The sequence below is a fragment of the Perca flavescens genome, chromosome 9, assembly GCF_004354835.1.
Source record: "Perca flavescens isolate YP-PL-M2 chromosome 9, PFLA_1.0, whole genome shotgun sequence".
Taxonomy (NCBI): domain Eukaryota; kingdom Metazoa; phylum Chordata; class Actinopteri; order Perciformes; family Percidae; genus Perca; species Perca flavescens.
This window is the reverse complement of record NC_041339.1, coordinates 36364530-36422142: the sequence shown is the minus strand read 5'-3', so window position 1 is coordinate 36422142 and position 57613 is coordinate 36364530. Positions and strand designations below refer to the sequence as shown.

General features: G+C 39.5%; 1 protein-coding gene across 1 annotated transcript; it reads right to left on the bottom strand.

Moving 5' to 3' along the window:
- Window positions 1-20540: 20540 nt before the first annotated feature.
- LOC114560991 (myb-like protein X) lies at window positions 20541-56540 on the bottom strand (the record flags this gene model as incomplete). Its single annotated transcript, XM_028586623.1, has 5 exons — window positions 56378-56540; window positions 53050-53105; window positions 48225-48306; window positions 25179-26204; window positions 20541-21508 (listed from the first exon to the last, which is right to left on the bottom strand). Coding segments are annotated over exons 3-5 (2016 nt in total), but the record flags the coding sequence as incomplete, so codon positions are not given.
- Window positions 56541-57613: the final 1073 nt, after the last annotated feature.

Sequence of the window (57613 nt, the reverse complement as noted above, 5' to 3'; positions counted from 1 at the left end):
AATGCAACTTTAAGTCAAAGAACAATATTATAATAATAATAATAATAATACATGTATACAATCACAACAATTTTATCAATAGTAAAATAGAATATAAACATGAATATATTACTGTCATGACTTACCACAGTTGAAATTCTTTGCCATGTTCGGGTTTAAGAGTAGAGTTGATACTGCAGCTGAAGTAAATGTCTTTCTTGTGCTGCACCTCCTTTATATGGCTTCATGCATAAAACACACACATCCATTTATGATTCCACTATCAAGTTAGTGAAAGAAAGATAAACCTTGATGTGTAAGAAGTTGGTTCAGTTACTGTACAGTGTAGTTAACCCTTTAGATTTAACCTTAGACATAAAAAATACAGGCTTTTTTCGTTTCTGTTTTATAGTGGTTTTGTTTTTCGTTATATTAAATGAAAATCAAAGCATATTTTAAATGTCTCTTGTCCCTTTTTGACAATGAACAGGCAAAAACGCCATGTATTTAAATTTTAGTTTAGATTTTAGTTTTTTAATACCCGTTTATGAAAATTGAATGACCAACAGATACAATGACCTACTACATTTACCTGACAGAGAATCTGAAAAAGATTCAGATTTTACTCACAAAATAAAACTCACAGATAATATACCACCTCGTGCATTGGTATAAACTGGCAGGTTTCAGACTGTTGCAGACTGGTGTATTTCAACTCTACTCATCGCAAGTCTTTGGTCTGAACTGGGCTTTACAGTCTAGGCCAGAGAAAATGCTTTGACAAATGAGATTACTCAAGATCAAAACTGAAAAGCTGAAGAAATTCTTAAATTTAAAACATGTTCACCTGCAACATGCCACTGACCTGAATAAAGGAACAATGATTATGCCAAAGCAGGAGAGCACATCAACATCACAATCCTGGGTCTACTATCATACATCAAGATAATGCTAACAATAAAACAATACACCTTCCAAAGATGTTGCAAGTTCCAGTTAGGCCACTTAATCACAGACCGTTTCCGCACTACAGTGTCTTTACAGTCATAACGGGCAACGACATAAACATACATTACAATTGTCATTGAATAATTGGTTGAACAGTATTTCAACCTTATATTTCCCCCATAGTAGCTTCAAGGTGTGGTTTTAGCACTGTGAGATATACACACAGTATTCTTTATCCAATTGCTCCGACTCTTCTTTATAGCTACTATATATAACATTTGCATTTTGACAACATATTCACAGCCTAAATGCAAATCTTTAATTGTTTCACCATGCATTCAAATTAAATTGTTAATTTTTTATTGTCCACACTGAATTTACATTCAGGAGTGTTTTCTGTATCTAGCACTGAATACTTGGAACCTTACTTTGTAAATTAGCTATATTCAAAACAATCAAATTCAAACTAAACTTCAACTCTTAGAAATATTAATTAGTGTCCAGCAAGCATTTCATGTTATTAATTCAATTCACATTATACTAGCATGTCCAGGTCTTTTTTTAGAAACACTAAATAACAATGGTGATACTAGGGATGGCAGTAGCTCAGTCTATTGGGACTTGGCTTGTGTACTGAAGGGTTGCTGGTTCAACTCCCTGTGCTAGACCAAGTATGGAGTGTTGACTGGTAGCTGGAGACCCCTTTGTGGGATCAATAGAGTATCACCTAACAGGAGAAAGGCTGAATCTTATCTTCTTATTCCTTTTGTCACCAAACAACTGAATGGTACAAGACAGCCACCTAATGGACAGCAATGGGACATACTTAGCTTTTGGTTTTCTAACTACATTTTACTGATTATACTTAAAGATTTTTACTGAAGGGACACCTCCAATGCAGTAACTACTTTTTACTAATTATACTTACATATGTTTACTGAAGGAACACATTCAATGCATGACTTATACTATAACAGAGTTTGTATACACTGTTAGTACAAGATCTGAATACAACTACACAGTTTTTGTCTTGAAATGATGAATGTCACCATGAGCTGAATGTTCTCTCTTTATAAAATAAAATCTAAATTGTGTTGATCGATCAGCAGAGGGCAGTAAAGCACCACAACTCTGCCTCTGATTGGCTTACCATGGTATTCGTACCCCAACACTAACCAATCCAACCAATGAAGGGAACGAGAACTAGTCAATCAGAGACAGGGGTAGGGCGGCTCATGCCTTCACCATCCTAGGAATCACAAATTTGCCTCCTGCGAGACTGTTTAGACTCATTTATTGATTTGGTTAATCACTGATATTAAGTCAAACAAACTAAAATATAATGAGAACAAAAATTATATTATAGGAACATTAGAACACATCCTGAGCAGCTGCTCCAAGGCGCTGGGTGAGGGCCGGTATCGATGGAGCCTTGACCAGGTCCTCAAATCCATCGCTGAGGCAATCAGCAAGGTGATCCAGGACAGCCGATACACCCAAGCTACAGCCAATGCCATTCACTTTATCAGGGAAGGACAAAAGCCAGAGAACACACCGAAAAACTGCTCTGTAGGTTTGCTCTCCACGGCCCGAGACTGGGCGATGACAGTCGACCTGGAAAGGCAGCTGAAAATCCCAACACACATCACCCACTCCAAATTGAGACCTGACATCATCTTGGTCTCCGAGGCCACAAAACAACTAATCCTGTTAGAGCTGACAGTGCCCTGGGAGGAAAGTATGGAGGAGACTCGAGAGAAAGAGGGAGAAATATCAAGAACTGGTGGAGGATTGTCGGAGGAACGGATGGAGGACCAGGTGTATGCCAGTAGAGGTGGGCAGTAGGGGATTTGCCAGTCACTCCCTGAGCAAGGCCTAAGGCATGCTGGGCATGACAGGTGCTAGCCACAGAAGAGCCATAGGCAACAACGTGGAGGCAGCAGAAAAAGCATCAGTAGACAGGCCGGGGTCTGATCAGCCTCGGTCGAGTCGCCATGACGAGCGTGTCTGTTGCAAGACCAGAAACACCCAGTGACTCCTGGAAACAACACTGATGATGTGTCCAAGGTTGTGCATCAGAAGATGTTTCTGTAAACTATTGTTGGCTTCTTAAATGCACAATAGAATAGAATAGAATGGAATAAATATTTATTGTCCACCAAGGTGGACATTTTTCAGTCCATGTTTATGAGTTTGACTAACGTTAAAAGAAGAAACCTTTTTTTTTATTAATTTTTTATTAATATTTTACTTTGTAACAGAACACCACATAAGACAGCCGGACAACAATACGATACAAAACAAAATACAAACACAAAATAAAACCTGTGGCCTGTGTTGAAAACAACTCAACGCTACTTTATGTGACTACCAAAATCCAATGATTAACTTTCTACAATATAAACAATATTTGGTTTTATAAAATTTTTAAATATTGGTTGAAGCATTTTTGAAGTTTTGCAATTCATTCAGATATGTAGCTTTTATACACACTGTTGTCCTGTGGATGAACTGCATTGAGTTAATAATTAACTAATACAAGCATCTGAGTTAGCAAGCTAGGTGAAATAGCAAGGGTTAGCTGAGGCACAAAAATAAAAATAACAGTTTAACATTTCTGTTGGTTGTCTTTCTAGCTGACTTAAATCATAAATATCAGATAATATTGGCACCAGGTATATACCAAAATACAATGATTTACTCTTTTATTTGATATCCTGCTACCAAAAGTTATTTTCACTGTTAATGTTGTGATTTTACTCTTTGTGCAGTTCCCAAAATCTGCAAGAGTATTTTACATCCTGCATTTTGTTATAGAGCTCAACAGTGTGGTTCTGGAAGTAAAAATCCTTTTAATTAATTTTCTCTAGGCCTCCAGGAAGAGTGCTCAGGCCCTGCAGCCCAAAAAGGATTTCCCCAATGGCCACCAATGTAAAAGAGACACCTGTAAAATTGCTGCCAGGACACCTCAAACTGCAAGCAAGGTTGGTTATAACTCTTTTTATTCAGATTTTTTTAAACATCCATGGACTTTTTATATTTGAAAAACATCCTTCTAGCCGAGAAAAGTGATTCCAAACCTGTGACGTAACCACAATGTAAAGTCCACGGGCTGAGTGGGAACTCACGGGTGGAGCCAGTGGGAGAAACGATATGAAGTAGTCATGGAAGTAAACCCAGAAGTTTAAAAACTTTTTTTGGCATATGTGCCAGGCGAGCAACTCCATTAAACAGAATAGGCTCCAATTTTCTTCATAAGGATTATCAGCCATAATGTCTAAACCATCCAAGGTAGACTTACCATAAGCGGTGAGATTTTGAAACAAATGTTTCTGCTCCTGTAGAAGTCAGAGGTCTGTATGAAATCAACCTTGTTTTAAGAAAAACAGGTTTTATTCACGATATCATGGAGAAGTACTACAGTACCCATAATCCAAGCGCAAACAGCAATTTCTGTGATTGGCGAAACTCGCTGTCACCATGGAAATGTTTACCAAACCCACGAACGGCTATAGCGAGCTTCTACCACTGAAGTCTATGCTTGTTTCTGTACGCACTCTTGTACCGTTTGCCTTTTGCTGTTTTCCACTTTTGACCGAATCAAATGTCTTATGGTCACCATTCATCTCGTAACTCTTTATATAAGTATTTAATGAAATGTCAATGGAGACTTCCAAATTTTGATTTGCGGCAAGTCACAGACTCACTGTGGAGAGGTTTTGCAGCTGTAACAAACAAACAAACTTGTACGCAAAAGCAAAAGCACATTACAACAATTACTTGTTTGCTATCTCTGTTGCCTTGCTGTTAAAGAGGAATTGAAGATGCTGGATTGAATTGCTTGGTAAGTCATCAATAACATTAGAGAACTCATCATCTTGTCTAATAGCTAGGTAGCTAGCTAATTAGCTAGCTTTTTAAATCCTAAAAGGAATTTTTTCTGTTTCATTTCTATGGTTGTGGCGGTCGCATGTCATTAGTAGTATTATTTTAGTTATCACTTTACAGTTACTAGGATAGTTAGCCTATTCTTGACATATCCCACTTTTAACCATCAATATGACCAAATATTTCATTGTATTGAAGATGTGTTTAGTGTTTGATGTTTTACATTTTTTTTAGGTTTTTATACCAAGAATGAAATCACATTGGTAAGCTTGAATCTGTTCCAGATGTTACCCTGTCATTATTTAGATTTTTTGCAGATATTAATAGGCTAATTGAAGAATTTATTTATTTTTTAAATGCAGATAGATTATGCTGATGCTCTTATCCATAATTCGGCAAAGACAGAATGAAGTGGGTTCCTAAATCCAAAGGTAAGGAGGTCAAAGGTCAGTATATAATTTATATATATATATATATATATATATATATATATATATATATATATATATATATATATATATATTTAATTTGAAGATTCAAATCTTCAGTCAAGAAGCCCCAGAGTTGATGTCATTTTGTCAGATTTAATACAAGCCACCCTGTTATTGGTGGTACTTTATTATATACTCATTTGAACTTTCGTGTTCTTCATGTGATGGAAATGTGATGTTTTCACATTACAGAAGATGAACCAAGACAATAAACATAATAAGTAAGATAAAACTGTATTCATCCCGAAGAAAATTGTTGTGCAGCAGTTGAAGTACAAAGGTGAAGAGTTCCAGCATACGTGGAGTGCAAGAACATCAAGATATAGGAACAGTAATCAGTAAGGTATGAAATGGGTTACACACACACACTCAGTTTGTGTTATCCTTTAAGAAGTAATCACAATTCAAAATACAGACATTTATATTTTATATTTCATGTTTGTTTGTTTTTATGGCGCCCCCTAGGTCTGATCAATCTGCTGATATAGAGTTAGTTCAGATTAACTTAGTTTTGCATTGCCAAACCTTCTTTATGAATACATACATTTCAGTGGCATGTCCAGACTTTTTATTACTGGGGTGGCCCAGTAATATTATTTAAAGTTGACCATTATTTTTTTCATAATTTGTCATTGTTACTGTTATATTACTGTATGAAAACTGCTTGTTAGAAGTTTGGTGAATATATTACGGAGCTGAAGGACAGTATACAGTATAAAGTGCTATACATGTGTTAGTGGTTCCAAAAATGGCAGACTGGTCAGGGACAAATACACCTTTTAATTATTTTAGTTGATTTATTTATTTTAGTATTCTTTAACAAAAGACTATATATGTTCCTCTTCCATGTGAGCATTCTTAGCACACAATGTGTGTTCTCTCCAGTGAACTGGGACTATAATTTGGGAGGATTGAACAATTATTATAGGTTTTTATAATTGTACAATCCTCCCTTATTATAGTCTTAGTTCACTGGACCAGTAACTATATAGTTGAGGCTACTGTTCATTCATGAAACAACAGGGAGAGGACACATCAATGGGTTTTGACCTTATATTTTGCAGGGTGGAAATAACTGATGAATACTCTTTTTACAGTCATGTTTAATGTGTGCATTAAATGTATCACTTAATTATCTTCATAAATAGTCTAGAAATCTAGATTTCAGAGTCCAATTTCTTCAGTGTCTTTCTTTTTTATGTCCATTAATAGGCCTTCAAAGCAAAGGAAGCAAAGCATATAATATGTAAAGAAGTAAACTCTGCCTCTGTAAAAAAAAAAAAAAATTAATATATAATTATATTTTATGTTTTGTAATTCATGCGTATTCTCCATTTTAGCATCAGTAAATCAGAAATCTGTGATCAACATCGTGGTCTGTTAAAGAAAGCCGTGAATGCAAATCTATCTGAATTACTTCAGCCTGGCACAATCTAGTCGATCCTCCTCAGCCTGGCTTGGCCTTCGTGAAACGCACCTAACCAGGATGCACAGATTAGACTAGGTCAAGCCTCGCTTTATCAGTTATCCTGGATTTATAAATTCTGCTTTTGTGCAACACCCACCTGAGGCCTGTACTACCAAGAGAGATTTGGCGTTAATGACGGTTGATCAGTTGGTACCGGGTTAAATCGCCGTGGTAACTTCTGCTGTGCTCTGAAAAGTTAAAACATTTAGAGACCGACAACCCCGTTAACATTCCCTGATGGATATTTTTATGAAAGATATATATTTTCAGTGGAATGAATTACATATAGGCTATTCGACGGCTTCTTAAGCCGTTTGTTGCCAATGCGCACATAGGTTTGAATTATGTTTTTATATATTTTATTTGCTCTCATGGTGGCTCCCACTGCCAGGGTTGCAACTGAAATATAAGGCTAAAGCAACGGAAGTTTATGGAAAGCACAAGTGTAATTATGGTCAGATCTTGGTCCTGACTGACGGGGAAGTGATATTCATAAGCGTTGTGATTTACGCATTTCCAGCGTTGTTTTTTTTTCCAGCTTTCCTTCTGTTTTAGGAAGCAGCGACTGTATTGCATTTTGCCTCTAAAACCAGGTCTGTTTTCTTAATATTTATGTAATATAATTTGCTCTTCTTATATAAAACATGCGGCTCTGGTAGATGTTTGCGATTGGTCGTGCTGTTACACACCGCCTCTTTTATGTGAACGCACCCTGAGTTGATTGAACTAGTTGTTAACCACCATCGTGACACAGGTTATTCAGGACCGTGGTTATTAAGTAAGCTGAAGCCGGGTAACTGAAAAAATCCAGGGCATGTTGATCTGGATTGGTAGTACAGGCCTCTGGACTGCTCTTGTTCACAACAACAAGAAAATCTGTCATAGTTCCCACCACAAATTAACAAATTCTTTAGTTTGTCTCCCTGGTTTGCTTCTTTCTTCAAAACCTCAGACCTGCCAACATGTACGCATTTTGCGTACTCGGCACGCATTTTGACCCTTCAGTACGTTTGTACGATTCGCTGCTCTCTAGGTACGCATTTTGTTGCATCTCATTTCTCCGGTTTCAGTTTCTATGCAATCTACATCTATGACGTTGATTCTGCCGCTGCGGAGTGGAGTGAAAAGCTTTCAGCCAATCAGAGTGCTGCATTTTAACCCTCCGCCCACCTGCCCCTTCCTTCTTATATACTGTCTATGGCCCCTCCTAGCCAAATGCTTCGCGGGTTTAATTCAATTCAGTGCCTCAGCAAGCCAGGCTGTCCAGATAACTGTAGGCTTGCATGCCATGGCTGAACCGCCTCAAAAAAAGGTTCGGAACATAGACAGTATATATCGGAACGATTTGTTAACGGGAGAGATGGCCTTTCCTCCACATGTCCAGGCTTCCTCACAGAGACAGTATATAGAACCTCCTCACGCGTTCTGCACTGTGTGCAAGACCGACATCGACATCGGTCACCAAGGGGCAACAGGTAACGAACACAGTCCCATAAACAAATACTCCCCACCCCCCGAAACATAATGATATGTTAATATCATAATGATATTACAAATAAATGGATGATAAGAAAAAAGCGTTCGTAGTGTCCATCAGTGATGGGAGTAACTCGTTACAATTCAGTGGTTGAACTGACTGCAGAGATACATTTGCGACACGGACATTATTTTCTGGAGTTGTTTACGCTGCGTTGAAGCGAGCTGTCCCGTCACTGTTCCCCGTGGTCAGAGCCAAAACCACAGACGGTAACTGACAACATCTGTGTCCTGTCAGTGGCGACAGCAATGTGACCGAGCTACTGACAAATAACATGTCGAGAATTAATGTTTAGTCTTGCTACACGTAATATTACATTTTATCAGCGGTGGAAAGTAACTATAGCCGTCGGTATACTACCGTCGGCTACTTTGATTCAATTTTAATTGGGTATTTTTCATTTCTCCTACTTATTAGGCTACTTCTAGTCAACCACAATTCAGAGTCAAGTAGGCTATTGAACGTTTTACTTAACTATTTTATAGCTTTAGTTACTTTGCAGCGACAGATTAATAATACAAAATAATATGAATAAATTATGATGTATTTCATATTCACATGCTACTGCCAAGAATACTTCTGCTTCTATTTTGGTGAAAGTAGCCTAACTCAAAAGTAACGCAAAAGAAGTGTAGTCATTACAATTCAGAGACAATAATATTGTAATATTACTAATTACTCTCAAAGACAGTAACTAGTAATCTACATTTTGGAATTAACTTGCCCAACACTGGTGTCAATAGGCTAGCCTATCACACCGTCCATCCTTCCCATTAGCTGGGGGCAGTTAGCAAAGTGATGGAATGGCTAGAAAACTAAAAGGTTTTAGAAAGGCCAGGTGCTGATTAACGTCAGATAAAGGTAACAGTTAGGCTATTTATGTGATGTGATGGCAACTGACATAATGCAATGTCACCTATGTCAAATTTGTGAAAGCGTATCTAAAATATCTGACCCATGTTATTTATTAGCCTATAATTGTGTCTCTGTCAGGCTTCAATCTGTGCTTTTTAAGTAGTTGCTTTAGGCCTATTTAAAGTTGATTTATGAGTAAATCTAATGATTTACTTACTTAGACTACTTCATTTTCCTTCAGTAATAAGAAGAAGGCTACGTGTTAACCTGGTCTAACTCTCATCTTTAACACAGAAGTACTTAGGCATATTTATTAGCTCTCTTAGCCTCCTGTTGGTTAGACTAACAAATATATGGGCACAAAATATTGGACAGGATATAAGAAAACATTTGTATAGTAGTTTCACTACGTGTACAGCCATTCATCCACTCCTCCACACAGTAATAATAATTTCTTGTAATCTAGAAGGTAGTGATGAGCCAAACAATGTATTTCCAGGTGGAAGAAGTTTCCATGGGCTATGCCTCCTGTACATCAGTTTGTTTTCAATTCAATGTTAGGAGTGATATGAGTAATTGTATAACATTTATGGTCTACTTTTATATGGTTATGGAGTAACTAATAAATCTTGATTGGTGAAATTATATTATGTAGTATGGTGTTAGGTATCTCATAGTTTTCTCAATGGTGAGTGCAACGATGGAGCGTATATTGGCGGTGGGCTGTTGGTGATTGGTGCACGCGGGGGTGTACTCATAACATTTCTTCAAGGTTGGCAGGTCTGTAATAGACATGTGGGCTGAAAGCTACAACCCCTTGATTCAAACAGAATTAGTTGTGTCCACTTTTAATCTGAGCTTTTGTCAGCCTGTGTTTCTACATAGATATGTTGTGTTTACAGGAAAATATAGGATTTATGTTTGAAAGGGGGGCTAGGGGGGTATTTCAATAAGGGTTAATGGCGGAGTGTGATGACGGTTCACGCCTCGCCGTCGACCATTAATACCTGACAATGGACACCTGGAAGGGCATTAACCCGCTTATACCATGGTCACTTGACAAATGACATATTTTTAAAACATTAGTTTTGAACAATTTGATCCATGATGTGTAGCGTTACTGTCGGCCGCAGCTTGAAGTAGCGACCTGAATAGTGAATGGGATGTGAGATAACGTTATTCTCTGTGAAACAAAGTCAGTCCAGAGGGCCAGTAGAACTTACTTCTTGCAGCCTGTGTGTTTTAGAGCCATCCTGTGGTGTTCAGAGGACGAGTTGGAAATAACAGATCCACATTTCCTTTTTGTTTTAATGTAGCACATTCATTTAGAACAGTAAACAGACAGTTTCACCAGAACTCCTTTATTAGGTGTCCTATAGCACTTTTTTATGGACACCCTGCAGCCAATCAGAATTGAGTATTCACCATGGTATGAAGTGTTATATTGCACACTTTAAAACTGTAAATGAAATGGGGATCAGCTGTACAGCGTACTTTATATACTGCTGTACTACTTTTATGGCCAGAACTTTGACAGTGCTCCGTTACTGACCTCAGACCTGTTTGAAGCTTTAGCTCAGTATGTGGGTATTTCCTAAGTAAGAATGTTCTCTGACAGCAGTAGACACAATGTTTGCTCTCTTGATCATCTTTGGCTTTATTTATTCAAGTTTACAATACATATTCCGTAATGCTATACAAATTCTGCAGGCACACGTTGAAATGATTCCTGCTCATTTTATTGTTGGCACTTAAAATCAGTATCATTGTCTTGTCAGTTAGTGTGTGTGTGTTTGAATGTTTTGTTTTTAATGAACTATATATACATGGGAGGGGAGGGGGGGGGTGTTTCAAGTCTTATGAATCACTCTTTTAAACTCACTACTTACCTCATGTTAAAGAGTAATGAGCTGTTTGTTAAGAGGACTAACTCTTGTAAAATAAATAAACATGTTATTTTCTTTATATAATGATGGATTATTTGATGTTTAGTTAATTCATTTAGCACACTAATTGGTCTTGTGATGGTAGCAGCCATTGTATGAAAGCATTGTTTGAGTATAAAAATAATAAAAAATAAAATCAGAAAAATATCAGAAAACTGAGGCTTCATCTGACAGTACAGATTTAATTAGAAACATCCGTCAAAGGTACAGAGCATTTACTGTAAATATACAGAAACGTCTGTTAAGAGAGGTATTGCAATGCATCCACCTTGAAAAAATTAGTCACTCTCTTAAAGGTTCGCTGAGATCATTTCATAAAATTTGGAGCCCTATATTTGACTACTATTGAAGGCCTTACCGTGATGTCAAGACCTCCTGATTAAACTTCTGTGGAGAGGGGGGAGACTTTTTCTTCTTTTGTTTACTGTTTTATTATTATTATTATTGTAATAATTTTTTGTTTTGTTTTTTTACTTGTGAGCTCTACATGTGGCCTTGAGGGGGAGGGGGCTTGATGTGTGTGGGTCTATATTGCTGTGTGAAACTGTTGTATTGATTTTTCTTTTCTTTCAGACACCTTGTTGCATCTTACATCTGTTGTAACACCTTTTATATAGAGTTTAGATTTTCTGCCCGAGCCCGACCCGAGCCTGACCCGAGCCTGCCCGACTTTTTTTTTTTTTATCATTACTTTACTAGCCAAATTGGGTGGGGAGAATGCTATGCCGTAATCAGAAATATTATCTATCTATATATTTATATATTTAGGCCAAAGTAACAAATGTGTTGGACTACAGTTACAAAATGCAACACATGCGCGAGTGTCCTCCTCTCGCACGCATCACACCAGGGCTGCTGGGCTGTAGCCTATTGTGGAGCTTAAGTGCAACATGGAGCTTGAGGATGTAAAGAAAAACTGGAGAATTACCTTTGAGCAATAAGTTTGGAGGAAAGTCCTCCAAACTCCAAGCATGAGGGCGAGGCAAAACCCTCACAGAGAAATGTGCGTTGAGTTTCTTCATTCAGATCCATTTGCGATCCGTTCCATTCTGAATAAACTAACAGCACAGTTTACATGCTTCGCTCTTGTTGCATTATTCATTCAGATCATTTTAAACAGATTTCTGTAGTTCAAACAGTTCTGAATTGTAGTTGAGAACGTCAGTTATAACGGCCCACGGATTAAAAAAATGCCGGGTTGAAATTAGAGATGGTCCGATACCATTTTTTGCTTCCCGATACCGATTCCGATACCTGAACTTGCGTATCGGCCGATACCGAGTACCGATCCGATACCAGTGTGTCATATATTTCATTATGTTTTAACAGCTGTATACTACTATCCCTGTATGGATGTGATATGATTTCTATCTTTGTTGTCGGTCTGGCTCAGGTTAAACTCTTTGTGAAACATAACTCTGGGGGTTACGGTGAATAAGATAAATTCCCAATAAGTCGGCGTGTTCCTTTAATCGGAAAATGCTATATTTGGAAAAAGGCCTTATTCTGAATATCCAAACAGAATATGTTGTTTACATGACACATATCATATTCAGAATAATAGAGGAATATTGGTGTGCATGTGAACAAACTCAGTCTTTCACGGTGGTGTCATTAGTGAGTGATGTTGCTGTTCCGTGTGTGAGTATGGATTCATGAGTTTGTTCAGATAGATTATCAAAATAGCACCACATTTGGTGCCATGTTCTGAATTTAAAAATTCTTCTCAAATGCTTTGATAAAATGGAAGATTATTCTGAAACAACACTACATTTGTCAAATGTTTAGTTTGACACCTATGAAGGTAAATATGGTGCAAAACGTGAGAGCTTGTAGAATACGATGTGAGAACTTGCAGAACAAAAAATCTGAACTTGTATGTTAAAATTTGCACTTGTAAAAAATATTCACACACGTGATCTGAATTTGAAGTCACAAAAAGAAAGATAACACGAGAGCATGTAAAAAAAATCTGAACTTGTAAATTGAAATTTGCACTCGTAGAAAATATTCACACCTGTATTCTGAATGTGAAGTTGCAGAAAAAATATTCACAAATGTGTAGATTGATATTTGCATGAACACAATGACAACTGCAGACTTCTAATGCAACATTTACTTTTCTACTTTTTTTTTCACAACCACAACTCAGTGATTACAACTTCTCGAATCTCTCACTGCAACTTCACATATGTGCTCTCTCGCATCACAAAGTGGTGAATCTGCGCCTCGACTTTTGCAACACTTGTTACAATACATTTGGTGCAAAACTAATTAGTACCTGTGGACTAGGGCTGTGGAGCTCTGAGCCAACAGACCGGGGAAAGCCAACCAACCAGCCTGTTTCTAAATAAATACCTTTTAATTATCTAAACACTTTTTAACAGTCAAACTGAAACTCTGGCGGTGAGCTCCAGGTCCTGCAGCCGCAGACGGACCGTCACCAGTGGGGATTGGCCAGCGGAGCAACGTCGCTGTTATCGCCAGAAAGCTTCGCTGCCGACCTCGACCCGCAGTCGGAGCTCCAGCGGGACACGGAGAGCCCCGCACCCGGTAGCAGGGGCTGGTGTGTTCCAGCCTTAGCCTAATAGATGAAGAGACAATTTAACTGCCCACTATGATGGCACTACTCTGCCCTACAAAGGCAAAAGACCTTCACTCCTGAGTGAGGAACAGAAAAATTACTTGTGAATTATACTGCCCTACAAAGGCAAAACGCCGTAACATCATATTTGGGCAAAGTTGAGTTAATGTCACTTTTAGGTATTTGAGACCTCCTTTTTCATGTGAATAAATTTCATGAGTCAATTTGATTGTTTTAACGAGAAAATAAAGGGCTATGACAACCGTAACATCCAAAACCACACGAGAAACCTCAGCAGAACACCATAACAGCTGTTAGGACTCTTTGCCTTTGTTCTGGCACGCTGAGGTTGAGTTCAGGTGTTCTGACTTAGTTTAGCCAGGCATCAAGAGATGTTACTGTACCGCAGTGATGTTACTGTACTCTGGCCTCGTCATACTGTCAAAGTTTGCCGCTTTTAATTGTCACCAAACTACGTAACATACACACGACACATCTTTAAAATGATCTGTCAGTGACAGCCTGGAGCTAGCTAACTTTAATCTGTGCCACGTAGCTCTAACGTTGATGCTGACACATCTCCTCACTTGGCGAAGCCTCACATCAGACGCCGAAAACCAATTATTAAATACACAGGCATCCTACCTTCCCATGCAATCCGATATAATCCATGGAAGATATAATCCATAGCAATGCACGTCATCTGCTGTATCCACAACAATCCATACGTGTTTGAGCCATATTTCCTCCTTGCAGATGTTAATGTCAAATACATAAAAGCACTAAGCTAGTTATCGCTAACATCCGTAAAAAAAAGTAGGCTAACCTAAATGTTATCTCAGAATTAAAAAGAAGTAATCCAAGTCGAGTTTGTTGACTGTGCATCTTGCGCAGTTTGGTGGCCCTTAACCCTTAACCAGGGGCTGTTCTAGGACCAGACCTTTAGGGGGGCTCAGCCCTATGACACAGATACAGTGCTTTGCAAAAGTGTTAAACATAATATATTTATTGTTAAACAATAAATATACCTTTGTATTAAATTATAATTCAATTGTCTTTATTGAGAAAATATTTCTTGTATTTATTCATACTGTATACTGTACTGCAAAGTTATCTGTCATAATGTTCAACTGTGTTAGTGTTTCCACACTATCCTGATCATTATAGCACTAAATAGGAACAACCAAAGGTCTTCTATATTTAAAACAAATACCATGATGACTAGACCTTGGTTAGGTGTTCTTATAATGGATGTAAGTATGGTGAACAGTAAGCAAATATTGATTATATGTCAGTTACTGCCTTTTGCCTTTGCATGACTCCTTGTTTTTGGCACATGATACAAAGGCAGAGTACAGTAACTGCCAAACAAGGGTCAAAGGTCAATTTTGAGCTTAAGATTTTTTTGCATACAAACATTTCTTCATTATAGCAACTAGTTGTCAAATTAAGACTACTTTTGTCTGGACAAAACAGGAACTTTTTTCTCAGTTTCACACTATCGAGTTAAGGTCTTTTGCCTTTGCAGGGCAGTATAGGTAGGACACAGGAAATCTGGCAATTACATGTTTTAGTAATTATATTTATCTACATGAAAAATCTTGAGCTCAAATTTGACTTTTTGACTTCTGACCTCTATTTTGAAGTAACTGTACTCTGCCTTTGTATGGTCTGAAAAATGTGACACGTCACACTAAGGCAAGAGGCAGTAACAATAGGCTAACGATTGGGTCATAACCACGAGACCTACTGTCACACAGTAGAGGAATTACCGTATAGTACAGGAGAAGCTCACAGGCAGTTTGGACTTCCATTAGCTGTTTAGGTTTAATTACTAATGTTAACTAGCATGTTAGTGATCAGTAATTAGCCTGTGTCTATGTTATCTCCTTACATATACCTACACTCTCCGTCTCTGTGAGATTGGGAATGATTGAGATTTCTCTCGGCACAGCTACCAGAAGACTTCACACTTTCAGACACGTTGCTCACGTCACAGCTACGTCTTCAAGCTCAGTTGGAGGCTGCTCAGTAAAGCAAGAGATCACCGGAAAAGTGACTTCTAATATACTTTACTGGTCTCTGTCCAGAGACACGGGATCTGGTGGTCCATTCTTATATACAGTCTATGGTCGTGACTCACTCGGATATTTCACGTACTACACCGTCTCTCTCTCACACACACACACACACACACACACACACACAGGTTCTGGTGGTTGATGATCGCAGATATGTGCTGTTTAGCTCTCATAACGAGCTGGTGGGTAGCGCACTGGCATGAGTCCATGACGCTAATGTCTGATTACTCCACATTTTCATTGTGATATTTTGTGATTTACATTCTGAATCTGCAACGTTCTCTGTCAGGTAAATCTGTAAGTTAGTAGTAGGGTATGCAGGGGAGTTGCATTTGAAGTGGTTTGGGGTCTTTCTGTAAGTAATTTTGGGGTGGGCTACAATTTGGCTTTGATGAATTCTACAAGCAGCAACACCACAAGCCAAGTAATCGGCAATTCCAAACAGGCACATTTTCAATGGGCACTGCACTAGTTATAGTAACACGTGTGTGTGTGTGTGTGTGTGTGTGTGTGTGTGTGTGTGTGTAGTACCAGCTTTATAAAATCTGAGGATTATGGCATATATTTTGATGATTTACAATTACTTATAGCCATCTACCTTGTTCTGCCTTTTGTTTTCTCGGGGCTTTTGGAAGGCACTGTTAAGATGACCCATTATTTTCTCAAAAAACAAAATAGACTCAAGATCCTCATCCGCATGATAAAGAATGTCTTGAATGACCCAAAAATATCATGAACTCATTTTCGACCAACAACTAAGTTACTTCCTTTTGCCTTTGCAGAGCAGTACTGCAGGTAAACATGAGCTAAATTTGATAAGTTACGCAGAATAGCAGCATTTAGGGTTTTAAAGCATAACTCTCACCAAAATGCAATCTAGGGTCTTTTTGTGAATGTACCTGAGTCAAACTTTAGTTTAAAAGTATATTTAGGGTCAGTGTAACGCATATCAGTTCAATTTTCTAAGCACAAACGGACATTTGGAAAAACAGAAAAATGGGTTCAAATATCCAATTTTTCTTTTTTTTCCCACCTTGACGAATTAAAAAATTGAATCTTTAACCTGTTTTTCCAATTTTCTGTTTTTTATTCCGAGGATCAGAAATTGCGAAAATTACAAAATTGCGTCTGAGCTCCAATTATTCAATACTGCAATGGTATTCTCTTCCTCAGCTTTGCGGAATATGCAGGTCATTAGCTCCATATAGACCAAAATTAAAAACTGATAGACTTTGGGGTCAGAGGTGTTTGCAACTGATGGTTTCAAGTGGGGGGCGGGCCGTAGCTAGGTGGAATGAGGGAGAGAATACCATTGCAGTATTGAATAATTGGAGCCCAGACGCAATTTTGTAATTTTCTAAATTTTCTGATCCTCTGATCCCCTTTAAAAACAGGTTAAAGATCCAATTTTTTAATTTGTCAAGGCGGAAAAAATGAAAAATTGGATATTGGAACCCATTTTTCTGTTTTTCCAAATATCCGCTTTGTGCTTAGAAAATTGAACTGATAAGCGCTACACTGACCATTTAGGATGGAATCGCCACTTTTAAGATTTACTGTATTTTCTTTTTTTTTGGGTCAAATGGCCTTGAATGGGATTGCTAGGGGCACTTTAATGCTAGCCTCAAAATAGCTATTTTTAAAACACTAAGAAGGCTTGATACAAGATGAAACTTTGCTCCAAGCATCACCAGGGGCTCTACACATGAACTCAGCAATGAGAACATTGTTTGTGTACCCAGAGTTTACAAAAAAAAAAAAAAGTTTTGAGCAACTCACTGTAGCTGTTGTTCTTCCGGTCGCCGTCTATTGAGCCAGTCAAAAATAGTCGAGGAGGAGATTAAAGATGGAAAGCTCCAAAAGCTTAGTTCCATATAAATGCATGGATAATTCGTTGTTTTGTCGTTAGCAAAACACATATTGACCTTTGTAGTTGAAAAAGGAGCCTCATATAGGAATTTCCTCTTATGGAGTCCGTTCAATCGCATTCGGAGATCGCCCATTTTTGACTGGGAAAATGGCGGACTGCTAACGTGAGTTGCTCAAAACCTTTCTTTTTAGTAAACTCTGGGTTACGGCTTTGACTTTTGCCCAAAAATCATATTCGAAGTTTGTTTGTTTATTAATATTTGAATCTATTCAAATATTTATTAATAATATTTTGACCATTAAATGCCTTCAGTAAGACCTATATTGATATCAAACCTAAGTTTGATATCAGCACTATACTTTCGACAGGAAGTTCGGAGCTTTCACCGTAGCCTACGTAAGTGGTCTGATGTTAATACTTGTGTGCTGGTGTGTGTGTCGAGTCATTGTGTGTGTGTGTGTGTGTGTTTGTGTGTGTGGCGGCGACAAATCTGGCGACTTTCTGCAGAAAAGAGAGCGACTTTCTGTAAAAAAAAAAAAAAGTCACCAGTATTGTCCAGTCTCCTCTCTCTTCTGTTCTGTGAGTGAGAAGCAGCCCCGCCCTGCGCTCTGTGCTCTCTCCTCATGTGCAGCAGCGCGTTGTTGTTGTCAATGCTTTCGTTAAGGTGTAGAGCCCCTGGTGATACTTCAAGCAAAGTCTCATGTTGTGTCGAGCCTTCTTAGTGGTTTAAAAATAGCGATTTTGAGGCTAGCATAAAAGTGCTCCTAGCACTCCCATTCAAAAGGACATTTGACCGAAAAACGAAAATATGGTAAATCTTAAAAGTGGCGATTCCGTCCTAAATATGCTTTTAAATGAAAGTTTGACTCAGGTACATTCACAAAAAGACCCTAGGTTGCATTTTGGTGAGAGTTACGCTTTAACCCTATGACTTTGCTGCCGCCCAGTACATCAGACTAATGCAAGGCCTACTATACACGCCAGAAGAAGTCTGCAACATTGTTTTAGCCTGTGGGGTTCTGGAGCCAGATGACCCCATGCCCAGAGAGCATTTTCCAGCACAGACCAAACTGGGGCTATACTATGTTATATTTGGCAATGATATTCAATACAGGAAACATGACGATGCACAACATTTTTATTTATTCTTCAGGTTTTCGTTTCTCTTTTAAGGTGTCGTTAATGGCCACAAGTGAACGATTTTATTTCTGCTATTGACCGAGTTATTTTGGCTTGTTTTTCCAGCCATCTGCTGTCAGGAGACAGGAAAAGTGCCGCTTCTCAGCCGGATTACGTATTGCCATGATGTAAATTATAGGGCGAGGCCTCAAAACCCAGAATATATTGGGCGTGATATTTAAACGACGATCGTTTCCAGCCAGCGGCAATTAAAATAGAAAAACCGGTTTTGGGGAGAGAAGTTAGTAGAACTGCTTAGAAGTGGACTTTTCCTATAACTATGTTCCTGTAACTACCTGGTCGGAAAGCGGCTAAAGTTGTCTGAATGCCAGTGTAGACCTTTTGTAATAATGTAATGATTACACAGAGAATGTCAACAGGTGTGATTAGATGGCTGTGTGAACACAAAAGTCCTTTTGTTGGTATAACACAGCCATCTGACCACCACAGTATTTTGTTATGATACCACAGCCATTTAACCTGCTGCTGCTCTTTTTTTTTTTGTGTGTGTGCATGTACAAACAACTGTAGTAAGCCACTTTTCTATTAAATATTTTATTTATATCAAAGTAAAAGTCAATACAGCAAACTTTAGAGTACAAAGATAAACCTAAGACATGTTTACAGAAGCAGAAGGCATGCTAAACAGTGAAGTTAATACAATATTAGAAAGCTGTGGAGCAGGGAAAGACCCTGTCCTGAAGTAGGAGCTGAAAGAGTTACAGGAACTGTGGTCAGAGGAACTTAATAATCCCCAAATTGGTCCAGTCTGAACAGGAGACAAAAAGGGTTCTAGGAACTACAAACATCCCTCTGGTCAGAAAGGGACTAATAATGTTGTAAATATATGCCAACAACTGGCATATCGACCAGATGCACTTTTGGAGAAAGTTCAGCTGATTTTCAGGTCCTAAATAAGTAACCACAAACGCCCACACATAAATACCAATTCCTTCCTGGTGCTACACATCTTTATATGGCTTCATACATTAAAAACACATCCATTTATGACTGTACTATCAAGTCAGAGAAAGAAAGATGAGCCTGGATGAGTATGAAGTTGTTTCAGTTACTGTACAGTTTAGTTAAATCATATTCAAATGTTCAGCCTTTGTGATTAATTGTGAACCAAATGTAATTGCATTTTTAGTAATACTGATATAAAAGCTTGTATTTTTAACACTAGAACAGCCCACACCGTTTAACGTTTTCCATCCTTCTTATTGCTGAATTATTTTTCCATACAGTATATTATTCTGCAGCTCTTTACATCAGTAGATAACATTAGACAATCAGGGGAATGCTAGTCTAGATCAACCACGGTTCAAAACAGAGTTTACAATTTACACTCCCTGTCTTGTTAGGAAATCTTAAACCAGCCTTTCTTTTCTGCTTTCTCTCTGGCCTCTTTCTCAAACTTTTCCTCCAACTGTTTAAAATGCTCTTTCAGAACTCTTACATGCTCTTCCTTTAATTCTTGAATCATCTTCTGCTGCTTCTCATCCTCTTTTCTATTTTCCATCTCCTTCCTTTCCTCCTCCCTTCTTGTCTCCCACTCTTTCCTCTCCTCCTCCTTTCTCTTTTCCATCTCCTTCCTTTCCTCCTCCCTTCTTGTCTCCCACTCTTTCCTCTCCTCCTCCTTTCTCTTTTCCATCTCCTTCCTTTCCTCCTCCCTTCTTGTCTCCCACTCTTTCCTCTCCTCCTTTCTCTTTTCCATCTCCTTCCTTTCCTCCTCCCTTCTTGTCTCACACTCTTTCCTCTCCACCTCTTTTTTCTCTAGCCACTCCTTCTCTATATCCAGCTTTCTCTTGTCCAAATCTATCTTTAGCATCTCCATCGCCATCTCCATCTCCATCTCCTTCATTTCCCTCTTCAAATCAAGAACATCATGTTCTACCCTTTTTCTCTCTCTTCTCTCTTCCTCAATTTCAGCCTGTAATTTCTCTGTAATGTTTTTGATTTTTTCTTCATATTCATCTCGTAGTTTCCTCTCCAGTTCTTCTTTCTCTTTGCGTATTTGCTCCTCTTTCTCTTTCAGGTTGCGTTCTTTCTCCTCTTTGATTGCCCTTTCTGCCTCTTGGTACATTTCATTGGTGTAGTGGCTTCCTCCGTTCTTCTGGACTATGGTTCTGATCTTCTTAAGCAGCTCAGTGACCTGCGAGTGATTCTCCAGATCATTATTAAAGACATGGTACTGACCATTGCACCTGGTCACAAGTTCCTGTAGGTCTGGGCTCCCCTTCATGAACTCCTCAATAGTGGTGTTTTTAAGAAGGTCACCATGAGTAAAGAGGACCATGCTGTATTTGTCTGCATCCTGGCCAAACATTTCTCTGATCTTCTCCACTGTCTGCTTTTCCTCTTCTGTGAATCTGCCCAGCGCGATGACAACCAGGAAGACATGGGGTCCAGGAGAAGAAAAGGAGATGCACTGGCCTATGTCTTTATGTGTTTTATCCTGGGCCCACCTGGTGTCAAAGAGACTTGGAGTGTCAATAACAGCAACCTGTTGTCCATCCACTTCAGCATTGCCCTTAGAGCACATATCAGTCATAGACGTGGCGCTGAACTTTGATCCAAAGCAGTTACGCCCAAGAATGGTGTTTCCTGTGGCACTCTTCCCAATTCCAGTCTTCCCCACCATCACAATCCTCAGCTCCTCATCATTTGGTAGAATAGCTTCTGTTTGAAAGGATGAAGAAGATAAAATTAGAAGTTACCATTTAAGCATTTGTAAGTTTTGTCAGTGTCAATGGGAGACTTTTCTCCCCCGAAATACAACCCTCATATGTCAGGCAGCAATTACGATACATGTTCTTTGTTTATTGTGAGGCAGGGCCCTGTATTGGCTGTAGTATATGTATTGTATGTATGTACATGTAGTTATGACGGGAGCAAAGGGTGGGAAGGAGTGGACGTGGATAGGTCAAACAAACGCAGGTGAGCACTGTTCATGTCCCGTTTGGAGATCACAGTAAACAGCAAGTTTTTTCAAACTTAACTTTAACATTAACAATGTTAACATGTTTAAAACAGCCACCGTTACCTTTTCTGGTTTAGATATGAGGACAGAAAACACTCCTGTGGGTCGGATTAGGGGGGAGGGGCGAAGTAATTTAAAAGATGACACTGATTCTTCAGCCTTCTTCAGCAAAGGAGTTCAAGATCTGAGGGGTACAGACTGTAAACCAGGTCCCCTTTAGTCCTAAAAGTAAATGCAGCCAAACAAATACGCTGCATCTATCTATCTATAAATTGCAGGAACGTCTGTCTGTCTGTCTGTGTGGGTGTTATGCGCATATTTGACGTTGTTTGGATTACAAATGCAAAAGATATCGTACACATTGGCTTTTCCCACTCTAGCCACTCCCCCTCACACTGCATGCACACTGACTGAGCACTAAACCTGTTTGAGTTGTGACTCACTTGGATCACTCTTTAAATTATAGAAGAACTCCGGGCAATTTTTACGTTAATCTTGATTGTTATCCCTATGTGAGTACTGTCTATAGAAAAAAAACGAGCCAAATCGGTGCTAGCAACACGGAGCTATGTTGCACAGACATTTTAATTGCATTTTGTGTCTGTTAAGAGGCACAAAGACACTCTTTATCTTATGCCCCCATAACTACCATTTTAGCTGAGTGGGAGCTCTCGGCATTAGCTGTATTAGCCCCATGTTGCTAGCACCGATTCGGCTCGTTTTTTTTCTATAGACAGTACATAAAAGTACACAGGGGAAGTGAAAACAAATCGCTATTTATACCACTAAAAAGGCTCAAAATATCACCACACTTCAATAGAGAACCGAAGTCACGCCCCTTCCGGTTGACCTCATGGGACCTTAAGGCGAGACACGGCAGGTAAAAATATCGGTTTTTTTTCACTGGTCAATTTTGAGATTTTGGGCTATTTGTCTTTAATAACATGTCTTCTTTCAGACGTGGTGAAAAAAAGTCAAAAATACACATGTAGGTCATCAGCGAAAAGAGGAGGCGTGTTACGGCGCAAACGTTCCCTGGTGCTATTTTGCAGTTTCAGAAAACAAGTGCAAGACTAATGCTAGTCTAAAGTCAGTGGTGCTAGTCTAAAGTCAGTGGTGCTAGTCTAAAGTCAGTGGTGCTAGTCTAAAGGCAGTAGTGCTAGTCTAAAGTCAGTGGTGCTAGTCTAAAGTCAGTGGAGCTAGTCTAAAGTCAGTGGTGCTAGTCTAAAGTCAGTGGTGCTAGTCTAAAGTCAGTGGTGCTAGTCTAAAGTCAGTGGAGCTAGTCTAAAGTCAGTGGTGCTAGTCTAAAGCCAGTGGTGCTAGTCTAAAGTCAGTGGTGCTAGTCTAAAGTCAGTGGAGCTAGTCTAAAGTCAGTGGTGCTAGTCTAAAGTCAGTGGTGCTAGTCTAAAGTCAGTGGTGCTAGTCTAAAGGCAGTAGTGCTAGTCTAAAGTCAGTGGTGCTAGTCTAAAGTCAGTGGTGCTAGTCTAAAGTCAGTGGTGCTAGTCTAAAGTCAGTGGAGCTAGTCTAAAGTCAGTGGTGCTAGTCTAAAGTCAGTGGTGCTAGTCTAAAGTCAGTGGAGCTAGTCTAAAGTCAGTGGTGCTAGTCTAAAGTCAGTGGTGCTAGTCTAAAGCCAGTAGTGCTAGTCTAAAGTCAGTGGTCCTAGTCTAAAGTCAGTGGTCCTAGTCTAAAGTCAGTGGTGCTAGTCTAAAGTCAGTGGTCCTAGTCTAAAGTCAGTGGTGCTAGTCTAAAGTCAGTGGTCCTAGTGTAAAGTCAGTGGTGCTAGTCTAAAGTCAGTAGCGCGTTATTCAGATGCTATTTTAGGGGAGCATGCTTGGCCATAATGTAGCGTGTGCCCAACGCGCATACACTTCTCTCATCTAAACGGACGCAGCAGTTCCCATTTTTGCAAACCATACATAATTACAAAGAAAAATATTACTGAATACTACATCTCTCATCTCACACAATTTACCTCACCTAGCTTGATGCTCAACTTGCTTGCTAGCTAGCTAGCTTACCTCTGTTCCACAACATATGTAACGTTATCTCACCTGCTGTGTTTTATCCAGTCAAGTGTTTTCAGCAGAGAAGAAAAAGAACAAGCGAGATCCTCTGATCATTAGAGTAACGTTACATCCCCGGTACGATACACACAGACATCGTAGCTTCAGCGAGACGTTATCCATGCGACTTTGAAGTGTGAAGTCTTTCTAATTAAGTATTTTCACAGTCTTATACTTCAACAGTTAACAACAAACTGAGACTTTCTTCGGTTGAAAAAGAATGTTTTAAATTAACGAATATCAGATGTGTAATCCATGGCTCAATTCAAACCTGATCAAAAAATTATTATTATCTCTCCGTTGACTCTCGTTCATATTTTTTCCGAATTAAGGTCCCATGGACCGGAAGTAGAAGGGCGTGACTTCGGCTCTCTATGGTAGCATAATGAGGGTCCCTAAATGTAAACCGAAGCATTGAGAACTTTGTAATCGTACAGACAATTTATTGAACGAAGAGCTGCGGGAGCTCCGTGATAGGGCTATGAGAGAGAGAAAGCTACCGGTAGTCAATGCAGCAACACAGCGTCGTACTTTGGGAAACTGGTGGTGTACCTGCTGACATTGTGAAGCTATGGCCACCGAACTGGAGTGTCTGTGTTGCACGGAGTGGAACCTGTTGTGTCGCGACACCCACGACAAGCAGTACTATTTTGTACAGTCTGAAGATTTCCCCTCTCTGATAGAGGGCTGTACTTGACACTTTTTTTCCACGTCCCAAAAATAAATTGGAGACGGCGACCCAGACCGGAGGGACCAGATGGACAGTTATCCACCGAGTAAGTAGCTACACAAGACAATTTATGTTTTTACATCTGTGCGATTATTTCACATATATTGAGCAAATTGCTTTTGATTGTAGTTTGCATCGCCAGCTGTAAGTCATGACTGGCTTTCAAGACGGCGGCCAAATGTAAAAATGAACGCGAGCGTCTTTATATCTATCTTTGTAATAAACTGTCTGTACACTTACAAAGTTCTCAGTGCTTCGGTTTACATGTAGGGACCCTCATTATGCTACCATTGAAGTGTGGTGCTATTTTGAGCCTTTTTGGTGGTATAAATAGCGATCTGTTTTTACTTTCCCTGTGCCCCCAATACGAGCGTTGTAAGCTAATCAGCGGCCCGCGCTAGCTTGTTTCAAGGTACAAACACATTTGATTAGCATGTCCCAGAGAACGTCAGAGTTGGTACACATCTGTTATTAACCCCTAGATTCGTTTTGCGCCAGAATTATCCTGTATCAGTGAAATGTAAACTATTTGGGCAAGTTCGAAAACCAGGCTGAAAATTACTGACATTTTCTCACCTTCTTGTCTGGCCAAAGTTTGATTTTTTTCCTCCAGCTTGTTGTGTTCCTCTAACATCTTCTCCTGTTCTTTCTTCAACTCTTTGTCTTTCTTTCCATTTATTTCCTTCTCCTTCTGTTCCTTCTCCCTCTTTATTTTCTCTTCTGTCTTACTCTCCTTCCCTTTCTTTTCCTTGTCCTCCCTCCCCTTTGTACCCTCATTTATTTCCTTGCCTCTTTTCAACTCTGTTGTTCTCTCCATATCTACTTTACTATTTTCTTCTTTCTCCCTTTCAGCCCAGATTTTCTCCATTGCATTGCGAAGCTTTTCTTCATATTCTGCTTTTAGTTTCATATCCAGTTCTTTTCTCTCTTTGCCTTTTTGCTCCTCTTTTTCTTTCAGGATGCGTTGTTTCTCCTCTATGATTATCCTTTCTGCCTCTTGGTACATTTCATTGGTGTAGTGGCTTCCTCCGTTCTTCTGGACTATGGTTCTGATCTTCTTAAGCAGCTCGGTGACCTGCGAGTGATTCTCCAGATCATTATTAAAGACATGGTACTGACCATTGCACCTGGCCACAAGTTCCTGCAGGTCCCGGCTGCCCTTCATGAACTCCTCAATAGTGGTGTTTTTAAGAAGGTCACCATGAGTAAAGAGAACCATGCTGTATTTGTCTGCATCCTGGCCAAATATTTCTTGGATCTTTTGCACTGACTGCTTTTCCTCTTCTGTGAATCTGCCCAGCCTGACGACAACCAGGAAGACATGGGGTCCAGGAGAAGAATAGGAGATGCACTGGATTATGTCTTTATGTGTTTTATCCTGGGCCCACCTGGTGTCAAAGAGACCTGGGGTGTCAATAACAACAACCTTTTGTCCATCCACTTCAGCATTGCCCTTAGAGCACTCATCAGTCATAGACTTGGCGCTGAACTTTGATTGAAAGCAGTTACGCCCAAGTATGGTGTTTCCTGTGGCACTCTTCCCAATTCCAGTCTTCCCCACCATCACAATCCTCAGCTCCTCATCATTTCGTAGAATAGCTTCTGTTTGAAAGGATGAAGAATACTAAATAAGAATTTATATGATTTCATATTAATCAATACAGTAACATCAGAAATAGGCATATTTGACATTAAGGAAGAAAGTGCAACTCCAGATTCTTTGAGAAAGAGAAAACTATTTGCAGTTTTATGTAAAATGTTCTCATATATTTTCTTATTTCTCGATGCAGTTGTACAAAGGTTTTTATTAGTTATAAGTCCTATGAGTGATTGCAATACTATTGAGTAACATTTAAATCAAACATAAAGGGCTAAGGGTGTCGAAATGAACCCTTAAATTTTGCCCCAATTCAGCAGTTTAGAAGCATTGCATATAACACTACATGCACATAATATTCAGGTTTTTGCCCTAATTTCGAAAAAGACGATATTTTGACTAAGCTCTTTACACGGCGAAGTGAATATTCCTGTTTACGTGTAACCGTGCAAAATACGATCTTTTCAAAGTTTACCAGCAGTGGCGGACTTGTTGGACTGTGTGAACACAGCGACCCTTTTATTCTTTCCTTTTGGCTGGTTGGTTTGTGCACAGTAACCATAGCAACGCACAGAGCTGACTGTAAGCCGTAAACAGGCAAGAGGCCGTAAACTGCGGTAAAAACCCAGATTGAGACGCATACAGTATTCCGAATACGCTGTATAAATGTCCAAAGAATGTCTCTAAAATCTGAATAATACCACAATATCCCACGTCTTAAAGGAACACGCCGACTTATTGGGACTTTATCTTATTCACCGTAACCCCCAGAGTTAGGTCCATACATACCCTTCTCATCTCCCTGCGTGCTGTAATGCTGTCTGACGGCTCCAGCGGCATCAGGCCAGCACAGAACCTGCAGGTGAATGGTTCCAGTAATCCTACTGCTGCCAATAAGTGACAAAATAACGCCAGCAAATCATTCCGCCCAAGTACTATATTCCGCCTAAGAATATAGTACTTGGGCGGAGTGATTTGCTTTGCAGCAACCTGTCTGAGAATATAGTTCCCGGTTTGTTTACTGTTAGAAGATGGCTGTGTCTCATGTTACGTTGTTTTTTGAACACACTGTGACTCTATAAATAACAACATGTAAATAGGAACATGTTGGTGTTACTTTGTCACTTTTGTCACAATTTGGAGCAGTAGGATTACTGGAACCATTCACCTGCATGTTCTGTGCTGGCCTGATGCCGCCGGCGGCGTCAGACAGCGTTACAACACGCACGGAGATGAGAAGGGTATGTATGGACTAGTCTAACTCTGGGGGTTACGGTGAATAAGATAAATTCCCAATAAGTCGGCGTGTTCCTTTAGTCGGAAAATGCTATATTTGGAAAAAGGCCTTATTCTGAATATCCAAACAGAATATGTTGTTTACATGACACATATCATATTCAGAATAATAGAGGAATATTGGTGTGCATGTGAACAAACTCAGTCTTTCACGGTGGTGTCATTAGTGAGTGATGTTGCTGTTCCGTGTGTGAGTATGGATTCATGAGTTTGTTCAGATAGATTATCAAAATAGCACCACATTTGGTGCCATGTTCTGAATTTAAAAATTCTTCTCAAATGCTTTGATAAAATGGAAGATTATTCTGAAACAACACTACATTTGTCAAATGTTTAGTTTGACACCTATGAAGGTAAATATGGTGCAAAACGTGAGAGCTTGTAGAATACTATGTGAGAACTTGCAGAACAAAAAATGTGAACTTGTATGTTAAAATTTGCACTTGTAAAAAATATTCACACACGTGATCTGAATTTGAAGTCACAAAAAGAAAGATAACACGACAGCATGTAAAAAAAATCTGAACTTGTAAATTGAAATTTGCACTTGTAGAAAATATTCACACCTGTATTCTGAATGTGAAGTTGCAGAAAAAATATTCACAAATGTGTAGATTGATATTTGCATGAACACAATGACAACTGCAGACTTCTAATGCAACATTTACTTATGTACTTTTTTTTTCACAACCACAACTCAGTGATTACAACCTCTCGAATCTCTCACTGCAACTTCACATATGTGCTCTCTCGCATCACAAAGTGGTGAATCTGCGCCTCGACTTTTGCAACACTTGTTGCGATACATTTGGTGCAAAACTAATTAGTACCTGTGGACTAGGGCTGTGGAGCTCTGAGCCAACAGGACGGGGAAAGCAGAGTTTCTATCGCCAGATGAGGGACAACTCTGTCCGGCTTATTTAGCTATGTAGCATGGAAGCTTGGTGGAATAGCAAGCTAGCGTTAGCTAACCAACCAACCAGCCTGTTTCTAAATAAATACCTTTTAATTATCTAAACACTTTTTAACAGTTAAACTGAAACTCTGGCGGTGAGCTCCAGGTCCTGCAGCCGCAGACGGACCGTCACCAGTGGGGATCGGCCTGCGGAGCAACGTCGCTGTTATCGCCAGAAAGCTTCGCTGCCGACCTCGACCCGCAGTCGGAGCTCCAGCGGGACACGGAGAGCCCCGCACCCGGTAGCAGGGGCTGGTGTGTTCCAGCCTTAGCCTAATAGATGAAGAGACAATTTAACTGCCCACTATGATGGCACTACTCTGCCCTACAAAGGCAAAAGACCTTCACTCCTGAGTGAGGAACAGAAAAATTACTTGTGAATTATACTGCCCTACAAAGGCAAAACGCCGTAACATCATATTTGGGCAAAATTGAGTTAATGTCACTTTTAGGGTATTTCAGACCTCCTTTTTCATGTGAATAAATTTCATGAGTCAATTTGATTGTTTTAACGAGAAAATAAAGGGCTATGACAACCGTAACATCCAAAACCACACGAGAAACCACAGCAGAACACCATAACAGCTGTTAGGACTCTTTGCCTTTGTTCTGGCACGCTGAAGTTGAGTTCAGGTGTTCTGACTTAGTTTAGCCAGGCATCAAGAGAGATGTTACTGTACCGCAGTGATGTTACTGTACTCTGGCCTCGTCATACTGTCAAAGTTTGCCGCTTTTAATTGTCACCAAACCACGTGACATACACACGACACATCTTTAAAATGATCTGTCAGTGACAGCCTGGAGCTAGCTAACTTTAATCTGTGCCACGTAGCTCTAACGTTGATGCTGACACATCTCCTCACTTGGCGAAGCCTCACATCAGACGCCGAAAACCAATTATTAAATACACAGGCATCCTACCTTCCCATGCAATCCGATATAATCCATGGAAGATATAATCCATAGCAATGCACGTCATCTGCTGTATCCACAACAATCCATACGTGTTTGAGCCATATTTCCTCCTTGCAGATGTTCATGTCAAATACATAAAAGCACTAAGCTAGTTATCGCTAACATCCGTAAAAAAAAGTAGGCTAACCTAAATGTTATCTCAGAATTAAAAAGAAGTAATCCAAGTCGAGTTTGTTGACTGTGCATCTTGCGCAGTTTGGTGGCCCTTAACCCTTAACCAGGGGCTGTTCTAGGATCAGACCTTTAGGGGGGCTCAGCCCCTAATGAGAATATGAAACGGATACATTGCCTAGCAAAAGTGTTAAACATAATATATTTATTGTTAAACAATAAATATACCTTTGTATTAAATTATAATTCAATTGTCTTTATTGAGAAAATATTTCTTGTATTTATTCATACTGTATACTGTACTGCAAAGTTATCTGTCATAATGTTCAACTGTGTTAGTGTTTCCACACTATCCTGATCATTATAGCACTAAATAGGAACAACCAAAGGTCTTCTATATCATTTAAAACAAATACCATGATGACTAGACCTTGGTTAGGTGTTCTTATAATGGATGTAAGTATGGTGAACAGTAAGCAAATATTGATTATATGTCAGTTACTGCCTTTTGCCTTTGCATGACTCCTTGTTTTTGGCACATGATACAAAGGCAGAGTACAGTAACTGCCAAACAAGGGTCAAAGGTCAATTTTGAGCTTAAGATTTTTTTGCATACAAACATTTCTTCATTATAGCAACTAGTTGTCAAATTAAGACTACTTTTGTCTGGACAAAACAGGAACTTTTTTCTCAGTTTCACACTATCGAGTTAAGGTCTTTTGCCTTTGCAGGGCAGTATAGGTAGGACACAGGAAATCTGGCAATTACATGTTTTAGTAATTATATTTATCTACATGAAAAATCTTGAGCTCAAATTTGACTTTTTGACTTCTGACCTCTATTTTGAAGTAACTGTACTCTGCCTTTGTATGGTCTGAAAAATGTGACACGTCACACTAAGGCAAGAGGCAGTAACAATAGGCTAACGATTGGGTCATAACCACGAGACCTACTGTCACACAGTAGAGGAATTACCGTATAGTACAGGAGAAGCTCACAGGCAGTTTGGACTTCCATTAGCTGTTTAGGTTTAATTACTAATGTTAACTAGCATGTTAGTGATCAGTAATTAGCCTGTGTCTATGTTATCTCCTTACATATACCTACACTCTCCGTCTCTGTGAGATTGGGAATGATTGAGATTTCTCTCGGCACAGCTACCAGAAGACTTCACACTTTCAGACACGTTGCTCACGTCACAGCTACGTCTTCAAGCTCAGTTGGAGGCTGCTCAGTAAAGCAAGAGATCACCGGAAAAGTGACTTCTAATATACTTTACTGGTCTCCGTCCAGAGACACGGGATCTGGTGGTCCATTCTTATATACAGTCTATGGTCGTGACTCACTCGGATATTTCACGTACTACACCGTCTCTCTCTCACACACACACACACACACACACACACACACACACACACACACACACACACACAGGTTCTGGTGGTTGATGATCGCAGATATGTGCTGTTTAGCTCTCATAACGAGCTGGTGGGTAGCGCACTGGCATGAGTCCATGACGCTAATGTCTGATTACTCCACATTTTCATTGTGATATTTTGTGATTTACATTCTGAATCTGCAACGTTCTCTGTCAGGTAAATCTGTAAGTTAGTAGTAGGGTATGCAGGGGAGTTGCATTTGAAGTGGTTTGGGGTCTTTCTGTAAGTAATTTTGGGGTGGGCTACAATTTGGCTTTGATGAATTCTACAAGCAGCAACACCACAAGCCAAGTAATCGGCAATTCAAACAGGCACATTTTCAATGGGCACTGCACTAGTTATAGTAACACGTGTGTGTGTGTGTGTGTGTGTGTGTGTGTGTGTGTGTGTGTGTGTGTGTGTGTGTGTGTGTGTGTAGTACCAGCTTTATAAAATCTGAGGATTATGGCATATATTTTGATGATTTACAATTACTTATAGCCATCTACCTTGTTCTGCCTTTGTTTTCTCGGGGCTTTTGGAAGGCACTGTTAAGATGACCCATTATTTTCTCAAAAAACAAAATAGACTCAAGATCCTCATCCGCATGATAAAGAATGTCTTGAATGACCCAAAAATATCATGAACTCATTTTCGACCAACAACTAAGTTACTTCCTTTTGCCTTTGCAGAGCAGTACTAAGCTAAATTTGATAAGTTACGCAGAATAGCAGCATTTAGGGTTTTAAAGCATAACTCTCACCAAAATGCAATCTAGGGTCTTTTTGTGAATGTACCTGAGTCAAACTTTAGTTTAAAAAGTATATTTAGGGTCAGTGTAGCATATCAGTTCAATTTTCTAAGCACAAACGGACATTTGGAAAAACAGAAAAATGGGTTCAAATATCCAATTTTTTCTTTTTTTTCCCACCTTGACGAATTAAAAAATTGAATCTTTAACCTGTTTTTCCAATTTTCTGTTTTTTATTCCGAGGATCAGAAATTGCGAAAATTACAAAATTGCGTCTGAGCTCCAATTATTCAATACTGCAATGGTATTCTCTTCCTCAGCTTTGCGGAATATGCAGGTCATTAACTCCATATAGACCAAAATTAAAAACTGATAGACTTTGGGGTCAGAGGTGTTTGCAACTGATGGTTTCAAGTGGGGGGCGGGCCGTAGCTAGGTGGAATGAGGGAGAGAATACCATTGCAGTATTGAATAATTGGAGCCCAGACGCAATTTTGTAATTTTCTAAATTTTCTGATCCTCGGATCCCCTTTAAAAACAGGTTAAAGATCCAATTTTTTAATTTGTCAAGGCGGAAAAAAATGAAAAATTGGATATTGGAACCCATTTTCTGTTTTTCCAAATATCCGTTTTGTGCTTAGAAAATTGAACTGATAAGCGTTACACTGACCATTTAGGATGGAATCGCCACTTTTAAGATTTACTGTATTTTCTTTTTTGGGTCAAATGGCCTTGAATGGGATTGCTAGGGGCACTTTAATGCTAGCCTCAAAATAGCTATTTTTAAAACACTAAGAAGGCTTGATACAAGATGAAACTTTGCTCCAAGCATCACCAGGGGCTCTACACATGAACTCAGCAATGAGAACATTGTTTGTGTACCCAGAGTTTACAAAAAAAAAAAAGTTTTGAGCAACTCACTGTAGCTGTTGTTCTTCCGGTCGCCGTCTATTGAGCCAGTCAAAAATAGTCGAGGGAGGAGATTAAAGATGGAAAGCTCCAAAAGCTTAGTTCCATATAAATGCATGGATAATTCGTTGTTTTGTCGTTAGCAAAACACATATTGACCTTGTAGTTGAAAAAGGAGCCTCATATAGGAATTTCCTCTTATGGAGTCCGTTCAATCGCATTCGGAGATCGCCCATTTTTGACTGGGAAAATGGCGGACTGCTAACGTGAGTTGCTCAAAACCTTTCTTTTTAGTAAACTCTGGGTTACGGCTTTGACTTTTGCCCAAAAATCATATTCGAAGTTTGTTTGTTTATTAATATTTGAATCTATTCAAATATTTATTAATAATATTTTGACCATTAAATGCCTTCAGTAAGACCTATATTGATATCAAACCTAAGTTTGATATCAGCACTATACTTTCGACAGGAAGCTTTCACCGTAGCCTACGTAAGTGGTCTGATGTTAATACTTGTGTGCTGGTGTGTGTGTCGAGTCATTGTGTGTGTGTGTGTGTGTGTTTGTGTGTGTGGCGGCGACAAATCTGGCGACTTTCTGCAGAAAAGAGAGCGACTTTCTGTAAAAAAAAAAAAAAAGTCACCAGTATTGTCCAGTCTCCTCTCTCTTCTGTTCTGTGGTGAGAAGCAGCCCGCCCTGCGCTCTGTGCTCTCTCCTCATGTGCAGCAGCGTTGTTGTTGTCAATGCTTTCGTTAAGGTGTAGAGCCCCTGGTGATACTTCAAGCAAAGTCTCATGTTGTGTCGAGCCTTCTTAGTGGTTTAAAAATAGCGATTTTGAGGCTAGCATAAAAGTGCTCCTAGCATTCCCATTCAAAAGGACATTTGACCGAAAAACGAAAATACGTTAAATCTTAAAAGTGGCGATTCCGTCCAAAATATGCTTTTAAATGAAAGTTTGACTCAGGTACACTCACAAAAAGACCCTAGGTTGCATTTTGGCGAGAGTTACACTTTAAGCCTGTGACTTTGCTGCCGCCCAGTACATCAGACTAATGCAAGGCTTCTTAAAGTCCAGACCAAGGTCCGCATCTGGACCGAATGGCATGTCTATGGGCTGGGTCCCTCAATTATGAAAAGTGCGTATGACCAAAAACAGGCGTACGGCAATTCCTACGCCAAGCTCGGCATTTATCAATTTGAACGTGAGCGTAGGCTGCGATAAAATCTCACGTCTGGTCTGAACTTGTGGACGCATGTTTTGGAGTCAGTGTGGACTTGCGGTGCAGCATATAATTAGTTTAACAGGAGAAGAAGAAGTCATCAGTTGATCACTTATCAGCAATGGCAGATCTGGCTCTTTTAAAAGATCTCTATTCGCCGGTACAACAGTGCACACGTACGCGCACGGGCCAAGGTGGAGCACCCCATCGGATTGATTAAGGGCAGATAGCTGTCTTGCATCGGGGGTCCTACTATACACGCCAGAAAAAGTCTGCAACATTGTTTTAGCCTGTGGGGTTCTGGAGCCAGATGACCCGATGCCCAGAGAGCAGTGTCCAGCACAGACCCAACTGGGGGGGAAAAATGACGATGCACAACATTTTTATTTATTCTTCAGGTTTTCGTTTCTCTGTTAAGGTGTCGTTAATGGCCACAAGTGAACGATTTATTTCTGCTATTGACCGAGTTATTTTGGCTTGTTTTTCCAGCCATCTGCTGTCAGGAGACAGGAAAAGTGCCGCTTCTCAGCCAGATTACGTCTTGCCATGATGTAAATTGTAGGGGCGAGGCCTCAAAACCCAGAATATATTGGGGCGTGATATTTAAATGACGATCATTTCCAGCCGCTGCATTTATCAATGTACGACCATTCTTATTGGTGTGATACGAGCGTTTCATGAATCCCACGTGAAGCCTGTCGTAAGAGGATTTCTGCGCTCATATCTGCGCTGGTTTCTACGTTAGGTTGATAAATGAGGGTCATTGTGTCATGAATACACCTATAAAGTGAAGTGTTTTCTTATCCCTCCTGGAAAAAGGTACAGCTGGGTACCCTTATTGGTACAAAGATTGACCAGAACAACCGAGTACTCAACTTGAATGTATGTTGCTTAAACGTTATAAGTTAGTTAATTAAATATTTTGTTATTGCCAGTCATTCTGGACCTCTGTTATTGACTAAATATCAGATCTAGACCTTTGAGTAACAAGTTTGAAAACACCTGTATGCATTTAATAGGCGTGTTGGTGAGACATTTTGGGATGCACATGGACAGACGTAGACCTGGGCTGATTACAAAATGAATGTACCATGAAAATGGACTGTCATATCCTCTGAAATAGGTTTGACTGTGTCTGACTGGGCTATATACGATTGAAAAAATCAGGAAGCAACACATATTCTAGAGTTATCCACACAAATATACTAAACAAAGCAATAAAATATATGTGTTAACCCTATAATCAAACATTTCTTACAGTGCTTCTTCACATTATACTAAAAGATGGTCAAAGTAGTGCAAAGAAATCCATTGATCTTTTTGGAACATTTACAGTTCACTTTCTTAGTTATCTATTTAAAGTGTGTTTGCACACAAGGACACCACTGATGCTTTGAAAAACATTTATGCAACTTGGACTTAGGCATCAATAACCTCTTTCCGACCAAGTAGTTACAGGAATGTAGTTATTGAGCAGTCCAAGTGGCCATAGGGACTGGTAGGAGGGGTAAGACAAAAGCTGCTTTCCGAACGGAGGGATTTTTGCAGTTCTTAGAACATAAAATTCCTAGAAGTCTTTTTTTTTTCTCGTGTTCAGACTGGACCTATTTGGGGATTTTTAAGTTCCTCTGGCTGCAGTTCCTGTAACTCTTTCAGCTCCTACTTCAGGGCAGGGTCTTTTCGCTGTTTCCTTTCCAGCATAGGGACCTAGGTCAACGAGGGTTGGGCTTCCGGTACAGACAGAACAACGGGACAATTTTAACAATTTTCGCCATCTTATTCATCCCTAAATTCACTTCTGACAACGTTTTTGGCGAGAAATGAACTGTTAACATTTCGAATATCGGCAGTCTTGTGAAAATTGATGCCAAATTGACAATTTGCTTCAAAGTTTTCGCAGGTAAGAAGCTCCATGAAGTCGCTCGGGCATATCCAGCTCAGAGACCCCGCTGTAAACCGGAGGTCTCTCAGACCGCTCTCGTAAATAAGAGCCTTTTATTTGGCCGTTGACGGTTCGTTTGTTTAAATATCACAACACATGTCCATCATGAGATTAACAGGACCCTGTGGTTAACTGTCTTTTCGGAGTTAAACTCCACAATGCCCTTGACAACCTCGCTGTACAGCCGTCTCACACACACACATATACACACACACACACACACATACACACATACACACACACATCCACAGCGCAGCAGGCAGAGGTGGGGGAGAGAGAGATACCAGTTTCTCTTTGGAAGACTTGTTTAAATTATGACAAATATGCTATTAGATTTAGTATGTAGTTCATACTTTTTTTGCTTGCATCACTCCCTTACCCTCCTATAGTCTCTATGGCCACGTAGCCAGTGTGAATGCAAATTGAAAAACCGGTTTTGGGGGAGAGTAGTTAGTAGAACTGCTTAGAATTGGACTTTTCCTATAACTATGTTCCTGTAACTACCTGGTCGGAAAGCGGCTAAAGTTGTCTGAATGCCAGTGTAGACCTTTTGTAATAATGTAATGATTACACAGAGAATGTCAACAGGTGTGATTAGATGGCTGTGTGAACACAAAAGTCCTTTTGTTGGTATAACACAGCCATCTGACCACCACAGTATTTTGTTATGATACCACAGCCATTTAACCTGCTGCTGCTCTTTTTTAATGTGTGTGCATGTACAAACAACTGTAGTAAGCCACTTTTCTATTAAATATTTTATTTATATCAAAGTAAAAGTCAACACAGCAAACTTTAGAGTACAAAGATAAACCTAAGACATGTTTACAGAAGCAGAAGGCATGCTAAACAGTGAAGTTAATACAATATTAGAAAGATGTGGAGCAGGGAAAGACCCTGTCCTGAAGTAGGAGCTGAAAGAGTTACAGGAACTGTGGTCAGAGGAACTTAATAATCCCCAAATTGGTCCAGTCTGAACAGGAGACAAAAAGGGTTCTAGCAACGTTATGTTCTAGGAACTGCAAAAATCCCTCTGGTCGGAAAGGGACTAATAATGTTGTAAATATATGCCAACAACTGGCATATCGACCAGATGCACTTTTGGAGAAAGTTCAGCTGATTTTCAGGTCCTAAATAAGTAACCACAAACGCCCACACATAAATACCAATTCCTTCCTGGTTCTACACATCTTTATATGGCTTCATACATTAAAAACACATCCATTTATGACTGTACTATCAAGTCAGAGAAAGAAAGATGAGCCTGGATGAGTATGAAGTTGTTTCAGTTACTGTACAGTTTAGTTAAATCATATTCAAATGTTCAGCCTTTGTGATTAAATGTGAACCAAATGTAATTGCATTTTTAGTAATACTGATATAAAAGCTTGTATTTTTAACACTAGAACAGCCCACACCGTTTAACGTTTTCCATCCTTCTTATAGCTGAATTATTTTTCCATACAGTATATTATTCTGTAGCTCTTTACATCAGTAGATAACATTAGACAATCAGGGGAATGCTAGTCTAGATCAACCACGGTTCAAAACAGAGTTTACAATTTACACTCCCTGTCTTGTTAGGAAATCTTACACCAGCCTTTCTTTTCTGCTTTCTCTCTGGCCTCTTTCTCAAACTTTTCCTCCAACTGTTTAAAATGCTCTTTCAGAACTCTTACATGCTCTTCCTTTAATTCTTGAAACATCTTCTGCTGCTTCTCCTCCTCTTTTCTCTTTTCCATCTCCTTCCTTTCCTCCTCCCTTCTTGTCTCCCACTCTTTCCTCTCCTCCTCTTTTCTCTTTTCCATCTCCTTCCTTTCCTCCTCCCTTCTTGTCTCCCACTCTTTCCTCTCCTCCTTTCTCTTTTCCATCTCCTTCCTTTCCTCCTCCCTTCTTGTCTCACACTCTTTCCTCTCCACCTCTTTTTTCTCTAGCCACTCCTTCTCTATATCCAGCTTTCTCTTGTCCAAATCTATCTTTAGCATCTCCATCGCCATCTCCATCTCCATCTCCTTCATTTCCCTCTTCAAATCAAGAACATCATGTTCTACCCTTTTTCTCTCTCTTCTCTCTTCCTCAATTTCAGCCTGTAATTTCTCTGTAATGTTTTTGATTTTTTCTTCATATTCATCTCGTAGTTTCCTCTCCAGTTCTTCTTTCTCTTTGCGTATTTGCTCCTCTTTCTCTTTCAGGATGCGTTCTTTCTCCTCTTTGATTGCCCTTTCTGCCTCTTGGAACATTTCATTGGTGTAGTGGCTTCCTCCGTTCTTCTGGACTATGGTTCTGATCTTCTTAAGCAGCTCAGTGACCTGCGAGTGATTCTCCAGATCATTATTAAAGACATGGTACTGACCATTGCACCTGGCCACAAGTTCCTGCAGGTCTGGGCTGTCCTTCATGAACTCCTCAATAGTGGTGTTTTTAAGAAGGTCACCATGAGTAAAGAGAACCATGCTGTATTTGTCTGCATCCTGGCCAAATATTTCTCTGATCTTCTCCACCGTCTGCTTTTCCTCTTCTGTGAATCTGCCCAGCGCGATGACAACCAGGAAGACATGGGGTCCAGGAGAAGAAAAGGAGATGCACTGGCCTATGTCTTTATGTGTTTTATCCTGGGCCCACCTGGTGTCAAAGAGACCTGGGGTGTCAATAACAGCAACCTTTTGTCCATCCACTTCAGCATTGCGCTTAGAGCACATATCAGTCATAGACGTGGCGCTGAACTTTGATTCAAAGCAGTTATGCCCAAGAATGGTGTTTCCTGTGGCACTCTTCCCAATTCCAGTCTTCCCCACCATCACAATCCTCAGTTCTTCATCATTTCGTAGAATAGCTTCTGTTTGAAATGATGAAGAATATAAAATTAGAAGTTACACTTTAAGTATTTGTAAGTTTTCACAAATAGACTTCTCCCCTGATATACATCCCTCATAGGTCACGCAGCAACTACGATAAATTGTTTTGGTTTATTGTGAGGCAGGGCCCTGTATTGGCTGTATTATATGTACATGTAGTTATGACAGGAGCAAAGCAGGAATAATAGCACCAATAAGGGTGGGCACGAGTGGACATGGATAGGTCGAACAAACTCAGGGGACCACCATTCATGTCCCGTTTGGAATATCACAGTAAACAGCAAGTTTTTCCTCTATATATGGGCGCCCGCTCTACCAACTGAGCTACCTGGGTACCAAAACTATATATTTTCGAAACACAACTAAGTGGTTTTGTTGCCTAAACCAAACCAAACTGTGACCGTTTTGAAAACACTAACAAGTTTAAAACTGCCACCGTTACTTTTTCTGGTTTAGATATGAGGACAGAAAACACCCCTGTGGGTCGGATTAGGGGGAGGGCCAAACGGCCAGTATTGTTGCATGTTTTGGTCAACGTGGCATCATGACTTTGTGTAAACATACACGCCAACTTTCTTAAGCTAAGTGGCGTGTCATCTATACTTTTTCTCAGATATCCGCGTATGTATATGACGTGTTATCGCGATTAGAAAGCTACGGTTGAGTTTAGGAAAAGAAAAACGGAGTTGGCTTAAGTAAAAGAAGCGACAGTTGAAAAAAAGAAAAAACGTAAAGGCAGAAAGCGACGATTGAGTTTAGGAAACGAAACACGCAGGACATGATCCCTGGTCTCCTGGGTGAAAGTCCTGTGTTTGACCCATCCTCCACCCCCCCGACCAACCTCCCTACGCGGATTTTTGTCTTTTTATACTAATCGCTACGACGTAAATTCACACCCAATCGCAAGGTAATGTAAGTCAATGGAGGCCAAACGGCATTGATAAAAACACTAAAAAGTAAGTATGCGTCTTGATAACACGCCAATAATGGCATACCAAATGGCGTCTCATACATACGCCACTTCATGAGATCAGTCTGGTTTTGGAGGACTTGTTGGTTGATAGTGATGGGCTTTTCCAACACTATCTATAATTTCAGGAACGTCTGTCTGTCTGTCTGTCTGGGTGTTAAGCGCATATCTCTCGAACCGTTAGTCCGAAGAATTTCAAATTGACAGGTGTCTTGCTATGGGCACGCGTAAGTGCAGTGCCAACTTTGACTTTGTTTGGATAAGAAACGCAAAAGATATCGTTAAATATATAGGTAAAAGAAGCACACATTGGCTTTTGCCGCTCTAGCCGCTGGCCACTCCCCCTCTGCTCACTGCATAGCAGAGACACATGCAAAGCACAACCAGCTACAACAAGTGCAGACAGAGCGTGATGTCACTTAGGCCTATAGGCAGGCTATCTATCTTATAAAGCGAGACGTATCTGTGTGTCTGTGTTTGGGGGGGAAGGTAACCTGCACATCAGCCCTTTGACTCTTTTACTGCTATTGTATTAAATTGCTGTGAGTTGGCAGAACATAACATAGCCTAATCTCAGAGATTATTCCTTCAGAGTGCTGTGCAATGCAAGACAATCTCAGAGCTGAACCAGACAGATAGCCTACATCAGATTTAATCAGACTGCACCCGCAAATCAAATCCCCTACTTCACCGTCAAGCCACTAAACCTGTATGGAAATGAACACCTCAGCTGAAATGTTAAATTCCTTAATGATCCGACAAGAGACCTCTGTCTCGCTCTCTCTCTCTCTATCTCTCTCTCTCTATCTCTGTGCGCGCACACTCACACACACAGTCCGGTTCTGGTGGTTGATGATTGCAGATATGAGCTGTTTAGCTCTCATAACAGGCCGGGTGGGTAGCGCACTGCCATGAGCCAATGACGCTAATGTCTGATTACTCCACATTTTAATTGTGATATTTTGTGATTTACATTCTGATTCTGCAATGTTTTCTGTCAGGGAAATATAGAAGCACAATGTCTTCCTCCATAGGCGCCGATTTATGTTTTCCTCCGTGGGTGCTCACGGGCGCATGCCCTTTAAAAAAAAAAAAAAAAAAAAAAAAAAAAAAGTCAAAAAATGTTTGCATTTCAGAACCTTATGAAACGGACAGAGGCCGATACAAACACACTGTTAACTCGATAATAAAGCCGTAAAGTTTCAACTCAGGACAGCGCCACTTCTCACAAATACAGATAGGATTGGAGATGAGAAGTTTAACTGACCACCAACTACTGCCCACCTGACGCAACACCACGACCGGCCACTTGCGGTGCTCTGTATCCAGCGCGCAGTAACCGATTCTAGGGTATCAACTGCGATCAGCTTCGTGGGAAATTAAGAACTCTCTGCACTTATGGTGGATGTCGTCGATGCACTTGCATCATTAGCTTTGCTTTTTTAATAACAAATAACAAATCTGTCCATTTAATTCTCACTGATTACCTGACGCACATGCACACACTGTGGGGGGGATGGAGGCACCGTTTTCCTCCAAGAGAGGCTGTGATTGGTGGATAGGATATGGAGCAGGGGACTGGCAGCGACATAACCAATCACATTATGACAGACGCTCCACTTAGCACCAATTGCAATGTTTAATTTTAAATGAATGTAGCCTACTGGCAGTCTGGCACACATGGGTGCTCGGTATTTTCCGTGGGTGCTCAAACTCCGGAGCACCCACGGTATCGGCGCCTATGTCTTCTTCTGATGTAGACGTAGCCTACACTAAGTCAATAGATAGTAGGCTATACAGTGGAGTTGCATATTAAGTGGTTCAGGAGTCTTCTGTAAGTCATTTTGGGGTACAATTTGGTTTTGAAGAATTCTACAAGCAGTAGAATTGGATATCCAACTGTGTCATTTGCCAGTTTTTATTTTTCCATAAGTAATTTAAAAGATGACACTGATTCTTCAGCCTTCTTCAGTAAAGGAGTTCAAGATCTGAGGGGTACAGACTGTAAACAAGGGTCCCTTTAGTCCTGATCCAGGACTTACAGTAGGATCAGCCAGCAGAGCCCTGCCTGATGATCTGAGGTTGCACTCTTGCTCATCGGTGAGCATCAAATTAATCCATGAAGTGCTTTACAGCTAATTAGGAAAATCTTAAAATCAATTCTAAAACTCGCTGGTCACCAGTGAAGACAGGGCTGATATGATTTTGTTTTTTTTAGTTTTCTTAAATTCAAGCAACCATGAAAGTGTAAGATGGCTTTTTGTCCCTGAATACAGTGAATTACAATAATTTAACTGAGATATGTCTACATACAGCTGCTACGTTACCTAAGGAACTCGTGTTGTTTTTTTCCAGACACTAAAACATGATGCACACAGTTGTTGTCATGGTTTGTGGCTTGTGAAGTTATGGAAGTTAACTATCCGGAAGAAATATCTTTTATTTTAATTGGAAACACAATTCTTTTTTAATATATATTTTTTTATAATATTTGTATTACATTTTCTGATATAAACACAGACAAACAAACAACAAAACAACATGGCCACAAAAAAACTAATCTCCGACTACCTGTTATGTGATATACATAGTACAATACACTCAGAGAAAATCGTCTCCCTACCTTAATAAACTATGAAAGTATAACTGGGAAGACATGGGATCTAACAGTGGCGATTTCTTTAACCTGTTAGGGCCGGTGGGGGTTAACAGACATGTTCTGATGTGTTACATAATAGTATTTAACCACAAAAGTTCAAAACGTTTGTCAATATGGACATGCTGTATATCGTTTGATTGGTAAAATTCTCTGCAATTGAATCATTCAGTTCATTTTACTGAAATCATAAGCACCAAAGCATTATTCATGATCTTAGTGCTTATGCTATTTGAAAAAAAAAAAAAAAAAATTATGATGCTTCCCTACCTGTACGCTGTAGTAAACGCTCAATCCTCTTCCATTCCTGGCTTATTTATATTCCTCTAGTCCGTAAGTGTCCACAGATCAAAAGGATAACAAGGTTTTTTCACAAGAATTAATCCAGGTTATGAATATTGTCCTGTAGAACCCATGCTAATTGTCCGCTAACTGTCTGCTAACTTCATTAGCCGATCTCGTTCCGTCTGAAATAATATATTTCTCCTTGCCCTGCACCGTGTTGCTGGGTATTTTTGTTTTCCTCAGGTTGCTGCCTACAAACTGAAATTATCCCCACCTTTTTCTGTTAAGTTTTCACCCCGGGACAGCCCCGGACGCCCAACAAGCGCTCCCACTGTGGGCGTCAATACGCCAAGCGCCATCTCTCTGAGCAGCCATCTTAGAAAAAGCTGTCATTGGCTATCAACATGTCAATCATGGCAGTTGTAGCCAATCACATTCCCTTTCCAACGGTATATAGCATGATAGGAATATCAATGGGAACCAGTCCAAATGAATGGGTAACAGACCTAAGCCCCGCCTCCCAGAGCCAGCATGCGCATACATGTGATTTATGAGAAAAAAATATGATCAACAGCGTTTGAATGAATGTAAAAAGGTTTTGTAAGTCATTTTAAGTATTTTGTATGTTTTTTCTAGTAGCATAGAAGTGAGTAAAAGCATTTAGCAACATTTGGTCACTTGGAGAAGTTTTGGAGAGGTTTCGGTTCACCGGTGACACTTGTTATACCAAATACTGAAAACTCCCTAGCTCCCATTAGGTTTGGACTAGAGTTCTGAAACTTTATAGAGGTCTTCTTGACAAGGTCTAGAATGTATGTGTTGTGTTCTGCATAGTGTGGCACAAAGTATTTCTTTATTTTATTTCAAAAATTACGTTTTTTTAGACAGGACCAAAATAACTATTTTGAACCATGTTTGAACTGCTGTAGTGTATGTTGTGTTTTAATCACATGCTAATCAAGCACATGTCCCTAGAGTAGAAGGATTTAGGTTTCAAATGAAGCCTCATACATGCATTTTGGCCTTGCAGTTCTTCTTTTATAAGCTTTTCCCTTTGGGAACGAGAAATAGGCGAAAATCAGGCAAAAGAGGTGGATGTTAACAGGTTAAGACTGCAAGGGAAGCTCAGCTTCCCCTAAAATTGAATGGTCAAATATGTACTACTATTGTGTTAACATTTTATTGACTAAAATGCAATAGAATACGTTCATCTCGAAGACGAGTTGGTTCAGAATTAGCTGACTCGATTTCCTTCTCATACAATCCTGTAGGGTCTCAGTGCATTTCCCTGTTGAAGCCTGGCGTCCGTTGACTTCAATGGTCTGAGCTTTGAGCAGTTTTTTTCAGTGCTTTGAAACTAGACGGTCATTGGATAAATGTTGCGATAATGTCCCGCCCACGGAAGCTCAGCGTCTCTGGGGGTCAATGGAGCAGTGGGCTGGCTTGGACGCTGGGCTTTTGCGTGACGACTGGAGGGTCTGTCGAAGGACTGTATCTCCTTTTGATTGACAGCGATTTTGTACTATAAAAAGTCGCCGAAGCTCTTCAACTTCAAGCAGAGCTCAGCTCAGCCCCATCGCAGATTTTGCAAGTGTTGTTGAAAGACGAACTGCTGCAACCTATTTCTTGGTATTTGCTTGGCGAAATAGCTAGCCACTTTTCATCATACATTTCATACAATGATACACCACATTCCTTGTTTCAGTTTAACCTAATTCCCACATTTCCTCCTTTGAGTTTAAGCAGAAAATGTGAGAATACTGAGCAGCCTTCTTTGATGAGACCCTTTAATGTGAGGACTGAGCAAGCCAAGAAGCAGAACCTGAGGATCAGCATCCAGCTGGACATTAAAAATCAAATTCAGTTTACTAACAATTTAATCCCAGTACTCCTCAACGCGGATACATGTCCACATACAGTGCCTATAGCTTCCCACCTCTACTTGTCATTTGGAACACTTCTCAGACAAACTTGAGTTCATCCTGTGTCTGAGCTGTGGTGTGATCTGCAAGCGATGCAATATTCTAAACTGAGTCTCTCTGGTTCTGTTACATATGGAGATCTCTCTAGCTAATCGCCATATTTCCAACCATGATGATTCATCTATTGTAAGATTGAGATCAACATTCTATTTGCATCAAAGATACTCTAAGTTCATATTGCTAGCAGAGTTGAGCTCAGCATACCAACGACCGAGAACTGCTTTCTTGCCTCTACCAAGAAGTAAACGTTCCATCTGTGAAGTCTGACATACCTGCTTTGTTTCTGAATGAAGTTGCGAATTTGCAGATACCTGAAGAAGTGGTTTCTCGGGAGAGAGAATGTAAGCATCACTCCTTTATCAAATAAATGTCCCAGAGTTAAAATCACCCTCTCCTCCCTCATCTTAAATCCCATGTCTGAGCAAGCTGGGGCAAAATCCACGTTACCATATATCGGAGCTAGCGAGGACAATGTTTTAGAACGACCCTCTAACTTCCTTATTGCTTGCCAAGCTTGCAGACTTGTAAGTAAGTAAGTAACTAAGTTGTAATCAAAATGTTATTGTCCCCCACATTCTTAGTTTTCCTTGAGTCCAAGGAAAATAAAAGACTTGAGAGCCCATTACCTGCATTCACAGATTCCAGATCTAGCCACACAGATTCTGGGTCATTATTAATCCACTCAGTTATGTATTGAAGCTGTACAGCCAGCTGATAAAGCCTAATATTTGGGACGGCTAAGCCTCCCTGCTCTACAGACATATGCAACTTAGCCATTTTTAGTCGTGGTTTCTTTCTGTTCCAAATAAATGAGCTGATCCAGCTTTGTTGGATTAGTTATAAAAGCAATATATCATCCGCATATAAGGCAACAATGGGGATAAAGTCTTTGTAAGTGATCTAGGTAAAGAGCCTTTATTAAAGGATTCGTTTAGCATCTCCAAAAAAAGGTCCCATAAGCTCTGATTTAAAATCTTCATAAAATTCACTACTAAGGCCATCTGGGCCTGGAGATTTCCCTGATTGTAAGGTCTGCAATGTCTCTAAAACCTCCTGCTTCGTGATTGGTCCATTTAGCCCCTTTTTTGTTCCTATCAGTCAAGTCCTGCACCTCCAGGGGCTCTTCACTACTATATAACTGGCTATGTAGGAGCTGGGGAATCCAGGACTCCATAAACCCTAGTTGGGTTTGTCCCCTCCAGCTTCTCTTGCAGGCCAATAATCCTCAGGTTTTTGCATCAACCTCTAGTCTCATAATCCTGAAGCCGTTCTGTCAGCTCCTTCGCTGTTTTTTCCAAGACTAGCAAACGCTGCTCAGCATCAGCATATGCATTTTTCACCACTAAAATTCCCTGTTCCGCCTCACTGACACAGTGACTTCTTTCAAACTCTGAGAAATAGTTGTGGTGATATCGTGCAGCATCTTTTCTAATTTTTCATCCATCATAGTGCCAATATTCGCCGTCATCGTTTCAAGGGCTTTGGTCAGACCCGAATCAGGTGTCATGCTAGTGTTAGCCGCTAGCATAGCATCGTCATCTTGGGAGGAGGCTACAGGTATATCTTTCTTCTTCAAAAGTTGTTTAGGAGGCATTTTACCCGCAGGTTTGTTCAAGAATCTGTCCAGGGACATCACCCGGAGTAGCCACTCTGCTTTTCCGTGAGATTGAACACCACCAAGAATAAAAAATGCCAATATTGCAGGATAAGTGTGCCAGAGCTCCGCCAAAACGTGGCTACTCGGGTGCTTGCATCACCGGAAGTGGAAATGCAATTTTTATATATTATTGTATATATCTGCTGTCAATCTACCGTTAGCCATGTGCTTGTTAATATAATCTGAAACACTGACAAATAGCCACAATCAATCACTTCATGAAAACATGACACAAGCGTGTGCAATTTTTAGTGTCCCATGGAAACAGTTTTTCCTGTGCTAGTTGCAGCGCATTTCTGTATTTCTTTGTGTTTTTTTTCTATCAGCATAATTTTTTTTTCTAAATGCTGCACGTGTGTTGTCGAATTCATTGATTTTTTTCTTAATTTCCCATGTGTTGAGCTCTCTGGGCCACCTAAGTTTAGGCTTGATTTCAACAAACTACATGAAGGGATCTGAAATACAAAGGTCGAGAGAGCCTTGTTACACTACAAGTCACACAGATGTGAGTGTTCACTCTACCAGTCAGCGTGATTCATTTAATAGTTTTAAACTACAACAATCAAAAACTAAACATGGCATATAAGCCCAAATGCTCTGCAAGGCAACCCTACAGTTTTTTGTCAGATAAGATAAGGGGATTTCTGTTAATATATAGTGTAAAGTGTTTTCATGAGATCCAGGTGGTTAGGTCTCTCTCCTGTGCCTGCCTGATACCCACCTTGTGTATGAACATATGTGGGTAAATACTCAAAGTTTACTATAACATACATGTCTCTGTAGTGGTCTTAGTCACTGCACAGCCAAGACAATTATTTTAACAGTGTGGTGCAATTTCCAGTTTACGAATTCATGCTGTATAAGCTGAGAAGGTGGTACCCCAGGTCTCATTCATAACCTGTCTCAGGCAGAGGAGTAGTTCAACTCTCTGATTCCATAGCTGTATGATAAGACAGTGATGCCTTAAGGGCTCCCATTCCACCAAGGTCAGGGGAGGAAGTTAACACATTCTTATATAAATACACACACATCTACTATTGCAGTATGGTCAGACTGACATTGTTTTTTGGTCTGTGCTGGGCTGTTTGGGTTAATGATTTAGGCTAGCATATGTGTTCACGGCGCCTGCAATATCTTTGTTTACACTGAAGGTTTAGCTAAACTTGACACCTCCAGCTTGAGTTTAAATATACCTTCAGGAAGACAGGTATTTTAGAAATTGGGATGGAACTACATAACTACTGTACATCGTGGTTAAATTGTACTAGCTAATCCCAATTATCCTTGATCGAGATTTCATTAAATGCTTCTGTGTAAGAACCTTCATGTATCTGAGCTGTTCTTTCTAAACTTAAAACAAAAAGTAAGGAAATTTGTGTTTGGTGGATTATTATTATTATTTCTCTGTGGTAACAATGCTCTTTGGCAATAAATGTTATACCGTTGGAAAGCCTGTTTAGTTCCCTTTCAAATGGTGCCCCATTTTGTGGGATGAGCAGCAGGGCATAGCATGTGGGTTGCGCTCATGAAAAATAACCAAATCTTCTTTGCCATTGCCAAACAGCTTATTCTGCCATTGACTCGTTTGATGTTTGGTGGATTGGATGATTGACGTTTAAAGAAACAAGACAAAACACCAAACGAGTCAATGGCAGAATAAGCTGTTTGGCATTGGCAGAGAAGATTTGGCACATTTTTCATGAGCGCAACCCACATACTATGTGCTGCTGCTCATCCCACAAATGCATGTTCCTTTCAAATGGGGCACCATTTGAAAGGGAACTAAACAGGCTTTCCAACCTTCCAATTTATTGCTGAAAAGCATTGTTACCACAGAGAAATAATCCACCAAACACAAATTTCCTTACTTTTTGTTTTAAGTTTATTTACAAAAACATACTGAACACAACTTTAAGTCAAAGAATAATATAATAATAATATTAATAATAATACAAAAACATTAATACAAATATTAATATAATCATAACAATTGTATCAATTCTAAAATAGAATATAAATATGAATAATGATGTCATGACTTACCACGGTTGAAATTGTTTGCCATGTTCGGATTCAAGAGTAGAGTTGATACTGCCACTGAAGTAAAAGTCTTTCTTGTGCTGCACTGTCAAGTCAGAGAAAGAAAGATAAACCTGGATGTGTAAGAAGTTGGTTCAGTTACTCTACAGTGTAGTTAACTCATATTCCACCCTTTAGATTTAGCCTTAAAGATTAAATGAACCATAATGTAATTGTATAGTTGTATAAATGTATGTATAGTATATAGTAATATATAAAAAGCCTGTATTTTTAAGTGTCTTCATGGCATTTTACATAAAACTAATACTTTGATATTTTCAAGATCTCTATGAATTTTCAGAAACTATTAAGATTACAGACAGTAAATTACAGTTTAATTAGGCGGGCAGGCAATGTGTCGTGTTAAAAAAATAGAGCCCTGTGTATTTTGCTCACAGGCACTCACTTTTATTTTATACTCTTCTATCAAAGCTGAACAATAAAAGCACATATATTGTCCATATTACATGCTACAAAAGCAGATACAGGCTTTTCTTGCTCACTTTCAACAATTGTGTACTAATTATGTCAACATGCCCCAATGGATATACATCACTTTGGATGATGGAAAGTTCTGATGTGATCCAAATTCATAGGGTTGATACTAAGAGCTGTCAATCTTCCTCTATAATACCATTCAAATTTCTTTTTTTTTAATATTTGGATATTTAATGCTCAAATGCAGCCTGTTATTAATATGTACTACACTACTCAGGCTAATGCACTGTCAATGCCACTATAAGCATGTGGTTGTTGTTACACGTTCTGTCCACTAGAGGGACTCCTAACATTAGCCTGGCCTTGAAGGGGATCTACGTCATTGCACGCAACTTTGTTTACATTCATTTTGCAGCACGAGCACACAGCGACAAACACAAATCAAAACTCTGTAATCAAACATTATCTAACACATGTAGTGATGCAGTTCCGTTGTAAAGGCTAACGCTGTTCAGTTAGCACAATGACATCATGTTAGAAAGCACAACCAAAATGATTTGTCATAAACTAAGTAACAAAAGTGTTAGCCATGATGCTATATGCCTTAGATGCATTGATAACTAAGGCAAACAGTGCTGCCACTACTATTTTAGCGATTTATAGGCAACCTTTTTCTTGCAGATTGTCATGTTACTGACAATACAGCTGTTAGAAGGTAATATATGAAGTCAAAGCTAACTCTGACAGCTGTAGGGCTGCACATTAACTTTAGCTGTCTCCATGAAGCTCCCAGCTAAGCTCGTATAACTGTAGTGAGTTATAGGAGTGAGCTAACCAGAACGAGCTAACTAATGTTAACATAAGCATTTGGGCTCGGTGGATGTAGATTGTAAAGTCATGTTAAAACTATTTCCCGTCCTTCTTCTGATTGTCTGTAACTCCCCCTGAACTAACGTTACTTGGTACATAAAGTTAGCTCCGTGATGTTGTACTAACGTTACTCGGTACGTAACCTTAGCTTACACCCCGATGCTTAGACCTCACAATGCCTTGTGTTTCTCACTCCCGCAAAGTTACATACATGATACTACAATGCAGCTCTCTCATAATTACTGATCACTGTATCTGATGCTTTAAAAGGTCACATCTGTGCAAAATAAATCTCATAATAATCTCATAAACATACAATCTTATAAAATACAGACTGTTCCTGTACTCTGTACAGATAAATACTTATGAAGGTGCTGTTATATATTGTTCTTGGGATAGTGTGGGTTTGCACAAGGTTGACCCCTTTGATCCTTTATGGGAAATTTTACGTAACCTGGATTTAGGCATCTTAATTGTTTTTAAATGTCCTGATACATATTATGGCCATTGCTCTATTCAATTTGATACTGCAATTTTCCAGCAAGGAAATGAAAGCTTATTGCTTTAAGTTAAAAATGTGCCTGTTATGGGCTGATTACTTGGCTTCTTGTATTGCTGCTTGTAGTTTAAAAACAGAAGGCCTGGAAAGCACTTAAAGACCTCATATTATGCTCATTTTCAGGTTCATGATTGTATTTAGAGGTTATATGAGAATAGGTTTACATGGTTTAATTTTGAAAAAACACCATATTTTAGTTGTACTGCACATTGCTACAGCTCCTCTTTTCACCCAGTGTGTTGAGCTCTCTATTTTAGCTACAGAGTGAGACATCTCAACTTCTGTTCCATCTTTGTTGGGAGTCACACATGTACCTAGGTAAGGACTACTAGCCAGTCAGAAGCAGAGTATGAGGGCGTGCCCTGACAGTAGCTAGGTAAGGACTACTAGCCAGTCAGAAGCAGAGTATGAGGGCGTGCCCTGACAGTACCTAGGTAAGGACTACTAGCCAGTCAGAAGCAGAGTATGAGGGCGTGCACTGACAGTACCTAGGTAAGGACTACTAACCAGTCAGAAGCAGAGTATGAGGGCGTGGCATGCTAGCATCTAGGTGAGCATTATAACGTGTGTTCCAAAGTGACCACGTTTGTCTCTGAAGTAAAGGCTGGACTACAATATTTACTTTTTTTATTTTTTATTTAACCTTTATTTATTCAGGGGAGGTTCACTGAGAGGCAGCCTCTCTTTTGCAGGAACGCCCTGATCACATTCACAAAGTTCCACATTCATACCTGGAAGCTGCCCAGTACAACCACAGTCCGATCTGTTGGCCACCGAGCAGCTCCACAATAGAGCTGTTTGGAGCAGTTTGTGAACAGTGTTTTCTGTTGGAGATGGTAAGTCCCTTTGGGGGGGACTTTGGGCTTTTGTAAACATATAATATGAACGAAAAAGATACATCACACAAGAAAGGTAAGGGAAAAAAGCCAAAAAGCATAATATGAGCACTTTAAAAAAGATGTTAAAAGAAATGTCAATGATATCAAATCATTGGCCTTTCAGTAGAAAATGAACAAAAAGCACTTGCACTATGCCTTTGAGTTTAAAAGAAAAGATGGACCTTAAAGGAGAACTCCGGCCGATTTTTACCTGAATCTTGATCGAGTGCTGTCAATAGGACAACAAAAAAAACAAAATCGGTGATAGCAAACTGGAGTTGCTGCAGCTAATGGCCAGAGCTCCCAGTTAGCTAAAATGCCAGTTGTGGGGCCATGTTCTAGAGTGCCTAACAATTATGTCAACACAAATTTTAATATTCCAGTTAAACTGCATTTCAGGATGATTTATTCTGGTTATTCAGATTTTTGTTCGGTGTGGTTGCTCGATTTCAGCCAGGTGCAGACGCCAGCGCCGGGGTTCTGATTCTACCTCCCCGACTGATCAGAAATCTCTCTGATATTGCTGATAGCGTTGTTACCACCTTACGCTATGGTTTGTGTTGGCTGGGTTCAGGTTGCTGTAGTTACTGGGCGGTGGCTAGCTGTGCTTTGTCCCTGGGGCGATTGTTTGCTTTGCTTCCATCAAAGTCTCGGCAGGGAGTGAGGCAGACATAGCGGTGTGCGCTAGTTGGGTAAGATGGCATTAGATTAGTTGACTTAATTGTGGGTCCAGCGCTTTCATTCATGGTCAAAATAATCATAATAAAAATATGTGAAAAGCTTGTTGAATGTTGTTACCTTATGTTATCGTACGGTTTAGCCACCAAGCATTAGCATGAGCCACTTTTCAATGTAGCACATTGTAGTAAGCTGGATTTATATAACATATATGTCAGTTAGGTATCTACTGTTTTACTGTGTTGCAAAATGACATGCAATTAATGAAAAAATGTGTGGCAGAAAATCTGATTACTGAGTATAATTCTTTGACATTTTGTGATTTACAATTACTCTCTGAATCATCTGCAGAGTTCTTTTGCCAGTCTCTTTGTTTGATTAAGTGTCCATTTTTAAGTGTCTGTATTCTGTTGTATTTGTCTATGTTGCGTCTATGGTAAATTGAGTTTTTGGTGCCTGTATATTATCTGTTGTAGGTTTATTGTTATCGGGCCCCCTTCCAAAAAGATTTTTGTAGCTTATTTGGGGTTTGCCATTTCACGTGGCCTACATATGTTCATTGTACCTTCCGAAATTGTGTTTAAACGAAACGGATGGACTGGACTGGTGGAACACAGTGGACTGTAAGTTACCAATACAAATATTTGAATCTTTGGCCCCATTTAACATACAAATCCGACATTGTAACATTATAGGTATGACTAAAATATGAAAAAGCATAATAGGTCTCCTTTTAAGATACTAAAAAAGGGAGGGGACATGTTTCCCCCAACCCCTTGGAAATCAAGAACAAATTATTTATTTTTAAGAATTATATTTTTGTCATGAAGCTACATTAAGCCAATGTTGTTTTTCTTTAACCTTGTTGTTGTTGTTATTATTATTATTTTTTAAGAAATGTTTCTTGTTATTGTAGTGTAATTAGGATACTTTATGCCAAATGTTTGGCATATATAAAAACATATGAAATATGAGTAAGTCACCAACCATTCTAAAAGATAGGGTGTGGTTTGGATACTACACTACATTTTTGCAGTCATGTACAGTCACATATACAGTCTACATCTGAATAGTATCAGAATACTGTTTTTCTTAACTCCCCTGTGTTGCTCCCTGTGGGGGTTACTCTACCTCTCTCTTTATTCCACTGACATACTGATACATTGGGCCTTTTCCAGCCAGAAGCTTTTGACACATAAATAATAACCATGAGAGCAGTGCTGAGATTTTATACATATGGCAAATACATGGCAGCTGACATTAAAATTCAAAATGTGAGATTTAGAGGAAGTCATTGTTCATTTTTGTTTACAAACAAAATTCTCTTTCAGACATACAAAGAGTGAGCAGACAGTGAATTTCTCACCTTCTGACGTTCCTGTATGCCTTATCAGACTGGATTTTAGCTGCTGGTAATTTCTCCTGCAAGATGAGAGGTGTGATGTTATTGTGAACAGAAATTTAACTGACCAGTCATTTATTTACTGAAACTTTTGCTGAGATGAATACTGCACTACGCACTAAGAGTTATACCTCCTGAGACCTGAGCTGTCTTTACTTTAGTGATCACCAACACACCGATCCCTGAAAGTTCGGCCCATCCCTATCGCACCACTTTCGTGACAAGTGAGAATGTAATGGACCAACATGCCTGCACCCTCTTTTGTTCTTGAACTATATTGAATACAAAAATTAAAACCAGAATCTTTATAACATTAGTTTATTACAATACAACTGAGAACATGAATGCCACAAATCCTGATGAAGCCTTAAAAAAGAAAAGAAACAAAACAAGAAAGTGTGTTATGAAAGTGTAAGCACGGGATTACTTAAACAGTTTTAGGTAATTTTTAGTTTTTAAATGCTTAATTGCATGCTTTTCTTTTTCCTGCAGTCCATGCTTGTCAGCCACCACTCATTCTGATAGATAGCGAGGGGTTCAGATACTACACTTACATTTTTGTTGTAGAAATATTAGGATCAGTATTGTTATAGAAATATTATTATCAGTATTGCTTGACATTTAAAGTTGGTATGCTCATTGCAAGAGTTGTGTGCAGTCAGAGGAAGTGGTTACAAGTTCCTGGTAGGGCACACTTGCACCACCTGAACAAGGATTAGACTCTGATGCACAGAGAGTTAGCTTCAGTTTCACTTATAGTTTAATACCATATATAGTATTGTTCACCAGACAGAGTAGCAGAATAGTAGGAACCGGATGTTATTGTGGTCGTCAGAGGAAGTTGCACCAGACTGAGGACCCAAACCTGTTGAGTGTGTGTGTGTTTATGTGTGTGTGTGTGTGTGTGTGTGTGTGTGTAGCGTGACAGAATAATCTGCAACAGGAGGATGAGACTCCATCAAGGAATATAATAAAGAATTATGGTCGAAGGATATTGTGGAAAGGGGCTCACAAAGTTAACCAAGACTTTGTTATCCTGAGCTCCGTACTTTCATGTCTGAAGTCTGGGATACTTTGTGTCTTTTGTGAGCCCACATGTTTTGTAACTCAACCTGTTGATCAATAATCTTTCCCTGTGGTAATGTACAGTCATGTCTACATCTGAATAGTGTCAGAATACTGTGTGTTTTACTCTACCTCTACTTCACCGACTGATACATTGAGCCATTTCCTGTCAGAAGCTTTTCACACAGAAATAATAACCAAGAGCAGTACTGATATTTTATACAAATGCTTACCACAGCAGTTGACATAGTTAAAATTCACAATGAGAGATTTAATGGAAGTCATTGTTCAGTTTTCACACACACAAAAGCTTATTTCAAAGCATACAAAGAGTGAGCAGACAGTGAATTTCTCACCTTTTGACGTTCCTGTTTGCCTCATCAGACTGGATTTTAGCTGCTGGTCATCTCTCCTGGAAGATGAGAGGTGTGATGTTATTCTGAACAGAAATGTAACTGACCAGACATCTATGTACTGAAACTTTTGCTGAGATGAATACTGCACTACGCACTAAGAGTTATACCTCCTGAGTCCTGTGCTGTCTTTACTTTAGTGATCACCAACACACCGATCCCTGAAAGTTCGGCCCATCCCTATCGCACCACTTTCGTGACAAGTGAGAATGTAATGGACCAACATGCCTGCACCCTCTTTTGTTCTTGAACTATATTGAATACAAAGACTCAAACTGACATCTTTATAACATTAGTCCATTATATTACAACTGAGAACGTGACTGCCACAAATCCTGATGCAATCTTAAAAAAGGAAAGAAACAAAACAAGAAAGTGTGTTATAAAAGTGTAAGTAAGGGATTACTTAAACAGTTGTAGGTATTTTTTCTCATCAGTGTGTCTACAAAATTTAAAAAAAGATTTAAAATGTTGTTTTTAAATGCTTAATTGCATGCTTTTCTTTTTCCTGCAGTCCATGCTTGTCAGCCACCACTCATTCTGATAGATAGCGAGGGGTTCAGATACCACACTCACATTTTTGTTGTAGAAATATTATCAATATTGCTTGACATTTAAAGTTGGTATGCTCATTGCAAGAGTTGTGTGCAGTCAGAGGAAGTGGTTACAAGTTCCTGGTAGGGCACACTTGCACCACCTGAACAAGGATTAGACTCTGATGCACAGAGAGTTAGCTTCAGTTTCACTTATAATTTATATACCATATATAGTATTGTTCACCAGACAGAGTAGCAGAATAGTAGGAACCGGATGTTATTGTGTTCATCAGAGGAAGTTGCACCAAACTGAGGACCCAAACCCTGTGTGTGTGTGTGTGTGTGTGTGTGTTTTGTAACTCAATTGCTGGACTCAGTAAACTTTGCTTACCTTGAATTTTTTGTCTCAGACTCAATTCTTGAGTTTTGTTATCATAAGTCCTATTAACAAATACGAATAAGTCCTAATAACGAATTAGAGTAAATTGGAGTCAGATATTTCGGCCTGCGGGCCTGTGTCTTTTTCGCCAAAATTCCCTTTCACTGTGGTAATGTACAGTCATGTCTACATCTGAATCTGTCAGAATACTGTGTGTTTTACTCTACGTTTACTTCACTGATTGATACATAGAGCCATTTCCTGCCAGAAGCTTTTGACACATAAATAATAACCAAGATGATACCACATAATAATACAAATGCTTAACACAGCAGCTGACATTTAATGGCAGTCATTGTTCAGTTTTTGTGTATGTGAAAAACATTTAAGAAAAACAGAACAATGAAACTGTATTATAAAAGTGAAAGCAAGGGAATTACTTAAGCAGTTTATGTCATTTTTCTCATCAATGTGTCTACAGAATTAAAATTTTAAATCTAAAATTTTGTTTTCAAATGCTTAATTGCATGCTTTTCTTTTTCCTGCCGTCTGTGCTTGTCAGCCACCACCCATTCTGATAGATAGTGTGGGGTTCAGATACTACACTTACATTTCTGTGGTAATGTACAGTCATGTCTACATCTGAATAGTGTCAGAATACTGTGTGTTTTACTCTACGTTTACTTCACCGACTGATACATTGAGCCATTTCCTGCCAGAAGCGTTTTACACAGAAATAATAACCAAGAGCAGTGCTGATATTTTATACAAAAGCTTACCACAGCAGCTGACATTAAAATGCACATTGTGAGATTTAATGGAAGTCATTGTTCAGTTTTCACATACACAAAAGCTTATTTTTAAGCATACAAAGAATGAGCAGCCAGTGAATTTCTCACCTTTTGATGTTCCTTTATGCCTCATCAGACTGGATTTTGGCTGCTGGTTCTCCTGGAGAGGTGTGATGTTATTCTGAACAGAAACTGACCAGTCTTCTATTTTCTAAAACCTTTGCTGAGATAAATACTGCACCACGCACTGAAAGTTATACCCGTGCTGTCTTTACTGAAATTTCACTATTTTTGTGACAAGCAAGAATGTAATAGACCAACCCTAGGCGTAAATCCCAGGGAGCTCGGGGGGGTCAGGACCCTAGAATTTTCATTAACAACAATGCTGTGTATTGTAAATAACATTATGATGTCTACTTAAAATATCTGTGTAAGCAGTAAAATAATACAAACCCCAAAAATGATTTTTAAGTTTAGAAACATTCTTAGTCCCCCCTCCCTTTCCTCACAGTGGTTTGGTCCACTGCCTGCTTTACCCAACAAGTGTGGCAGACCACGGGAGAGAATGAGAGAACATAACTGGTAGTAACGTTAGTTGTGGAATAGTAAGCTGTTCAAGGCTGTTTTATTCACATTATAATGAAGTTGTTCTTTTCTCAAATAGAAATGATGCTGAGTAATTAATAAATTAGTCATGACAAAAACGTTTTCTATGTTAGTGTAATATAATGTAACGTTACCTAGCTTGTTTAAAGCCCATGTTGCAAGTTAATGACCACTGTCGATTAATGGGTACATGAAGAACTCAAGATATGTATATAATTTTGAAAAATTCTCCAAATGGTGTTAAAGGCCAGTTTTTGTCGTTTTTGGTATTAGCAGTGTTTTTTCAGCCATCAGGCAACAATTTCAGAGTAGTGACGAGACCTATCATTGCCTTCAATGGCCTCATTTGGATGAAAATGAATGAAAACCATATTGGCATTTCCAACATTAAGTCTTTTTCAGTTCAAGATTGAAGTCATGCTTGTTCGGTTGTGATTGCTCAACTGCCCTTAAAATGTAATACAATACACAGAACACGTGAATTCCATTAAAAACTGTTTATTAGTTCTTCTTGTGTGAAAATCTGAATCCGAAAAGGACCAGTAGACAAGGCACCACCAGGTACAATTATTGGTAAATTATGATGAATTACATTAAAGAAATTTCAAGAAAACGAAAGTAAAAGAAAACCACAGCACACAGACAGAGCCCAAAACATGCAACATGCAGAACCCCTTGCAAAACCACATGAGGTAGATGCACACAGAGGAGGCACAAGAGTGGCAAGGTCCCACCACC